This window comes from Mercenaria mercenaria, chromosome 7 (genome assembly GCF_021730395.1).
Source record: "Mercenaria mercenaria strain notata chromosome 7, MADL_Memer_1, whole genome shotgun sequence".
NCBI lineage: Eukaryota > Metazoa > Mollusca > Bivalvia > Venerida > Veneridae > Mercenaria > Mercenaria mercenaria.
This window is the reverse complement of record NC_069367.1, coordinates 41,536,475-41,608,563: the sequence shown is the minus strand read 5'-3', so window position 1 is coordinate 41,608,563 and position 72,089 is coordinate 41,536,475. Positions and strand designations below refer to the sequence as shown.

Genomic DNA, 72,089 nt, shown 5'->3' with positions numbered 1-72,089 from the left:
CCGTCATATGAAAAACGTGCATTTCTCCCTAAGCTATCCCTAACAGTTGCCATTCAGCTGTTTTGCCATGCGGCTGTTGGTTGCCAATGTTGGCCTTTTAGAGATTTATTTATATGAAAGTTGTAAAATAAAAAATCTCTGCAAATGTAAGTAGATTAAAGTACGCAAGGAGACTTTCTTTTTCATACATTGTAAACGGTTAAATTATCAGATAATCGATTGTCTCCATATTTTTGTTATTGTTAGCATATACTTAAAAAAACATATAATACTCGCTTAAGAAAATGTTTAACATTTTTATGTCGTGAGATAAAAGTGCATCTGGATTTTAAAATGATGTAACAAGTTTATAGAAAATTTCCCAAACATTTAAAGACTTTTTTTGCGATAAAATTAAAATAAAGTATACTCAGTTCCAAAAGAAAGTGTGCACTTTTAAGTTTAAATATTTCAAAAAATTCCCCGACGTTTTTGTTTCATTTTTTCATACACTTACTCTCAGGTATAACTCAAAATCTAAAATGCACACCAATTTGTTTACGAACTGATTGAAATTTTGGTACCAAAACATTATAAGTTTTCATGAAAATAACCGAGAAAAAATAACAGAAAACTAAATGTTAACTTTCTTTTGGAACTGAGTGTAGGTAGTTTAAGTTAAATAATACTTTATACCACAGTCACACATACGGCGCAAAAAGCTACGTCGAGCTACGGATAGAAACGTAGTAACCCGTATCGATCCGTACCTGAGCCGTACGAATTGGTACGAATTGATACGGCTTACTACATTAAGGTACGTCTCAGGTACGTTTCTGGGTCGATACGGATTACTACGTTTTTATCCGTGGCTAGACGTAGCTTTCGCGCCGTATGTGTGACTGGGGTATTATCGTATATGCGTACATGTTTAATCTATGTCACATTTATACAAGCATTCAAACAAACAAATACAAATTGGTCAGACCAAAGACTATTCCAGCATTACCTTATCCGGGGTGCTTCCAAGAACAGACATTTTATATGTGTAGCTCATAAGTAGTTGTGTTACGTTGTGTGGTTGACTGTACAATTTTAATACTTTTAACGATTAAAAGATGTTGAAGAGTCTAATAAGACGTTGAAAAGCAGTAAAAAACTGTTTGTCAAATAGCTTCAGTAGAAAATACGATGAAGTAGGAAAGGAAAACACTAAAAATTATAAAAAAATTCATGAAAAGAAAAAAAAAATACCATGTTCATCCGCCGCCCCAGGTTTTAGGTAAAAGAAACAAAAGCTTTAGTGAATTTCATAGATCTGTAGACTACTGTTCTCACTATTTCTAATACTTTATTTTCATATTTCAGACGGAAGTCCATTATGTGTATCTTTGTTGGTACCTTTTTGCTAGTAGGAATGGCTTTAGTTAGACCGGACAGTTACCACTTCCGTATTAGCGTCCAATTCTGTAATGCTGGAACAACAGTATGGTAGAGGGAAATATCTTCACTGTAAAACCTATTACGTACAACAGAGACATTGGTGGTCCTGTTATTTGCAATATAACACTTAATGATAAGACAGATATAATGAATATGATATGACGTCCTTATCTGTGTGCGTGTGTGTGCTTGTACGTCTGTGTAAGTTAGGTATGGGTGGGTGTGTGTTTGTCTTTTGTACGTGAGTGTCTGCGCTGCTGTGGTTTACGCTGAAGCGTATTTTTGATTAAGGAACGTAGCAATCCCTTTTGAATATTCATCCTTGTACCATTCTCCCCTCCCCCCCCCCCCCCCTTCCCCCCCCCCCTCCCCCCCCCCCTCTCTCTCTCTCTCTCTCTCTCTTCTACCCCAATATTCCTTCCTCCGCCATTTGTTCTATATTTTGCATAAATTCAAATGTACTTTTTGGATTTTTGAAGCAGTCCACCTTTAATATTTTTCCGTTACAGCTTCTTTCTGTTGTGTGCCTACTTTTCAAATGCGTGGCTCTGAGCTCTCAGGTTGTTTGTGATGCTCTGTCCTTTCGAGAAATCTACCCTTACCTATTATATTTCCACACGTTTGTTCTTTATAGAAAAATACAATAATTTGATATTACTATCTTTTTATGCAGTTACGTTATATTCCAGTAACTGTGGATGCACGCTTATAATAAAATCAGTATACCTTTTTGTAACTAATGTCTTACTAAAGATAAAACCACCCGCCCGCTTATCGCAATAAAGAGAGCGCATATATACGGAATACGAATTTGTGAGTTTCATCCCCGGGCGAGGCGTATGTTTCACGTGACAATATGATAAACGACTTTGCGTACGAAATCATTCGTCCTCCACCTCAGATTCATGTGGGGAAGGTAGCATATTTTTTATCAGACAACGCGATTTTTACACGTACTTCCCTGTCCTTTAGAGGATTTTCATCTGTCACTGTGCCACTAAATGTGAAGACAATTTGCAAGCTTGTTTGTTCATAATTATTTCAACGTGATTATATTATATATAACTTTTTACAATAACCAGGTAATGCTTCATCGGTCTGTCCTATTGGCCCGTGACCTACAGCTTCCAGTCAATTCTACAGACCTGGTATCTATTAAAAAGTCATAGTCATGATGGAAACCAATGTTCATCAGTATTTATAAATGACATTCTGCGTATGTAGGAATGGTGAAATCAATGTTCATAATTGATATTGAAAAGTTAAATGAACATGAAAATTGACATCACACTAAACAGAGCTACACGTTGCTTATACCTTAATAATGTTTTTTTTTTACTTCATTCACATGTATATACATTTACACATCATGTATAACCAACAGCATAAATTTTCGTTCAAAAATAGGAATCTTTCTTATCCGAAAACCCCTCTAATTCGAACATTGTTCGAGTCCGAGCATGTTCCGTTAAGAGAGGTTCCACCCCATCATAATCATGAGACGTTCGCACTGACACCGAAGATAGAAAATTAAAAATAAATTTCGAAGATTAAAATTCTATATCAAACATTTTGAATTTCGTGCACGCTTTGAACTTGAGACAGCCCGAAGATCGAAAATCAGAATGAAACATTTTGAATTTCTTGCTAGCTTTGACATTCGAGCCAGCTCCATGAAGTTTGAAGTTTGAAGATCGAAAATTCAAGTCGAATCCCGAGGAGAAGTCCGAAGATCAAATTTCAACATCAGTCATACTGAATTCGTGCTAGGTTTGAACATCGAGCAAGCTCGAAGATAGAATTTCAAATTATCAGAATGGCGAAATCAGAATGGCGAATTTACAAGATACAAATGAATTTCGAGCAAATTTGAAGATCGTAAAGGCCGAATTTCGAGTTGGGAAGCAAATTTAGAGGAAGCCAGTTCAATGGTCAAAATCTAAATTTTCAAAATGGTGAATTTCGAGCTACTTTTGAATTTAAAGCAGCTCTAAATTTTCTAAGCGTCCAATTTCAAAGTACGATTGTATTTTGTAAATTCACCACCAGCTTCAAATTCGACACTTTGAAAACTTCGAACTGGCTCGAATATCAAGGCTAGCTCAATATGTTAGATTTTCGATCTTCAAGTGTTTCTTGATGCTATATACATTATGCTTGTCATAAATTTATATGCATGGGACGTGAAAGTATACAAAATTTCTTGGAAACAAGTTATTCATTTTTATCTTATTTTTCAGAAGAAGCTAAATTTCACCAAAAAGTTCAAGAATCCATGCTGGTATGAGGGAAGAAAACTACAATGTTTACCGTATATGTATCTTGTGGGTGTGGCCAAGTGCGGCACGACTGATTTGTTCAAAAGTATCACCCTTCATCCAGATTTTGTGGCACCAACGCGGAAAGAACCAAACTGGTTGTCAGCGGACCGTTTTTGTGAGTACCCCTTTGATTACACTCCATTATGCCTAACTTAACAGAATTTGTATACTTACTCTACACGATTTATATATCAGCCAAAAGGGTACTTTAAAAACTGATGCCAACTTAACATGTCGGATACTTACGTTTTCAAGAAAAACTTTAATTACAAATATATCCGGTCTTCCATTGTCTTTTGTTTCTGTAAAAGTGGCATTTTGGTGTCTTGTGACATTTGATTTCTTGGACTGTTCATTGATAGAGAAAAATTAAAGCAAGTCCATTATCCGTCATCATCTTCTTATGTCTAAGTGTCAAATATACTTTAAATATCGAAATCTGTTAAATGAAGATATTTTATCATCCCGTTTATGAGCGAGTAGCTTTTAAACAGTGGCATGTATCTTCGTTCCTATGACTTTGCAACATTTTTGATATTTCAGGGAAGAAAATGCCCTTTTCTTATTACACTTCAACATTCTTCTATCCTGTTTCTAAATCGCTTTTGGACTCTGGCAGGTCAAGCTTAATTAATGGTGAGTACACTTCATTTATAGATCGTTGGTGACTTCAACTGGAAGAAAATGTGTCCAAGGAGGCTGTTAACTTACTTGCACCTGATCTACGTGTAAGGTGCGTAGTATATCAGATATGTTGGGCCACAATGAATATATGACATTATGAAGGCGTCGGGTTTTTTTTTTTTGCGTGAAATGTCTAGTCTCTGTCTGTCTGTCTGTCTCTCACACTCGAATTATGACTAACATGTTTGAAATGTTTTTGTCAAGTCAGTGCAATGTTTATGACAACACAAAATAATTGTTCATACATTATCACTAAAATTCTTCATAACCGCGTGAAGAAAACGGCAAGGCTGTTTTAACATTGAATAACTGGAGACAGAAGTAGGGTTCATGAACTAGCTTCTGTCCGTATTTAATTTAGATGTGTGAAGTTTACGACTGCGGTTTCATATGGAGCCTATGAAGGCTCACACTCAAAATGTTTCTGTTAAGTTTGATTTAAATCCCTTGAATTGTATAATTCAAAGGCTTTGGCTTGGAAGAATAAATGAACTAAATTATCGAGGGCTGTATGCAAAAAGAGGCCTAAGTGCATATAAAGAAAGAAGCTTCTTTCGCGTTCTCCCCTCGACATGTACATGAAGTACAATAACTATATGCGTACCTTAAAAGGATATTCAATATATAGGCCTAAGTGTCTCATGTCTAAGCCTTTCATGTAAGGTGCAGACCTTTTAAACTTTGATAATGTATCCCTATGTTAAAAACCGACATCTCTTAAGGTTCTGAAATTCTATGATTCCGTTTTATATTAATTTATAATGAACTAAGATTCGAAAAGTGGTTTCATAGGCAGCTGCCGGGTTCTTTATTTCATATATCTTTATTTTGACATCCAGCCTTATTTTCATAGCCTTATTGTAATACCGCCAAGGCTTCCTTCGAATATAGCTCTTCAGAGCGCTGTTTTTTGTGCACCCATTTATATATAGATCCTTTTCTGTTGGATTTAACGTTGCACCCAAACAGTCATAGGTGATATGGCGATTTTCCAGCTTTGTTGGTAGAGGAAGACTCCAGGTGCTCCAGTGCATTATTTCGTCACAAGCGGGCACTTTGGGTAGAACCACCGACCTTTCGTAAGCCAGCTGAACGCCTTCCTCATACAATGACTTTAACGCCCCGAGTGACGTTCGATATAGATAATGCAGAATTACATTCCTGTCGCAGACAGCTCGTCACCCTAGGACAACATCTCAACCACATAGAGCAAAACACTCTTATCCTGAGACAAGAGAGAAAGAGAGATGCACAACTTGTTACCTTGCACAAGTGCAATGAGATTTTCTTGTATTCTTATATTGTTGGAATTCAGTTACTTTAATGCAAAACGCGAATTATGATTAACATGTTTGAAATGTTTTTGTCGAGTCAGTGCAATGTGCATGACAACACAAAATAATTGTTCATACATTATTACTAAAATTCTTCATAACCGCATGAGGAAAACAGCAAGGCTGTTTTAATATTGAATAATTGGAGACAGAAGTAGGGTTCATGAACTAGCTTCTGTCCGTATTTAATTTAGATGTGTGAAGTTTACGACTGCGGTTTCATACTTGTACGTGTTTATATTGAGCCCATGAAGGCACAAACTCAAAAATGTTTCTGTAAAGTTTGATTTAAATCCCTTGAATTGTATAATTCAAAGGTATGGCTTAGGCTTAGTAGATTAAATGAGCTAAATTATAGGGGTGTATGCAAAAAGACGTTTAAGTGCATATAAAGAAAAAAGCTTCTCTCGCATTCTCCTCGACATGTACATGAAGTACAAAAACTATATGCGTACCTTAAAAGGATATTCAATATATAGGCCTAAGTTTGAATAAAACTTGGCAAAAGCATAGTATCTCATGTCTAAGCCTTTCATAGATAGCTTCTTTTCTGTTCTAAAATATCAAATATATATGATATAATTATGGCGTTTTGGTGCTTACGAAAACGAAGCCCACCTATTGTGTACGGTGCCCACTGACCCAACGCACATACGCCAAGGCCTTAGATTAAACCCTATGGGTTCAGTGTTTACCGCTAAAAAAAAGAAGAACAGCAAATAAAACATTTGAAAGGTACAAGATACTATTTCTCTGTAATTAGTGGCCTCTCGTGTGTGTGTCAAACTAGTTTTGTATGTGTTCTACCTGTCAGACATTAGATATCGCACTTACAGAGATAGAGAGACATATTATTTTTGTTTTCAGTGTTTAGCACATTACAACGTATTACTAAACCTACGGCCATTGAGAGCTCTGGAAGAATACTGTGTACAGAAGTAACTGATCAGGGGGCCTCCGTTGTCCTGTGGTTAAGGTCACTGATTTCAAATCACTTGTCTCCTACTGATGTGGAGTCAGGCTTATGGAAGGTCGGTGTGTATATGTACATTTAAATTTCACCGCTGTTTTTACTAGTAATAAAAATACCTGAGTTATGCATTTTCCTTATATATTCATACATTTATATGACATTTTCATTGTAGGTGAGGCAAGTGTCAATACTTTTGAGGGAGCACATTTCTGGCCCTAGCCTAGGGTCGAATGTTGGTCATGATGAACCAGTTGAAAACAACGCTGAGTACATCTATCATATGAACAGCCAAGCAAGGATACTCATCAACGTTAGAAATCCTGTTGATAGGTGAGTATAATGTACATTCATATAAAAATAAGAGATTTATGAAGTCAACAAATCATTTTTTTAATAGACTGTCTCACACATAAACAAAATTGGAGACTTGAGCCGACTTGGTGAAACGATGGATCCAAGTTATTGTATTACGATTATATTTTATATAATTACAAAAATCATTGATCAGATTAATTGCCGTTACTAACAAATGAATCTGGTACTGGTGTTTAAAAGCATAAAATCTTGAATGAAAATTGGCAATCGTAGAATTGATATCATTGCACCGGTTCAGTCAAACACGTGTACATTTTTTTGTATTTAAAATCGATTACCGTTGTTGAAGCATTCTGCAAAAATAAAATTAGCCCCTTTAAGAGGAAATTGGCTGGCGTTATGTAAGCATATGTTAGAAAATCAGCCGCCACTGGCATGAAAGATTAGCTGCTGTTTTCGGAAATAGGTAACCGTTGTGGAACTGGTCATATTGCTTTTATTTTGAGAAGATTACACTAGCAAGTGAAATTTGACAGTTTTGTACATTTCATTTAGGTTTTGGTCAGAGTATCTGGCGTTCTCAAGAAGTGCAAACAAGTCGGCAGAGATATTCCATCAAATTGTTGTAAGAGAACTGAGTATATATAACTGGTGTCTACATACCAGGACACTTAGAAGCTGTATGTATGATAGACCTATTGCACAGCTTTCAACGGTGAGTTTTATAGATTCTTTTATTATCTTTACAAGCAACTTTATCATCATCATCATCACCACAAATTACAAAGTTGTCTTCAACGTTATCATCATAACCATATTTAATTTCGTCGTCGTCATCATCAATTATACCATCATCATCACTGTTGTTGCAACAATATTCATCGATATCATCATCATCATCGTCATCATCTTTATCATCATTCATTGCTGTTGTCACCATCGTCGTTAAATATTGCCATCGGTATCGGTTTTATTGTTGTTTACATTATTATCGTAAAACACTACTCTTTATTTTCATCATCTATGTCACCACCGACATGGTCGTAGTCTTTATTTTAGACTTACTATCTGTCATTGTGGGTGCCAGATTGTATTCAAGGCTTTCTCGAGGTCTAGAGCTTTTGTGTTTGTTATTGTTTTTAGATGAAAGATGTCGAGAGACAGCTAAGAAAACAAAAATGCCAATTGATATAGTAAGTATCTTTTTAGGTATTTACATAATATCATATACATGAATTCCGTTCTTTATAGAAGGTTTATAATTACCCTGTATAAACTATAATCTATATAGAACTACTTTAATACCGACTTGTTATGGTCGTTTAAACAAAATCACATTAAGAATTGCATCTTGTCGATCTAAAATTATTAGCTTTTTCAAAAATCTAAACGTTTTCAGGTTATGTTACGTCGTGGAGTATACCATGTGTTTATTAAAGATTATCTCAAGGTGTTTCCACGTGACCATGTGCTTATTCGACGACTTGAAGATACTGCGGATGATCCAGAAGGGACACTTATTCGGACATTTAAGTTTTTAGGTTTAAGTATGTAAATATTAATGATAGTAAATTAACTAAGGTATTTAATTCGGTTGTTTCTAACCGAATTATGCCAGCAAATCTTGTTTTATTGGGCGTATTTCGTTTCAACACTTTACGCGTCTTTTAAAAGCTCTTCACAACTTAAATACGTTATTTGTAGAATGTCTTGCCGGCTCAAAATAAATTTCATCTTATTTTATGTAAACAGACAAACTTCGGTTTAAAGTGAAATCATACGATGTTTTCAAAATGTATACTGTGCATGGAACATCATAAACATAATATTTGTTTCAGATATACCATCGAAACGTAAACTTAGAAAAATAATGGATCTTGATATACGAAATACAAGAAAACCTACAGATATCAAACGAGGTAGTTTGTTGGCAGCCACAAGACAAATCCTGCATGAGTTTTATAGGCCACACAACGAACAGCTGTCAATCCTTCTAAATGATTTTAAATATAACTATGGGCCACGTGGATGATTTGACCTTACACATTAGTAGCGAGAGGTTTGCTACGGTCCCCTTGTTGAAGTTCGTCTCCGGACTATGACGAACCTCAGAGATGATAATAACAAGATAAGGCGCAAACTCTTAAATGTTTCTAAATGGAACTGTAGATCACGTGGACAACAATAGTTGAATGTGCCTTACAAAACATTGTGTAACAACAATTTGTCCTGTTCTACTGTGTTCAACATTTACTGTAAACCACATACTAGTCATTTAGGCTTTCGTGTCCGCTGAGAAAACCGATATAAGACACCTTATTCGAACCAGTTACTGATCAAGGAATATTTAAATCTTATTTATTGACCTATCGTCGATAGCCGCATCATCAAATGATATGAATATATGTACACAATTCATTATAAGTTTGAAAAATTATCATTACTTTCCTTTCCCAAAAAAATAAGTGAGTTCAGAAGTTACACACCCTATTGGTGCATCTGTCAAACAGAAATCGTATTGAAATCTAAAGTATTAAGTAAAGTACAAGATGACCGGTTAAGACAGGTTAGACGGTATAATTCTGTTTTTTTTACACCCTTTTCATATTCAAGGTAGGGTTGGGTATAACATAAGTCAATAAAACACATTTCTAACAGGGATCCAATTATCTGTGATTGACCATTTTGTTCCATATAAATATTTGTAACAGAATACAAAAATGCAAAATAGCATAAAGTGATGTTGAAATGAGAATGACCACATTTTAATATGCGCTCATTTCAATTATTGCTAGGCGAATGATTTTGTAGATATTGATTTTATAAGATTTTAAACCTATTATTTTATTTTTTCTGCTAATTCACTCTTTTACCTTGAAGACACGGAAAACTTGGATACATCTAACGTGAAAAACTAAATATTAAACGTGTATTTCTGCCTTTAAATGGTTCTAGAACAATTCTCATATTAACCGTTGTAATGCTTTAAATCCTGAAGAGAAAGCAATTTAACTGTAACTGATATTTTCAATATGGTATCTAGAACAAATCATTACGCGGTCAATCTCTTAATGTCATCAAAATTTGTGTTTCTATAGAGCAAATTCGTATGACTTTTGTAAAATAGAGATAAAGCACTTTAAGAATAACACGAAGATATATTTATAATTTAAATGTATACCATACATGTATTTTTGTATTGTTTTGTTTTGCAACACGGAGACTCAATAACTGTTACGTGACCCAGAAGACCAAAATACCCTTCTAGGCATTGTTTCATGTAAAGGTCGACATCCGGGTATATCCATTAACCTTCCGCAAACCACTGTCTTATGTGTCAGTTAAAATGTTAAAATATAGGTTAAGCCGCGCCATGAGAAAACCAACATAGTGGGTTTGCGACCAGCATGGATCCAGAGACCAGCCTGCGCATCAGCGCAGTCTGGTCAGAATCCATGTTGTTCGCTGTCAATGCCTATTGCAATTGAGAAATGTATCCTGACCAGACTGTGCGGATGCTGGTCTGGATCAATGCTGGTCGCAAACCCACTATGTTGGTTTTCTCATGGCGCGGCTCATTTATCCGTTATATTGATCACATATATCCTACTTCTTTAAATCGGTAGCACCAATATGTGTTCGTTGAGATGAATGTGAGCACCGATATACGGAACTTCCATTGTGATGTTTGACAAATTCTGTTAGCTGCGTTGGCAGCCTGATAAACAATCCAAAATGTCCATGATTGACTCGAACTGGTAGGTCTGAGACAAATGACTTGGAAAAGAGAACCACACGACTCTGAATATATATCTGATATCTAATTTAATCCTTAGAACGACGGGCACATTTGTACGTCTCGCCAGGCATACGTATGTTTTTGACAACACAAAAAGTGACATCAGACGACCTTGAGCTTTTTCCAGAAGTAAAGAAAATGAAAGTAAATAGCCTAAGGCTAAACTTGAAAATGAAAGTCGCATTTGTATTGGTCTATAGTCAGGGGGGTCACCGTCTAAATGAAAGCGCAAGGACTTTTTTTTTTTTTTTTTTTTTTTTTTTTTGCTAATGGGGAGTCAATTTTCGGCACTTCCTAACGATTTGAAAATACCTGGGCTTTAGCGAACGATATTTGAACTCGGAATAAACACAAATCCCACAGGTGTCCGTAACGGAGCAAGGGTATATGGAGATTTCTGGAACTTCGTCAAATCGTTCAAAACGTCCCTTTGGTTGTTGTCTAAAAGTGTCAGTATATGTCTCGGATATAAGATATTTCCCTACTTGAGAGCTGCAGACCTAGACATTTTAGAAATAGTTTAAAAATGATTTTCACGTAATAAATGATGATTCTACGGAAGCGTGAAAGGGCCGTCAGACTCTAATGCGTTTTATTAGTACGTTATAGGCGCGGAAAGGATAATTAAAGGTAATCATGCGCATTTGTTCATTTGACTAAGGCTATTGCACATACCGTAGGTTGTAGTCTTAGATAACCTCCCTACCAACTGCTAACAGCTTGATCACGATAAATGTAGTTAAATATCAATTAAATATCTTAATAAAAATGTGGAAAACCACAGGTTGCCCAACACGACATAGACGAAAATGCTGCAGCTGGGTTTACCTGAGCCTGTTCGTGGACGGTAGTGAAACTGCAATGTACCGTCTACGTCCTCTAGCCCTAGGTTGAGCAGAACTCAACATTAACACATGTTAATATGAGTACCAGAATGTAATTTAAAGACACCCTCAGATGCATTCACACGTCGGTGCACATGGAACCTTCGATGACGCACAGAGTGCAATTCCATGAAAAACGGCATTTGGTCCCCAGATGTAATAATGGATGTGCCCTAAGCGAGAAAACAATTGGCAGAACTATTTCATATTGCTTTAGTGAAGGACTATGAAATTTCAGAACATTTCAAAGACATTTGATTTTGTAAGCATATTTGAATGTACTCATTTTATGATAAAGGACATCTTTCTTGACATTTCGTTTCGAACTGAATGATAGCAGCTGGTTCTGTACAAGATGAAACACTGCGCTTTAATCTTACAAAGCAACCTTCGTCTTCGTATAATTGAAACAAGACTACATCTTCGACTACATATAATTTATGATACTTCTGCATCCGATCAAACATACTTAAACTTATTCCAGTATCAGATTCACTCTTGACTACATTTGCATACCGATGCAATTTGATTTTAATCTACATATTTTGCAGCGCCTATTCCAAAGAAATACGAGTCTCAGAAACATTCATTCAGAAATTTCCACAGTAACTCAGAGTGGAACAAAACTTAAATATTTATCAATTATCGAAGATATTGTTATTTTTCAACAATACAGTATTTCTAAGTGTTCTTGATAATCTGCATATTAAGTTGAACTTATTTTAGAATAGACCTGTGTATAACATGTTTTAAATCTTAAAATGTTATTCTGTATGTTTAAACTTACAAACAAATAGTAAGAAATGATATTGTTTAGTAAAATGAGTTTCTTGCTCAAAATTGATATTCAAAAAATATTGTTTTAAGATTTATTACCAAGTGATTTTCCTGTCTGATTTTTTTTTAAATAAGCTGTATCAAATTTAGACGTCCGTACTTACCTTAACAACAAAAACACAGATACCATACATAAATGAAAAAAGGGAAAAATAACAAGCACACAGTGGCATTTTCCCCAGTAATATCAACATGAAAGAAATGCAGAACAGAATGTTCATACAACAGAACATCGTGTCGCCTGAATTTTCAGCAAATTATTTTGTCTGGAGTTTCACTGAAAATATTCTCTTACATCAAATATGAATATTATCTTTAATATTCAGTATTGACAATATAGTTCAAAAACGTATGCAGTTTATGTTAGCAAATCAACTCAATATATCTAGTCGTATTAGCGATATTTCTCACACATCCGTACGAACGGAGGTGGTGAATTTTACTTTTATTACCTTTTATGGCAAATGATCTGAAAACCATACTAGCGGGTAATAAATGTAATAATAGGGGCTGATAACGGGTATTTGCACCTTTATGACACAGTACAAAATAAACATGTTTTGTTAAAAGAAAGGAGACATTTAATTGCAACAATAAAATAAAAATCCATAAAATGATAATAATAATGTTTTATTCTGTAATTAAACAAATTCTCCTTTTTGTCGACTACTTTAATTTTAGATTTATATCAGCAACAAATAAAAATTTTTAATTTTTTTAATAATTGTCCACGTTTAATTGTTTTATAAGAAGTAACGTAATCCTAGTGCGAAGGATTAAATGGCATATTCATTTCAAATTTAAAGGCACTGACCTCCAGATTTTAGCTAAAAAGTGAACATGAATCCAGAATAATTATCTGCAGACAAGGGCCTACAGTGCTTTTTAAAAGTTTTTTCACGCCAGTGACTCGGCCAGTCGTTTATGTCTGCATAAAAAGACTTAAAACGTATACCGTAACTGTTATCAACTCATCAAAATTGCTGGAGGGATAATTTTATTTAATTCAATGAAAAGAAAACCATGTATTGCAAAAATGTCAATAATAATAAAACCTGTTTATAAATTGTGAGGATATTAAAATACTGAAATTGGATTATGTTATAATGCATAGCTTTAAATGTTATAGAATGATGCAAAGGTATTATATACGATAGCTTTGTTCCACTTCTTTAAAAATATTTTCCAAATTTTAAGGTATATTACACTAGTTTTCCTCCACTGCTTTTTGTGCGTTTTTAATAACTTTAATATTAAAGTATATGATAGTTTTTCACCTTTATTAAAAATATTTTAAAGCGTACAGTACATGATAAATTTTTCCATTGTTTTTTATATTTATTTTATGCATACATTGCATTAGTAAGTACTTTTTTCTCGGATTATTTCGCTTTCAAACATGCATATCCATACCAGTTTTTGCATTTCAGATTAAAGCCGTATTTGCCGTACCTTATTGGTTTGACAACCGTTACCGGAATTATTTTAACAATTTTTGGAGACCAGTATGTGTTCGTTAACGTTAATGATCATAAAGCGAATGACAAAACACTTGATACAGCAAAGGCTTTGGTGAATGAAACAGGAAGAAATATCGTTAAAAGAACAGCAGTCAGTAACATTATGGTGGATAGAAATGTTACAGATAACATTAGTAAGACTGGGGACAAGGCTACAATTTCTGTTAACAAATCTAAGGACAGTACACTGCACAAGAATGAGGTAGTGGGAAATAGCCACAATTTTAAGGTTGGAAATGGCAACCTCAAGACGCCCCTGCAGACACTGCCACCGCCCGAGTATTTCAGCAAATACGTCTGTAATATAGAAATAACTGAAGAAATGGATTTAATGAAAATGGTAAGAAAATTTCATTTTTTTTTCATTATAGGGAACTACCTCCTGGTTTATGTCAATATTTCGAAATAGAGAAAATACGTTTTTAAAGTTTATAATTGTGAACAAATAGCAAATACCAACACGCAATTTTTGTGAGCTATCCCCACTGAGTCTGTTGAATTTAAAGAAACTACTTCAGATAATTTACGAACTACAAAATGTGTTTTCCCTTATGTTAATCGTTTTCGAAAATTCTTTTTGAAATAAATAATATTAATAACAGCTCGAATATACTTTAAGTCCAAAATGCCAGAGTGGATAATTATAATGTCGACCCATCATCCAAGACTTGAGTTCAATGAAACACTAGTGAAAGTTTTTTTCAGAATAATCAAGTCGAAGATATAATAAACCAAAATTAAACTCAAAAATCCATGCAAGACGAATTATTGAAACTTTCAATTACTTTAAAAGTTCTTTAAGTAGCTGATTTTATTTTTTTTTTCGGCGACGCCGTCTAAATTCGTTTTCGTTACCTATGCCACGTGACTTCAGTTTGCAAATCAAACTACTTGATATCGCATTAAAGGTAATTTATCAAAATGGAAGATTTATGCAACACTCTGCCTGATTGGACGAGAGTGTCAATTTCTTTCACTCTGTTGATTGTGCTACGCCGAGTGAAATGTAGACAAAGCGTTTATCCTAAACGACGCTGTTCACAGTTTTAAAGCTAACTATGGCTCAGTATATTTAGCAAGAATATTGATATATCTCAAAATGATAAGTAAGTTTAATAAATATGATAAAAACCTGTTCAAATACCAACATATATCAAATTAAAGAAAGAGATGAATACGGTCTGCGTATCACATGAATAAGGGTGTGATAAGAGTCTTTTATGTAGAGGTGCTTTTTAAAAGATTTTCCTTGTTACAATTGTCGTCTGTATATGAAAAGGTTTCTTGCATTTGTGACTTATTCAGATTGCATATTAAAATGAGTACTTGTTTGCTTTGATATATTTGTTATAAATTATTTAACTGATTTATTATATATGAATATTTTCCTTTAGTATGGTATGCAAATATTGAACTCAGTTGAAATCTATTTTATTATATATATGCTATATAATGACTGAATCTCATTACACTGAAATGAAGTTACGCTGCATACAGTTCATCTATGTGATACGACTACGGTCACACTTTGCTAATGAAACAGAAATATTGAAATAATTACCATTGTATGTTTTGCTTGACCTTCACTTTTTTATAGGTGTGACGTCATTGTCCAAAGATTCATGAATAGCGAATACCGGTATGCATTTGTTAAAGCGGGATCAGTTGGCCTATTTTAGAAATAAATAAAAATAATAAATAAAAAAATCCTTTAATTGATTTTTTCTCATGTATTCTAATCAAACTTGATTTTTAGCATCTTTATTAGGCCCGCACCCAACTTTGTTCAGCTGGGGCATTTGACCACTTTTAGGGGCTGCTAGAGCTAAAACTAGAAATGCAGCGTCTCATGAACAGCTTGGTGTATCTTTGTCATGCTTGGTCTGGAGCATCATTATAAGGTCCTCTTCCAAATTTATTTATATAGGAACTTGGACCCTATTAGGGACCACTAAAGCTAAAAGTAGATATGCCTTTCTTCGCATTAACCACTAAAATGTAATGAATTTTTATCAAACTCGATGTGTAACAATATCGTAAGGTCTCCTGCTATTTTGTTACAAATGGGGATAGGGACCAATTTAGCTAAAAATATAAACACGTTTAATGACCTCTTCTCATGAACCGCTTCATGAATCTTCATCAAACTACTGCTGTAATTATTCGTCTAAGGATAAATGAAACAAAATTGCAACCCTACGAAACCTTTACGAAACATTAAAAGAGAAACATGTAAATTGTTAAGGTGCGGTGTTTAGTTTTGCAATTTGAAAAATGTTAGATGAAAGATGACTTTAGATGAAAAATTCATAAACTTCTTTCCTTATTACAATTCGCCGACCATCATTTTTAAAGATATTTCTTGTTAAACATTATTTTATACATCGCTGAAAATGTCACACAGATACAAAACCTTGTGTTTCTTTGCTGGCAGCAATCAACAAATGGCAATTGCCTTTTCAATGCTATTGTAAACACATATGAGGCACAACAGTGATAGGAATAAAAACCCAAACCGCAGTTACGAAATGATTCATGAAGTCGCAGTTTGTTTGTTTGTTTTGGGTTTAACTCCGTTTTTCAACAGTATTTCAGTTATGTAACGGCGGGTAGTTAACCTAACCAGTATTCCTGGATTCTGTACAAGTACAAACCTGTTCTCCGCAAGTAACTGCTATGATACAACTTCCCCACATGGTTTAGAGGTGAAGTACGAATGATTTCAGAGACAATGTTTTAATGATATCGTCACGGAGAATATGATCGGCGATCGAACATTCTCGAACTAACGACCCCGCGATCTCTCCCTACTGAGCTAAGCGGGTGGGTTCGTTAAGTCACAGAGTGGCAGTGTCGGCTGTGGCACAACTGGATGGGGTTTTGCACTGAAGTGCTGTTTGTAGACTATTACCAACTTTGTAAGTGCTCTAAAACATCTTACATAAATAATTACAGAAGAAGCTACCTTTCATTCAACGATTTAAGAACCCGTGTTGGCATGATCAAGGAAGCAAACTGAAATGTTTGCCGTATTTTTACATCGTGGGCGTGGCCAAGAGTGGTACAACTGATTTATTTCATAGGATTTCGTATCATCCCGATGTGATCTCCCCAACAAGGAAAGAACCAAACTGGCTAACAGATGGGCGTTTTTGTAAGAAACTATATCGTATTTATGAATAGCATGTTGACAAAATTATCATAATATAGAACCTGCATTATATTTGTAAGATAAATATTTTCAAATTTAGTTCAATTCAACTTCACAGGCATTACCTGAATCCCTTATTCTGCATTATCTGAAATTCTGGATGTAATTCTTAGACATTTCTCAACGTTGTTATTGCTTTTGTGTATGTGGCAAGTAATATGTACTATTCTAATGAAGTAACAGACTAATATAATTAAAAAATATCTAAAGCCTCTCCTTTACTATACATATTTACTTTAAGTGTAGAAAATTATCATCAAATGTATGTGCGTGTAATGCTACAGTCGCAATTAAATGTCATTCTGTAACACTCGATATTAAAAAAAAAAAAGCTTCCAATTTCTTTTTTATTTGCTAATATGTTAATGTCTGGTATACATTTAAGTCAACGAGAAAAAGTAATGTGCAGACCAACAGGGATAAGTTGTAACTTTACTGATGAATAATGCCGCTAATGGGCCGCAGCATGAGAAAACCAACATAATACATTTGCGACCAGCATGGGTCCAGACCAGCCTGCACATCCGCACAGTCTGTACAGGACCCATACTGTTCGCTAACGGTTTCTCTAATTGCAATAGGCATTGAAAGCGAACAGCATGTGGATGCTCAGGCTGGTCTGTATCCATGCTGGTCGCAAATGCACTATGTTGGTTTTCTCATGGTGCGGCTCATTTAATATTTTTTGTGTTTTCAGATCGGCAGGAATCATTCAACTTCTATGTTTATAAATATTTCTCACCTATATCTGAAGCTTTATCACGAATTAATGGCACTTCAAACTTAATAACAGGTACGTTGTACGAGGGATATGCACTAAGGGGAATATTACATTTATAAATCTGAGGCCAAGCTGCTCACTTGATAGAACAACAGAATGTTTGTTTGTTTGTTTTGTTGGATTTAACGTCGCACCGACACAGGCGGCTTTCCAGCTTTGATGGTTGAGGAAGACCCCAGGTGCCCCTCCGTGAGTTATTTCATCGCGGGCAAGTAATTTGAAGTCAGTTGCCTTAACCAGTCGGCCACGGAGGCCCCCGAACAACAGAATGAAATGAAACAAATTTGTAACAAAATGTACTGCAACTTAAAGGGGAATATTCACGATTTGAAAATGTATACATTTAGAAAGAATTTAATGAAAACATATACTGGCAAAAATATGAATATCCGAATACGAACAAAAAGGATATGGCAATTTTTATATTGTCAATTTAATGAAACGGCAGCCATTTTGGGCACAGTGACATCATCGTTCTTTTGTTACATATGTATTACCAAATATGGTATTCATGGCAAAATTATGAAAAAAACAATTAAACATGGAGCTTGTATTTTAAGTATACATTTTACACACACACTTCGGTTCACATTATATCTTGGCCTACAAATACTATTCTCTTAGTTATTCTTCACTGATTTTCCATATAAGGAAAGAAGCTGATGTCACTGTGCTCAAACCTTTTTGTTTGTTGTCCAATTTTGATACTTTTTTCGGCAGTGTATATGTTTTACCTAGTTCTTTGTAAAATGAAATGTTGCCATATTCTCCTTTAATTGTTAACTACACGTTTTCAGTTAGTTCCAATCCATGACTCTAATTACCTTCCCTGACAGTCCGCCCTAATTAGACTGAAACGAAAGTGAACGCAACGAGTTGGACTAGTATTCAATTCGCAATAATTGGAAAAATACTTAACTTCTTTCAACTATATATGCATGGAAAGCATACCTTATTGTGGGTTTCGTCCTAGAACGTTAAATGTCGCCGTTAAATTTTTCTACCTTCAAGACTGACGTGATTTGATGTATCAAGTATTTATTTTTTAGGAGATGCAAGCGTGTTTGATTTGCACGGCGGCTACTACTGGCCTTCGCTCGGAAAGAATATAGGTCATGACGAGCCAGTTGAGAACAATGCCGAGTATATCTATCACATGAACAGTCAAGCACGCATCCTTGTCAACCTGAGAAATCCAATTGACAGGTATAACTGTATCAAAATAATGTGCTAATTTTGACGAACTTGTCCCAAGCATATTTTGTATAATGAAGTCTTCCCACATTTTGGGAAGGCATATTATTTTTCTCCGATCTTCAAAACTGTCCGTTTATCTGCCTGTTCGTCTGTCCGTCAGTCTGTCCTGTCCAGTATTTACGTTGGGAACCAATGTAAGATATCTAAACAATTTGATACAATTTAATGAGTAATCGATCAAAATACAACTGCCGGTTATCTTGTTTCAGCGTACGGTCATGAAGATCAAAGGTCTAATAGGGAGTAGTCCACGAGTAGCTTTAAAGGCAGGAAAGAAACTGTGTAATTATATACATTGGTATAGGGTTTATTATTCTTTAAATTACACATCTTTATATAAGTGTCTTGTAAATTCACAGACAGATATCCGTTCTAAATTCTTATACGCTCTATGATCCGGAATAAACTTGCTATTTCCTCATCTTCTCGGAATTCGGATATGAACGGAGCATCTTCAAGCTACAGGAGTTATTTTGGCTTCCAGATGCATGAGAATAGTTTACAGTAACTATTAAAGAGAATTAGTAAAAAGAATGTACGGCGAATAAAAACAAGTTAAAGCATAGCAAAAGTTCCTTCTAGGGCACATCTATATAAGTATATAATGATCATCTTGGTTGCAATGTCTGTTTTGAAATTTGGTCATCAGTGTGTGAAACCCTAGGTTCGGACACAAGGAAAATACCTTATTGACAATCCGTATCTCCCGTTTAAGCGCCCCCGGGGGCGTTACATTTTGCACAAATGGAGCGTTTACTTCTGTACCAAAATTTAAAAAAAAAAACTAAAATTTTGAAAAAGAACTATACTGTTTTCTTCTGTCTAAAATGTCAAGTCCGCTATTTCAAAAGTATTTCCACTGACATAAGTCGTAAAATCCAACAACAAAGTAAATCCGTTACCACTTTCAGTTGAGTAAATACGGCAATTAAGAAACACTGGCTATGCACATTGACCCAGTGAAACCATGTCCACATGTAGTGTACCATTGGATGCGTGAATTTGTTGCGCATAATTAGAGGGTCGCAATGGGTTTTGTTTTCATATATTAACCATGCATTCGAGGTAAGGACGTATGTTAACCTTTGTGACAAATAAGATGTTTGGTATGTTTCAACAAAGCCGCTTTTCCATCCTCGGGTTTAATAATATGTAATCCGCGAAACGCGTTCAGCCAGAGAAAGAATAATTTTAAAGTCAGAGGTTATTTCTAAGGTCACGGAGTTTGATTGGCCAGCTTGTAATGACAACAGCTTTCGAGGTCAGTTGCTCAGTCAAATGCGACTTACCAGTTCTAAGTCAAGAGAAGGAACAATAATGTGAAAATCTTCAGCAACGTTTGTAAATGAAACACAACAATGGCAGCTGGTAATACCTTATATATTGCATAGTAGTAACCCGTTTCAATACTTGCGTAGTTTTTAACATGTTTATAGAAATATAAATCAATATTCTTATCAACTGAAACAGTAAAAGAGAAAATGACGATTTTCAGGTTAATTTATAGAATTACACTGACAAGGGTCTCATAAAACAAAAAGCCTATATTTCAAGGATGAATCAAAATAAGATATTTCCATTTTTCTGTCAACGTTAACGTACCATTAGCATAACACGTATTTAAGTTGTTTTATAATAAAAAAAACTACATGCATTATGATTAATCATGCATAAGGTAGGACGCGGTTAGATGACGTTTCTTCGGTTGTTCTATAGCCCCTGTTTCCAAAACAAACAAAATATAATACCTCTAACCAGGAGATGTTAATGCCTTAATAAAACCGAAACAAAATCAATGTGTTTCAATTGCAATTAAAGGTGTTTTGCAGCATTTTTATATATTTATTATTAAGTGTTTTCAAATTCAAAATCAAAAGAATACCAAACTACCAGTGAACATTAAGATTATGTGAACAACAATAAAAATAGCAAACTTGCAACCTGTATGCAAGGTAGTACGAAACAAATAACACTAATTTTGTTAAGATTGGATACAAGATTTAGATAAAGACACTTTCTGATACATTTTAATATCTTCAAGCATTTAAGCTATAAAATCAAGATAAAATTAAGTCACAACACGACCGACTAGCCTTTTTGATCCCACACATATACTTGTAGTGAAACTTAGGTTTGACCATAGGCCGGTTTTGATGTTAATTTATAAATACCTTATTTAGTCTAGGGAAACAGTTATCTTTTTAAATCACATTTATTTGCAGGTTATGGTCGGAGTATCTTGCATTGTCCCAAAGCAAGAACCTGTCAGCTGAAAGTTTTCACGAGGTTGTGAAGACAGCAATCCGTGTGTATCAAGTCTGCCAGCAGACTCGAACTTTGCGCAGTTGTATGTACGACACACCTTTGTCATTATATGCATCGGTGAGTATTACGACTACATCATAGTGACGTCATTTATTACCTCATAACTTATGTTTAGTATTAAATGTTACTGATCCTGATGAACTATTTTATGCACAGCAGAGATCCACACAAAAAAACTCTCTCCTATTAGATGTTTTTATCAAGCATTTAGTGGATCGACATCGCTCATATTTTGATAATTATTTGGAGAAATATATCGGTAGTTATTTCAAACTTAATATCCCGCGGTATCGGGATGACTTCACGGCCTATTCATGTTTGAAAATAGGAGAGGGCCGCCGCTAATGTTGTAAGAACTTGGGCCTAACCCTTTTACTTTTCAATGTATCGTAAAGGTTTTGTTTGTGTATATACATTTAAGCAATAAAATATTATTAAACTAACGTTTGAAAGCCGATTTTAAGTCATTAATACCTGTGCGTTAGTAAGTTTATTGTTAATAACATAACTCGTAATGATCTTGTTATATGATAAATCGATTATTAGACTCGCAAAATGATTTACCAAATGTTAACAAACTCCTAGATTATTCCGTAGGATCGGTGAATTTCATTGCCGTGTTTACTATTATAAGAGCATGGTCACGTTAACGTTACATACTATATGGCGTTAATATGAGCCAAGAAATTTGGCTTCCCTATTTCATCCATGTCTTTTACGTAAACTGTGTATTCTTTTCTAAATTCAACAGAGATTTAGCGTCTGTTTGATGTGTACTTTAAATCAGTTGGGCGCAGTATTCACGTCTCAGTTTTCACTTGAAAGTAGTTCTGACTATATGTGTACTTCTCAACCTAAGGGAAGAAAAATATTAGTGAACAACATGTTGGCGGTTACGTTTCAGCTCTCTGAAGAAGAACGGCATACTCCAATACGGAATTGCAGATATCATGGAGCAGAATCAGTAAGTTGCGGGTTTTGTTTTTATTACAACGTAATTACATCACAGCAAAAGTATTTTTGATTTTCAAATTAGTTCATATTAAATGTTTACAACAATATTCTATACGTACATCTTCTTTTATTATCCATTTTGACCATTTACATTGATTATTTGTTCATTAAAAACTCACACTTAAATGAAGCGCCAGGCAGTTACGTCTGTAAACAGAAATGACGTAATGACAATTTAGATACTTGATATGAAATGTTTCTATACATTAGTATTATTTGAATGTCAGATTATTAGATTTTTATCAGTCAGTGAATTGAGATTTACCAACCAAATGTACTCATAGGACACCACTTCAATTTCTATTAATAATTTCTGGATAATTACAGGAAATAACCTTTTCTATTTCATTTCTATATACTGTACAGTTTAGAATATTTGACACTGCTGTATAAATCTGATATAACAGATAAGTAAGATTCATTGAATCAAAAAATGAAAAAGCAAGTGGACCATGATGGTTCAATATCACCCGCTCAAACGTCTTGGTAGATGATCACAACAGTTACCTTATGTTCTGAAAATATTTTCTATCTTTAGCTCTGGCGACCAAATAATGTGAATATACCGAAAATCGTTTTGTATCAAGTGTCTATTTAACATCAATGAAACCATAGAACTTAAGAGTTCTTAATATAAAAGTCTAGACTTCCACTTAATACGAGAAATGAAATAAATACCTACATCAATATCGACTGGAACTTTCCCCAGCGTAAATGCAAAATACTGTCCGCCATTAGCTCTCTAATAATTTTCCAGTCTTTTTTCTAACCCATTACATAAAACGTCTTAAACTGCATATGGGAATATCCGGCTCTATGTTTATGGTTTTGGCGGTAACTCGCCAAAGCCTCGTCACAGCCAAAAACAGTTACCCTCGAGCTTGATATTCCCATCTGCATCTACAGCCAGAGACGGATTGCTATAATAAACGGAAATGAAATAATGTGAACGCGCATAAAAGCGTAGCAGCGCTAAACAACGCAATAATTTCTTCCAGTGTAACTTTCCTACAGTTTTCCATTACGAGAAAACAACTGGCCCTCATCTGTAAAGTATTTACTCGACTTATTCTTGGTCAATTGTTTCCCGAAGAGAGCCCCTGGCTTAGTAATTTTAACATTTGACCACTTAAAAGATATATATTTATACGCTAATGACCAGCCAGTTATTTAATTGGTAAACATTTCTCCGGACCTGGGGCAAATGGTTTTGACTATTGACTAGCAAGCTAATATGTGTTTTATACTTATGGTCGTGTATCACAAGCTATAGTTTAACGATGTATATAAGGAGCCATGCTACACAATCATTTTAATAGTATATTTTATATATTCAATTCTCTTTTATTTAAAGGTGATGTTATTGCGAGGAGTTTATCACGTGTTTATTAAAGACTACCTGAAAGTGTTTCCACGTGAGCACGTGCTTATTCAAAGACTTGAAGATATTTCGAATGACACTGAATCTGCTCTCGTGCGCACGTATAATTTTTTAGATTTAGGTACGTATGTGTTAAAATGGTTTTATCTAATGTATACTTTTCTCTAGTTGGCATTTACAAATCACTGATTAAGGCCCTGACATTACATGTTTGCATATGTAAAAGTTAGGGGGAGACATGCCAAGCTAGACAGTTTTGTTTAGTTTATAACATTTAAAGAGACTGATCATATATTGACATGAAAAACAGTAACAGTGTTGGACTTTAAGATATACCAGCTTCGTAAACTTGTTGGACTAATGGTTAAACATTCTCCTCACCCAAGAGGAAGCACGGAACCCTGCATAATGTTTAAAAGTTGCTCTTTACTCGTGATAGAACCAGTTTACTGTCTTAGTTTCGTTTCGTGTCTACCAAATCGATCATCCGTGATGAATTTTTGAACTACATCAGTATTATTTTTTCGTTCATAAAATGTAGTTTGTACATGTTTTAATACTTCAGTCTGCAGTTAGAGAGGTTTGACGTAGGCAACAGGCAACAGTCCATCGCAGTAATTGTTGGCATGAAAAATTTAATGTTTGTGCATTTAATAAATGTCGTATTACATGCTGCATGATTGATATTCCTACAATATGTTTCAGACATCCCTTCAGAAAAAAGTATGAAGATAATACTATCCCTCGCAAAACAAAATCCTCGACGAGCTTCAAATTTGGGCCGAGGTGACATGTTAGAGACCACGAGGCGGTTGCTGTACGAGTTTTATAGGCCACACAATGAGCAATTATCTGTTCTTCTAGGTGATCCCAAATTTAACTATGGACCACGTAGTTGATATGAAACCTGGAAGGAATAGTTAAACAATAATAAACTCTGTTTGCTTAACAATTCGAGAGGAATAGAAACTTGAAACTCACGTGCTGGTATTGTCGTCAGACTTCGAAATATTGATGGAAAATGTGTTAAATCCAGATTGAACAAATCAATCCAGTTTAAACGAAAACTACACTCATCATTGAATCTACAGCACCATTAATTTGTATGTAGCAAAACTTTTTTTTTTGTTTCGTTTTTTGTCCGAGGCCCCGTTGGTGACCCCATTTTATATCCTTGTAACTGGTATTATAGAGGTTGGAGAGCCATCAGTTCAATGACCTTACAATATCGTTATATTATATAGTTTACAGCAATAACTACATGCATACGCAATTGCATACATCATGTTATGTTAACATACATACTACATAGTGTATTATTTGTTAGATATTATTTAAAATATTTCTTAGAGTCAAAGATCTTTTTAATGGACCTCGAACTTTCAGTATTAAGGAAAAGACAACAAACAGCTGGCGAAAAATACAGAAAAATTTCATACAGAAAAAAATAGTAAAATGGTCTTTACCTAATGAAACTGAAGAATTTCTAAATGAACCTATCCAGTAGGTTCCAGATTGTTTATATCTATTTCTAAACCTGAAATTTTATAGAAGTTTCTAAGTGTATTTCGTCAATTTCAAAGAGATTCCTCACATATGGGTGTCATACGCGTATTGATTAATTGTATATTGCTGACTATGCAGACTGATACCAACAATGCTATTGTTATGTCTGATCATTAATACCAGTACTTCAGAAAATTGAATAGATAAATGGGGGATAATTGGATCACCTTGTCTACAGCCTCTTTCAAAAATGAAAAAAAGTAATAACCATTTTGTAGAATACATATTAAATAAATATATCCAGTTTTTAAAAGAATTCCAAAAAATAAAGCAGTCTAAGGTTTTGTGTATAAATGTCCAGGAGATCCAGTATGTTTAAAATGAATGGAAAGCAGTATACCAGGCATATTTTGTGAATTCGTTTAAACATAATATCGCAATCACGTCTAATGTTTTCTCTGATTAATATACTAGTTATAAAACCTTTTTAACTTGATATATTAATTTCTCCGAGGCCCGTTTTAAAGGATTTGGTATCACTGTTGAAACTAACAAAGTATTCGACAGCTCTGAAATCTCTACAGTATTATATATCCAATCTGGGGCTTTTGTCATTTTTGATGTTTTCCAATTAACGGAATCTAGAAATCCTAGTTGTCTTGGATTAAATACAGCAGTATTCATTGTAGGAGTTTCGTCTACATGTAAACAGCTTCGCGGTAACCTTTTTGATAGTTTCAAATGTCATTATTTGGAGGGTGCACATAGAGTTACATTTGTCTGTCCGTCTGACTGTCCCTCCGCCCATCAGAATTTGTGTCGCGCATATCTTAGAAAATATTTTACCCAGAGTCAGCAAACCTCCGGATTTTCATTCAGCATGTCAAGTTAGCACATAGTGATTTAACTGGAATTTCACACAGCCAGACTAGAGTTATGGCCCTTTATTTGGTCAAAACTACGCATAAAAAGAGCTTAATAGTTTTTGTCGCATGTGTCTCAGAAAGTTTTATTTTTCAAGGATTATGAAACACTATAGGAATATTAGGCAGTGTGTGAAGTTGTACACATGCATTATGTCGGTGAGGCCAGAATTATAATCCTTGATGCATAAAGGTCACACAAGTATGTATCTCTAGTATCTATGGTGCTCTGTTTGCGATTTAATTCAGTAAAATCAGAGTGATGGCCCTTGACTTAGTAAAAAATACATATAAAGTGCTTAAATGTTTTGTTTCATAGATTCTGAAAAATATTTTACCTAGAGTCACGAACCCATGTAGAATGACAGGCAATGGAGGCACATCTAGTTTTCTAGTAGTTCACTAATCATTGAAATTATCATAAATGTTATAGCTAAACTTTGAATGTCTTTTTCTAGATGATCGTCTGAGCAGTATTCTTACTATAACAAAAACGATTTCTAGAACGAGATCATCATTAATGAATAATTGAACATGTTTGTTTTGAAAATAATTACTATTTACATTTTCTTTGTTATTTTTATTTGATGCAGTCATATGCTGCACGATACGACTTTTTAATGTAGTTTATAAGGCAACTGATAAATCAGTTTATCCGATACACTCTTGCATGAAGTGAAACAGGATGAGGTAATGAAAAGTAAAAAGCAAGTACAATGAAAAAAAAATGTTAAAACTGTGAATCGTTACAAAAGATGTGAGCCAAAAAGTATATCTAAACATAGATAACAACAACAACAACATTTATTTAGCAAACTCGATATTACATATGTTTTTGGTTAAAGAACAAAATACATACACATATAATGGCAAAATCCTTAAATACAACATACACTAAATGCATTTATGTTCTTTAATCGTTTGCTTCCTTTATAAATCTACAAATATCAATTAATATTTTCCTAATAGAGTGGCTTTATTAAAGGCTCCTAATGCCTTCATTCTTAATGTGACTGCCACAATTTTGTTTATAACATAAAATATGTCTATTCCTTTTTAAATCTTAGTGGCGATGATTGCTTTCTAAAGTACATGTAGTTTTCAAACAATTGAATATCTATAAAAATAGTGAAAATATTAATGAATCCATTGTTCATGATTACCTCCCTTTATTGCTTTAACTGAATAAGTTCGTGTGAAATATAGAAAGTAGTGATTTTCTATTCAGGTAAATATTCATTTCTGCTAAAACGACAATTGCTTTATCAGTTTATAAAATAAAATGAAAAGTCTTATTGAACTTAAAAGGAAACAGGACAGTTGAGAAAATACCTGTCAAAATAATAACCAATAGATTAAGATATGGCCTGATAAACATTTTAACAAAATACATATACAGGCTTTGCAAAATTCAGAAATGTCTAAAATAAAGTATTTTATTATACAACAGCCTTTTATGTAAATTTTCAAACTACCCAAGGGCAAAATTCGTATCCTACATACAAAAATGCTTATAGCACATTACTCAATACCAAGAACTGTATACAGTTCCTAAAAAAGAGATTATAAGCCATGTAAATTATTTTTCTTACTCATAATTAGTCAATGTCATAATCGGCCGGATTATCGTCACTAGAACATGCACTATACAAACACTATTTATTAGTTCACACTGTTTCTGACCTTGATTCACATACATGTAAACATGATAAATATCAAGCCAATGGGTCATAGATTCTAATCAAGGTCAGAACAATGACTGTTAAAATCGTTATGGAATACCTGTTAAATTACTCAACAGAATAATATCAGTCAAACTCACATTTTATATATGGAAGGTGGTATCCGCCACTTCACATATTAAAGTGATTGATATTTCAATATGCCAATTCATTTCCCATGATGCTTTTTAGAAGTGCATTATTTCTATTTGTATGTAAATTGTGATACTTAAATTATAACACTACGTTTGATATTGTAATCAATGAAAATTAAATTGATTTTTAATAATTCAGTCATAAGAATATATATACTGTGTTGGTGCGCCGTAAAACCCAAATAAATAAATAAATAAATTATATGCATATATTTCAATAATGATTAAGTATTTAATTTGCAAACTATGCCAATAGTATGAAAACCGTTGAGTTATAATCAATATAATGGACTTTAATTGCAAACTTTTAATTATTATAAAGAATTTATTTTGCTAATTTTCTAATTCTAGATATGCTTAAAATGGCATTGCTATACGTCTTATTCCCGTTTTCAATTTATTTTGATTCGAACTTATGACTGACACTTTAGTCAATGCAGTTGTTGAAAAGCTAAATTCGTTTCTTTGATTTTAGTAAAGTAAAGGGAATTAACTGGTAAAAGCTCTACGAAATTTTACAGCTGTTCAAAATTACAGTCCCGATTATTTCAAATTTACACCTGAAGATTTTATATAACAACATAGATTTTACAGCTGTAGATTTCAATTTACAGCTTAGAAACGACTGTAAATCAGGTCGAAATATGCAAATGAGATACAGTGTAAAATTGAAAAGGTTACAGATGTACATATGCCTAAATGTTACAGCTGTAGAAATATTAAAGGAGGGCCTTAATTTAAGGGACGAAAACAGAGGTATAAAAAGTTTTGGGATGAATTGTAATTCTCTAGAAAGAGTAACAATTACTACAAAAATGGCAAAATAAATAACACAGTAATTAAAGAACAAAATGTTTTCTGTTTACAGTATATTTTTTTGTTGGATTTAACGTCACACCGACACATGATAGGTCATTTGTATCATAGCTCGGTGTTTTTTCTTAACAAATTTGGTGCAGGTAATTCGTATACTCTGAGTACAGAGTGCGGTAACTAAAAGTGTGCAGGTATTTAATACCCGCACGCTAGTTACCGCACTGTTGGAAAGAAAAGTATGCCTGCGTGTCTGAAACAGTAGACTGCGAAGTGTATTTTATTGATTTTCTGCTCTAGCATTGGTTTATTTTACCTGGGCTTTACACATTTGTAAAGCAAGGATTTTAGTACACACTGAACTACTGTATATGGCAATGTGGAACGCCTACAACTACCATATATGGCAGGCTATGATACAAAACAGAAAGAACATTAAAACTCTCGGCTAAACAATTTATACTCGGGGGCTACGCCCCCTCGTACAAATCGTTTACCCTCGAGTTTCAATGCTCTTTCTGTTACATGGCGACTTTCCAGCTTTTTAATGGTGGAGGAAGACCCCAGGTGCCCCTCCATGCATTATTTCATCACGAGCGGGCACCTGGGTAGAATCACCGACCTTCCGTAAGCCAGCTTGATGGCTTCATCACATGAAGAATTCAACGCCCCGAGTGAGGCCCGAACCCACATCGATGAGGAGCAAGTGATTTGAAGTCAGCGACCTTAATCATTCGGCCACGGAGGCCCGCTGTTTACAGTATAGCAATTTCAAAATCCAAGAGTATGAAACAAAGTAAAAATTATGCATCAGATTTGTTTATAAAACTATTTTTGTTATGAAAACATATGACAATCTTGTCATTATGACTTTTAAACTTATCAGCTACAAATATAGTGTAAATAGTTGATATATGTACTTAAACATGTCCTTTCACAGCTATATTAGATAATTAAACATTTGCACTTACTCTACAACAGTTAAAATTCCTATAATTTAGGTAATGTGGTGTCTCTGTGAATTTCATTTATATCTAGCCAAAATGCATTAAAGATGGCTGACAATACTCATGTTTCCCTCCAAAAAGTTACAGCTGTAATTTTGAGACATGCCCATTTTGCAGCTGTAACTTTCAAATAATTTTTACAGCTGTATTTTTTGAGACCTGCATGTTTTACACCTGTAAATTTCAACTTTCTGTCTGGTAAGTTTTCACTTACAGGTCTTCTACAGACGTTTTACAGCTGTAAGACAGGTCTTATTTTTGTACAGGAACTGTAAAAAGTAATAAATGCTCCCCGTACTGGTGTTGACAATATTTTATACTAAGAAAGTAAGTCCGCCTGTAGCCATAGTGAAGAGTAATCCTACTTATAGATGTTCCATTCAAAATCAAAGGTAATTCTAAACATTTAAATGATGACCAATGGTATCGAAATACATAGTAGCAATAACCAAAGAAACAGTCAAAGCTCTAATGTATATATGTTCCTTACAGACCTCCCATTTGGCTTACAGAAGGTGGAGGGGTTAGACTTGAAACTTAGACGGGCTTTCTGGCCTTCATGACCTTTACTAAAAAAAATGCTACACTTTCGCGGGAGGATCAGTTTGGCGAATCGCCCTGAGGGGTCAAAGTTGAGGTATATTTTTGACGCAGAAACTGAACCCGGTCGGGATTTTCCAACGGACTTTGGTTGGTCACCAAATGACAAATGTTTGGCATTGACCCGACCTCTAACCCTGACCTACAAACAAAATCCACCAACAAAAAAATGAGGAAGTCGGAAATTCTAAATTCCCAGAATAATGCACTTTTTTTATCAGTAGGACATGAATATAAGAAGCGACAGACTCGCCCACACTCTGAGAGACATGTTGTTTTAACCATTACGAGAACTGACCTAGATTTAAACGATATATTAGTAAGAGCGGCCTGTCGCTTCGATTGACAATAAATAACAAATACTGATTGAATGGGATAAGGCCGTGACTTTTATTTTTATAATGAATATCATTACAGAAATTAATGAAATATCATGGCATATTGTATGAGATGGAAGTATCATAACAAATGAAAAAGCATGAAATGATAATTTCTAGCCAAAATGCACAGAAACAAAATAGGCAACGCTATGATGCTGAAGCTCTATTTATAAGCACACATATACTAGACAATGGAGGGGAAAGAATGCGAATTGTGCTAGCAAATGCAGCTACCGAAAATCCGAGGCCAAGATGTTCAACGAATTCTCAACATCATGATAATGTATTAAAAACAACAAAAATATGAATCCCTCGCAAGTGGAAGCGAATATATTATTATATCACTATTATACATTGTACGCAACAGGCACGGATGCAAAGGTGAGGGCAACTTGTGCCGCGCAATAGTTAACCCTCCAAGCAATCAACTGCACTAAGCGGCACACAAGAACATAAACACGGGGGGGGGGGGGGGGGGGGTGATGTCTGTTTCAACATACCCAAGCGTTCGAGGTTTGTAGCAAAGTGATCCACAAATATATAAATAAACAATATGTACTGACTTACAAGTACACATTTATAAACAACTTTCGACGGATCTAAGATCAACTGGCCGAAGAGTTGTAATCCCTGTTTAAAATAAGATACAGTCAATTCGAGGAATTTGGTTGAACGACCGACCATGTAGGTCAAGGCCCCCTCTAACGGTTAAGAAGCGCACGCCCTTAACACCAATGATAAGTGAAGGCCAGTCGAACGCCAAACTGCTGGACTAGTGGCCAACCTAGAAAGTGAGCTTGTACTTTTGCGATAAAGCCGTTGTATCAAAAGCCATTCAAAGGCAAGCCAATTTTGTGGATCATAATTTTTATTTATAAGCTCACATGTAACGGGCGGACATCAGTTACTGCAAAATTTGAATAAAACTGCCAAAAAGATGTTACTACTCCTGCACCTGTTTGTCGGGCCATATTTTTGCTATGTTTATGCAGCAATGTTTCGGCCATGATAAGAACAAAAGTCACGACTAACAATTAAAACTTAAGTCTTTAAAATGATATTTTATGGCCCTTAAAATGATACTTTGCAGCAAAATAAACAAGACCACTGCTGTCCGCGTGTTTACTTGATACCACAAAATTATCATACAAAATATAATATTTTCTTAACTGAATAAAATTGAACAGTTTCTTTTGTTACACAACCTTTAAATTTTCACACAGTCTATTTCATTTAAATGACAGGGCTTTTTAAACGGAATAGCCGCCGGTTTCTTTTTGCCACGCCGGTATTTGGCAAATTCAGCCCATATTTATACGCGCTTTACAAAAATGAAAATTGCCTTAAATTGTTACATTAACCCACCTATTTTAAAGTTAGTATGTTCTGATATGATATCATAACTAGTTTTTTGTTAATCAGTACGAGAAAGTTACATTTGCCATGGCAAAATCGGTTTTGCCATGGCAAATCGGTCTTTTGCCATGGCAAGAAAATTCATGATTTTGCCATGGCAAAATTGCCATGGCAACTTTTTTTTCATTTTTAATAAAAAGTGATTTTAACTATTTCCAAACGAATGTATTGATAGAAATATGTTGTTTCATATCGATAACTCAGTTTTTTTTATTTTGCCATGGCCAGTTTTTGCCATGGCAATTTTGCCATGGCAAGTTTCTGTCATAGCAAGATTCTGCCATGGCAAAATTTTACCATGGTAAGTTTGCCATGGCAAGATTTTGCCATGGCAATTAATGTTTTTTCAAATATTTTAAAGGAAGTTTGATAAATTTAGTGATTATGAAATACAATACTGGCAGAAACAGAGAAGATTTTAGATTTCTTGGCACATTTAAATCAGGAAGAACAGAATCTTGCTACATATATTGTTTCACCATTACTGAGATAAATGCTGATTGATTTTCAGCGGCAAGAAGTAGTTTTTTACTTCCTTGTTTTAATGAATGAGAATGTATGAAATGTATTTGTAATATTACATAACAGTGACCGTGTGCCATATGTTTTTCTATTTAGAACAGTACAAATATTACTTAAATTACAGAACATATCTATTCATCAAATAAGTAAGTTTCTTTCGTTTATGAAATACGGTATTAGTTATTATCATAGTATCTTGGTATTTGATGTTATATATGACTCGGAAATTTTAGCAGGCTTGGATAATCTAAGCGCCGCGCCAAAATAGAAAAAAAAATATCCCAACAAAAGTGTTTAGCGCTTTAAAGTTTGTTTTTTATATTCTTCATCTGCAATCAGGTACTTAAGCATTCAAGACATAATTGTGAATACAGCGATTTTTATTGACGAATAGGAAAAATATGTATCAGATTTTCCCTTGCACATATATATATATATATAATTGTGTGAGTCTTCAAAATACGAGACAGTGGTTATATCGTATTTTTATTTAAGAAGAAACAGATATAATCTATAATGGATATAACAGACTAGTTTGGCTATATGGAAAGAAACAGATATTATAATTCACAATGTGTAGCAAAGCTGATTGTCAAGTAACTATCTACTTGCAAGGTACACTATATGTTATGAAATATAGCCATTTTTATTTATTAACATAATACGTCAGCAGTGTAATTTTCAAATAGAAAAGACCGATAAAACGTTTTCCGTATACAGTAGACACGTATTTTTAATATCTTAGTAATGCTAACTTAAAGTATATAGCTTGTATTGCGTATATGATTTTTTGAAAAGTAGTACTACAAATATTTTACAACGGAAAATATTTTGTCCAAACGATTCTCAGGCGAAAATAGTAGACTACTAAATAGGCATTTATAGCCAAGTGTTATCTATGACGAATTTAAAATATCTTTACAAATCCTCGCGCGATATAGTGTAAACTTAATGAATCGGCGAGTCGAATGTTAAAATATAATCCAGAGGTACCTACATTCAATCAAACAAGAAGCTGCGTTTAAGTGGCAGGGGACAGTTTCGCATTTGGCACGTGTACGTCTTTTAAATAAAAGATCCAAGCCTATTACATAATTGATTATAAATACATGTCTTAGTTTTCAGTAGGCATTGTCGACATTAAAAGTTCATATTACGATATATATCTGTGTACAAATTCTTGCAACATTTAATGTCAAAAGTGCAACTTCTAGTGGCAGATGATTTTGCTGAAAAACGTTTGCTAACGGTGGATGTGACATTTAATTTCATTCTTGCGACGTTTAACTGTACTTGCGACACTTAACGCTAGTGCGAAAGTAAATAGTGCTAAAGTAAGTTAGCGTATGTTTTGGGCCGTATGTTAAATGCAGGATACGTCAGTTCCTCAGTGAAAAATCATATAGATGTGGGACCGCTGCTTTGTGGAAAATACATATTTCTATTCTATAAATTGACGTAAATACACACGTTCTGATACTTGTAAAAATAAATATGGTCATTATATGACCTTCACATTCGTTATATAGCACATTCTAACACGCCCGATTTATTTCCATACTAAACAAAGAAGACTGAAACTGTTTATTATTATTCAAAAACACATACAGATCGTACGTCAGAATCATTACGCCAAGCGTAACGTCATAACGGTGCACTGTTAAAGAAAATCACATGGAGCATGCAAATATTTAGAGAATATCTTGAAAAATGTAGACAGAAATCTTTAATAACTTGCTAAACTCAAAAGTATAATATCTCAAATTTCTCGCCATGTGTGGCTGCGTTTCTTTAGTGAAGCGCCGTTGAACGTGTTTATTATGATGATGATGATAATAATAATAATGATGATAATAATAATAATAACTTGGTCATGCCTAAAAACCAACTTAAATACTAATGATTCCCAGCAGAACGTGTAGGACATAGCTTGATTTGTAAACTAGAGGTTTCCCTTGCCATTCATAAACAACAATTTAAGAGCTCTATCTCTCCGCAAAGAATAGTCTCTGTGTTTAAGTACTGTCATTTAATAATAGTTTCATATAAATACAACTAAAATTGCACCGATGCACGTAAAATTCGCTTGCCTGACACGTTAAACTTCCGAACAAATGCTAGCTATCTGCCATCGATAGGTATCCCTGAATTAAATGTACGACAGTGACGTAATAATAATGCGGGGTCACTGACGGCGACAAGAACGACATTATAAGCCGATGGGTGACTTTCTACGGGTATTGCAAAATGCTCATTTAGTAACATAGCGTATGTTGCACAAAACTATCTGATACAATTTTTTTCTTTTCGTTATTATAAATTGATGTATTCATAATCATTTCAAGAAAGCTTAAGTACCTCAATGTTCGCAATTAAATTTAGATAAAGATTGACAGAAAACTTTACAGCGCTAAACCTTTCTATTCGGATTTCTTTTCTTTTCTTGCGCGGCTTAGATTATCCAAGCCTAAAAAAATCCTCGAGACACATATAACATCAAAGATTAAGATACTGTGATAATAATTAATATCGTATTTCATATTAAACGAAAGAAACTTACTTTTTATATATGTAATTCGAGAAATATATGTATTGTTCTAAACAGAAAAAATATATGTCATATGATTACCGTTATATGATATTACAATTACATTTCATCAATTTTCATTCATTAAAACAAGGAAGTAAAAAACTACGTCTTGCCACAGAAAATCAATCAGCTTTTATCCCAGTAATGGTGAAACAACCTATGTAGCAAGATTCTGTGCTTGCTGATTTAAATGTGCCAACACAAGAAATCTAAAATCTTCTCTGTTCCTGTCAGTATTGTATTTCATAATCACTAAAATTATCAAACTTCCTTTAAAATATTTGAGAAAATAAATTAATTGCCATGGCAAAATCTTGCCATGGCAAACTTACCATGGTAAAATTTTGCCATGGCAGAATCTTGCCATGGCAAAGTTGCCATGGCAGAAACCTGCCATGGCAAAATTGCCATTGCAGAATCTTGCCATGGCAAAATTGCCATGGCCAGTTTTTGCCATGGCAAAATAAAAAAAAACTGAGTTATCGATATGAAACAACATATTTCTACCAATACATTCGTTTGGAAATAGTTAAAATCACTTTTTATGAAAAATGAAAAAAAAATTGCCATAGCAATTTTGCCATGGCAAAATAATGAATTTTCTTGCCATGGCAAAAGACCGATTTGCCATGGCAAAACCGCTTTTGCCATGGCAAACGTAATTTTCTCGTACTGATTAACAAAAAACTAGTAATGATATCATATCAAAACATACTAACTTTAAAATAGGTGGGTTAGTGTAACAATTTAAGGCAATTTTCATTTTTGTAAAGCGCGTATAAATATGGGCTGAATTTGCCAAATACCGGCGTGGCAAAAAGAAACCGGCGGCTATTACGGGAAGTCGGGAAACTGCGAGCCGGCTGCCTAACCCTAACTCCTATTTATATCTTTTTTTTTTTACCCTCATCTTTTAGTTTCTTTTTTTTTTTTTTGAGGGGGAGGGGGGAGGTAGTGATATCCAATGCTGCAAACAGGAAGGTGTCTCCACCCCCCGACTTCCTTGACCAGTTACATCCGTTTTTCTGGTATTAAATGAAAAAATTGAACATTATACAGGTCGTAACATTTAGACAAATCAAATATTTACATAAATACTAAAATAAAATTAAAAAAAAATACACAATGAGCTGCGTTCAATAAACGCTTGGTGCCCCCGGTGGCATCCCTACCGATACAAAGCAACCCAGGCCCAAAACGAGGTCACGCTCAAGGTCAAGGTCAAACCGAGGTCAGGCGACGTCTGAAGACGAGGAACGGCCACAGGCCACATGTGCATTAGTATCAAGTCATTCTAGTTAGAGGTATTGATGCTAGACAAAACCGTCCCACCTGGTTAACCTCTTACGGACGGACGAACGGATGAATGAACGGACGGACGGACAGGACAATCACTATATACCTCCCGCATCAGTAGATGCCAGGGGCATAAAAACCGATGAATTACGTAAATGAAACACTTTCATATCCATAAGCAAATTCTAAACAAATCCGTAATGAAGCATTCATATACTTGGTGGTGAACTATTTACTTCTTGGAAGAATGATTGTCTCTATCCATAAAAGGCAGTATACACTGGCGTGGCAGTATGTGGCATGACCTGGTGTACTGGCGCTGAAAATACATAAAACAGCAACTTAATTTTTCTTCAAAATTATTAGGGTGAGGAGGGTGAGTATTTTTGTACACGAACTATCGACTTGTCTGCTTAGTTATTTGTGAAGGAATAAACCGGTTTGAAATATAAAATGATCAAATTGACCACACCCGTGACCTGCTCGTGCGTGAAATTGATTAATCGAGGCATGTTATATTGTATGGACTGGATTAGAGTAATAGAAGCAGAAATTATAGCTCTTTTGTACCTACTGAAAAATAACATAGATTTATTTCTCAAGAGAACATAAATTCCTATATTAGATTTTCACTTTTCACCATCTCATTTCTTAAGCTCTACTAAATAAGGTCATTGATTTTTTGTAAAAGGCTTAAAATGTTGGGCAGCACCCGGGCAATATCCCGCATGGGTTACGCCGTCGTTATGCAAAAGATTAAGGTAAGATTCGAACATTTTTCTTCCCATCCCCAGGGTCCGGGGGTCGAATATGTCCCTGACATCGAATTTTCGAAATTAAAATGTCAAAACCTGTATTTTTCTCGTAGTGTTCGACGTTTTTAGTAGATATTGTTAAATACTACACAATAAAAGCTTCCCTGTACAACACCGTACCTCCATGTATTACCTCCCATGAAACCTTTCCGACATGGCCAAAATAGACAGATTTTCTAAGTTCGAACACTACCTGGTGTCTATGTCCCTGTACTTTTTAAATACTGTTGATGCATCTTAATATAAACAATGTCTTAAAAAGAACAAAAATGTAACATAACGTGAAATTGAATTTTGCAAATGTAAAACATTCAACTCAATTTTAATTAAAATATTTGCATTTGAAGTGTATTAATTAATTTATAACTGAAACATTTCGATATTTTTAAAAAAAATCAACAGACTGTGAGTGTTATTATTAAAATGAAATAATGTTAATGTACATACAAATATGGATAATGCACTTCTAAAACGCAACATGGGAAATGAATTGGCATATTGAAATATCAACTATTAAAATGTGTGAAGTGGCGGATATCCCCTTCCATATCTATGTACAGTATAACGACTTATTCACAAATTACTACGTCAGTTATGGGAATGCAATTTTGTGCTGACATGAACAATCGGTAAGTTTTCGTTAATTTCGTACTGTTTTATTGCATGATTTTACATAACTCGCCGGTCCATAGTTTGTGCAATATGTCTGTTCTCTATTTAAAGCAATATTTTTGCTGGACTAATGTCAAATTGTTAAAGAAACACTGTATGAATGTCATGTAATAAACACTTATTCGATGGTTTATTGGTCAACAGTCAAAACCCATCTGCCCTCGCCCTTCGACCGCGGGATATAGCAGCCATCCAACTATATATGTATAATGTATGATATATATGTATATAATGTACAATATAGGAACCATCCCGCGGGATGTTGGACAGTTGCAGGACGCAGTGCATCAGGGTTTGTTAGATACCGCTAATATCTACAAGATGATTATATTAGTTAAGTGTTCTACCTCTATAAGACAAGAACCACAGCCATTGCGTATACTACGCACAGACTTCCCTGTATAAGTTTTAAATCCGGTACAACACAAAACGTACATATGCATAGCAAGAAATAGTCTTTATAAATGTTTCTCAAACCAAGAAACAAGTGGTACAGATCGGTTAAGGTCAGTTATTTACGATATGTTTCTACAATAATCCACACGCATATTTCTGTTTTTCCGTTTTGATCTGCTATATTCTGTGCGGTAAACTTAGTATGTTTTGATTAAATTACCCCTTAACTGATGGATACATTAGTGGTGAACAATTTTCAGTATCTGTTTATTTAACTTTATTGTTATCTATTGTTCTTCAAAAGTTATTTATTTTTCAAATAGAAAGATACTTACATAAAGATATTTTAAGCATCAATAAGTCGACACATGTTTTTTCATAAAGCCGACCCAAAAATACAGATGCCTCATGCAGGTGGATTAGACCCCACTTAGAGGCTATCCATGTCGCATCGAACCTTTATGCTACAATCCTATACTAAGACAAACGACCAAAAACGTCTCACGGGCAAAGATCAGTTTTAATAAATAAATATAAAAATTATGATATAACGGATACACTGTAACAGAAATTCAAAGAAGTAGATTATTATTACTTATCATTTGTCGTTGAAGAGTTTCAAGGTTGTTGCTAGAGGGCCGAGGAGTAACATGGGTAGCTCCATACATCAAATATCCTCATTTTCCACACTAACGCTCAGAGCTCATAAAAACTTCTTTCATTCACAATTCACACAGGTATGACACTTTTATTTGATGTTATATTAGACGTGGTGTATGCTATGAAATTTAAAAACAACAGCAAAAAAAAAAAAAAAAAAGAAAGAAACTTATAAAACATACGTGCTTTACAACAATATAAAATAATCTCACTATTTGTTTCAAAATTGACTTGTTCAAACGGAGATCCTCGCTTAATAAAATCGTTTTATTCTATTATCTTTTTTATTTATCCAGTCTTGAACGTTTATTTGCAACACATGACCGTACAATATATTACCGTATTGGACGCACGTGCGTATCAAAAAAAAAAAACCTGTATTTTTTTCGTATTTGGACGGCTCAACAAACCCATGTTAAAATACGATAAAGTCCGAAACGTGCGAAAATATCCCGAATATTATATAAATCGAGTGAAGTAGGCACTTTAATAGGTCAGTGGGCTAACAGCCAAAGAGCCATTTTTAAGGGGCCAACAATGACCCAATCACCTGCTGGTCAACCAAAATGGCTCTGTGAGCCCCCCCCCCCCCCCCCCCCCGCAGGTTTCGGATACATTGTGTAATGGGTCATTTTTTGAATACACAATTTTTACCTCCCCTGAGGCCCTGTGAGTCATTTACAACAATTAACAAAGGAACATGGCCCCCGAGTCAAAAACGGCCCCCTATTCACCTCTAGGCTACTAAAATGGCCCGTAAATCCAGGTTAGCCACACGGCTCTATGTACAGCGTTTGATTATGCGTCTTGAAATCAGGAAACTACAGAAAAGGCAGAAATATCATTTTTAATTTAAAATAATTTAAATGAAATAAATACAGAATAAAAAGGTTATTTAACTTTGTACTGGACAATACGAGATATATTTGGACTCGTACCCAGATGGAAAAGCCATATTGGACTCTCCGGTACTCTTCCAAATATATCTCGGTATTGTACAGAACAATGTTAAATAACCTAATAATCATGAATAATAAATATAATAACCATTGACTTGTAGATTTAAGTATTTAAACAGCCTGAGGATATTGTCAAAAGCTGTCCGCATAAAAAAATGATGATTTGCATTTTTGACCAAAAAAATTGCATTGTAAACACTGCTAAAATAGCAAAAACCTTATTATCTATTTGGCATTAAATACATAATTATACATTTATAGCGAAAATATTTTAACAATGCAATGAGTAGAGCATGTGAAATTTTCAGAGACAGTCTTAACATAAAGTATATTTACAAAGTAAAACACAATATATTGATAATACTTGTAGCTGAAAAAAAGTATTACAATAACAATACGAAATATTTAAAGTAAAACACAAGAGATTAGACATTTTTTTGTTCAGAAGCAAAATAAAGGTACTTAGATACATTATTAAGTGTCAGAGAATTTGTTGAAGATATAAATTTTTCAAACTTATGAACAGTTGGCCAGTGACAAAAATATGGTTTCAAAAATTTCTTACGTAAAAGGTAATATTTTGGGCAAACTAATAGAAAATGAAATTCGTTTTCTACTACATTCATGTTACAATTTAAACAGAGTCTGTCTTCTCGTCTGACATGTTCATATCTCCCCGATTCTATTGCTAAATTATGAGAAGATAAACTAAATTTTGACAGTGATATTCTATATTTGCTGTATTTACAAGATTAATGTATTCTTCAAGTTGGAATGAGTGTTTGTAAAGGCTATACGATGCCAATATGCTCGAATTTTTAAGTACCACCCGTTTTAAATATCAATTATTCTGTTTTTAATATTTTGAAAATTGATCTGGATATTTTCTTGGTTAATCCATAAGTATGTCATTCCGATTTCATTTAAAATGGATTTGATTTGATAGGCCAATCAAATGTATGGTTCAAAGCTTTTGACACTATCAAAAATGTACATATCCACTAACACAAAGTACAAATGGAGAAATCAGTAGAAACCTCCCAGAAAGATTACGAATTAACCATAAATTGCATACATAGTGGATTTAATATTCACTTTTTTCTCACACAGTTCCTTTCTAGTGCACTGACACTTAAAGACACTGATTCTGGTATGCCTGGTATGTGGCCTATGGAGATGATAAGGTCTGCGTATTGGCGATAAGGGCCAATACACAAGTCGGGACCATTTGTAGACTTGCTTCTGTTTATCATAATAAGCTACTGTATAGCTACTGTGCAGTAAATAAATTTCAGGTGATATTTCTCACCTTTATAGCAAATCAGTTCTCACCTTTATAACGAGTTTAGAAAGCTTGACTGAATTGGGGCTAAATAAAAAAAGTGATAAGATACAACAGTGTTTTTATCATATTTTAATAAAGTAAGTTTTTTAACAATTATATCTCATTATTGCTTTTTTTTTATTATCAAAAATATAAAAAATGCATTCAGGCACATAGCTTTCAGAAGAAATAAATTATTGTGTATTTTTAACAATGATATATCTTTATTGCTGGATTTTATTATACATAAAAGAAAGTTAACACTATTTAGACAACACAAGAGGAATTAAGCATTTTAATATATAACATCCTTCTGTCTATATACCTTCTTTATCTATTAAAAATGCATCTGAACGCTTCTTTAATTTCTGATAAAATCCAGCAATTATCTTTTTTTTTTTTTCGTTCTTTTTTTATTTTGTTACTTTTGCTAAAAAGATCATAATCATTGAATAAACAAACTTGTAATTTCTCTTATTAAGTTTTGAATAATTATTTTATAGTGAGAACTGCTTTGCTATAATAATTTAATTGGCCAGGACATTACTCAATATGACTGAGCAATCAAAATTAGTATCTTATCAATTAAAATAATTTTGTGTACATTCTGAAAAAAGACTTAAAAAAACAGCATTTCAATTAATAAAATGCAAAACACAGGAAATAACCAATTTACCTGTAGGCAATAAAATTTATGATTCTCTGACAATGATTAGGCTACATGTCAAGTCTACAGGGGTTTTATGGACCCTTATCAGACTGGACCAGACAGGATCTTGCATATTGGGGATTAAAAAGTCTGGTATTTGGGGGGGGGGGGGGGTCACTTATATAGGAGATTTTCTTTGCCTTTAATCTTGTTAATAATGATAAAAAATAGAAATAGCAATAGTAAAATGACTTTAGTCAACAATCATCATCATCATGTTAAGTGACTGCCTCCCTCCACATGAAGTATATTCGCAATTTGGGAAAACCATTTTACACATGCGAAGCAGTAAGGACTGACTTAGTTCCTCTATATACAATAACTAAGCAGCTGATAAAACCTCTCAGAGTCTTGTAGGTGTGTGGGCTGGCCAGGACAACTTTGAAACCTTCCACGGTTGTTTGGACAACAGCAGCTTGAGGCAGCTTGTTCAACAATTGAAAAAGTCTTCCATAAAATATGAGCTGCTGAAATGATACTGCATGTATTTTAACCACACTGGTATGCGTTTTTATTAATGTATTCTTCAACAAATTATAATATAAAAAGTTTCACGGACCAGAACACACCTGTAATTACTTATAACTGCACCCAATTTTCCCAATAAATCTTATGAGTAATTATTCTTTAAAGATCAGATAAATAATATGAATCTAGCTGCGAGTAGCTTCAGGCACACTTCTTGTTTGGACTGAAAAATAGCCAATATAAGGGCAAATTCATACATCATTTAAAGTTTAATGAAGTTCATATGAAATAGTAATCGGATACACACTGGAAAAATAAAACCAAGCAGTGTTAGGAGTATATATGGAAATTGTAATAATATGTTGGCGATGTTTCAAATGTATTCAAATTTTTGGACGCCGTATACGTTATTGGCGTGCATTGAACACCCCGACATTTTTAATGTTGTTACTGTCGTATGTATCACATTTTATATAGATTTTAAAGTTGACATATAATTATCTTTCAGTAAAATATTTTATCATTTGTATTTTAGCTGTAAATCTAAAAAAAAAACTCACGAAATATATTTATTTTGGCAAACTTTGTTTGTATAGAACTGTTATCAAAACTAAATGACATTGTGCTATCTACCGGTAAACACTATAAGAATCTTCCACTGGTTGAAGGTACGGATAGAAATATCTGGCGCAAGGGTAACTATGGTAATTATGCAGGCGGTAACGAAGCTCTGCAGAGTTAGTGTAAACCTGTTACCCGAGAGCCAGATATTTCCATCCGCACCTTCAACTAGTGATATATTAATTTTTTTGCGTGCTGAATTCTTTTATAGGCCGGTCATTTTAACTTTTGGTGTTGAACTAATTCCAACATAAACTTTTGGTGTGGAATAAATAGAATTCAAGGAAATGACACATAGAAAACAGTCCTCAAAATATCAAAGCATATGTTTGAAATAATTCATCTGGAATTCCATCAAATACTTATTGCGGCCGTTACAGTGGACCATACGCTGTATTGTTCTTCTGTTGGTAAACTGCAATATAAATATGTTGTTTGAATATTAAGTAAAAAAGATGACACTTGCAGGTAGCCTACCTTTAGTATTTTACCATCTTTGTTATAAGTCGTTGAGGTGTCAAAAACTCAGAACATATGTGTCAAAATTCAGAAATGATTTTCTAACCAAATTTATACATACATATTTCTAAAAGACTTGTCGGCTATGGAGTTAAAAGGTATAAGCACGAAACGTCTGTATCTCAAAGTCAGAAAGAAGAAAAAAAAAACGTTCAAAATAATGTATTAACAGTGTTACTGCAGATGGGTGGGGTACTTGATAATATCAATATTTGCTCAGTCTAAGTACATAAACAGTTACGACAATTATTAATACTTCTTGAACTGCTTCATCATGCAATGCATACTTGTGAATAAAGAAATGATACTAATAGTTTGTTTAATTAATTTTATTTTAGATAAATTTGCAATACTTTGCGAAATTTACATCTAAAGACAACTGCTTTTAATTTTCACCAATTTTTCAGAGTTTGGCATGGGATTTGGGATTTGAGGACTTTTTTCCTGTATTGTACTAAAGAGTATTGATCAGCAATAAACTTTCATGTTGTAATTAGTCTGAAGTTCGGACATTTTTACCTTTATCACATACAGTATAAAGTACAATTTTGTGAGGACTATCGAAAGACAGTGTATAGGCAATAATGAATACCGTATTATAAAAGGTAGATAAAAAGATAAACTTTATGGAGCTTAAAATATCTGAGGACAATAAAAATGGTACACAAACGCAAAGGTATTCTTGGTAGTTATGACCAGAAAGTATAGAATGTACGTATCAGAACAAGATGGGCAGCACATAAAGGTCAGTTTTCGCAGCTTCATGTGAGTTGCCGGAGGATGAAGATGGCTGAGTTCGAATCCAATGTACTTCACCGCTTTGGGACTTAAACCCCGCAAAGAGGACCTCTGCGACACAGTGGTTAAAGTCGCTGACTTAGAATCACTTGCCCCTCACTGATATTGATTCCAATTATTGTTTGGGACGAAAAATTCCTTATGTTGGGAAGCCTTTTCTTAAGGATGATTGGTGATTCTACCAACGTACCCGTGTGTGCCTGAAATGATTAATGAAGATTGGCCTAGTTGTCTGTCTGACTATTACAAATCTGCAACATTTCCGCATGTGACCTTACATATAATTATTTGTATTGACGTGACATAAAGCTCTATTACAAATTAACAAATTTAATGAAGTACTTTTTTTTACATACACGCATTTGTACCTATAAAATTTCTTCCAGATTAATTGGGTTTGTGTCTGTCCTTGTTGTTATATCTATTGTGACTGCCATGGTTTACTTAAGTTTTGATGATCGACATGTCTACCTAACTGTACGATTTAACGACGATGAACGGAACTATGCTGCAGCAATTGAATACAACAGGAAGTTACTTGACGAATATAATATGAAAATAGACGGAAAGAGATACCAGAATGCGTCCTTGGAAATAAGACGAACAGTTACAGAAAACACTAAACTTAATACGTGCAATTTTACGACAACTGAAGATATGGACTTGATGAAAAAGGTATATTTGTCTGAAATTTTGGTGATACATAAAGATACTGGAGCTGGCAAACGTATTTCGTTTCAACATCCTAGTGCTTAACAATTGACCATGTTTAATCTTCGGATATAGTCTCATTTGTTACGTTTAATGTTGTTACCACATTCATCACATTTTATTTCGTTTACCTTTATTAATACCTAAGTAACTTCTTTCGAATTTGACTTTACTTAAAACGTTTCCATCTGTAGTATTAACATTGTTTTAACATAAGTTATTATGGCCGCTGTATATTAAACTTTCCCGGGTCATATTTCACACTGTATAGTGGAAATATTTTCACTAAAACCTTATTCTGAAGTATATTATATCATTTATGAATGCGTTTACTCTAATATATATTTTCATATTGTGAATACATTGTAAGTGTATAAGAACTTCTTTTCCAATTTTTAGCTGAATACATGTATAACAGTTTGGAGGTAATACAATGTATTTGAAATTTTTTTTTAAAAAAATGCATTTTATTTCAGAAAAGACTTCCTTTTATTGAAAGATTTAAGAACCCATGTTGGTATGAAGGCAAAACACTCCTGTGTTTACCATATATGTACCTTGTCGGGGCTGCTAAGTGTGGTACAACTGACTTGTACAAAAAGATATCAAAACATCCACATTTTGTGAAGCCAAGGACGAAAGAAAATAACTGGTTGTGTGATAGACGTTTTTGTAAGTACCAGACACAGCAATGTAAGCGCATCATTTACTGTTCAGTATTTACTGTGTAGGTATTATAATAGTGAGTCGCAGCATAATATGCTCTCAACGGTCCAATCGAATGTAGTCCATATTAATATGTAATGCCATTGAACTGCCAAGTAGTAAATGCCATTTTCAAGTCATATATTAGCTTTATTGACGCTTAACTGTACAGAAGAATGTCTATGGATGAGTTTAGGGATCGTATGCTTCAAGTCTTTGTCTGAACTTTCCTGGTAATATGAAAATAAAACAAGATACTTTCGGAAGTGTACCTTCATCATATTAGTGTTTTATTACGTATCTCGGTGAGATCAGAATGAGTTTCTTGCATTATTGTTAACCAATTTTTTTATTTATTCTTTGGGGGGTGGGGGGGGGGGGTAGTTACTTTCTACTGCAAACAGGCCTTCGAGTCAAGGGTAGTCTAATAGGAAATGCTGACAAAAAGATGCTATGCATTGTAATTTTGATCTCAATATAACTGCAAAAAAACATAAAGTACCGTCTAACAGATCACCGTTTAGATTCGCTGTCCAAACCTTGTGAGTTAATTTTTGGATGCGAACTATGGTTTGGGTGGTCGTACACTTAAGAAATGTATATAATTGCTAGTGACTTACAATTTTTAAACACGTGTTGTATATCGATTAACGATCCCGTGTTTATTGGATTTTTCTCAAACAAAAATAATGCTATTGGCAAATAATACATTTATTTTTGGAGAACATAGTAACATAATAGTTTTACTTCGGTATTGTATATTAAATGTAGATATATATATAATCATCTTAGACTCGTATTTGGTTTGGCCTTGACTCACTGTTAATTGAAATGTAATGAAGATCTACACATATGCTTACAATGAAAGTTGATGACAAAATTATACATAAATATTTCACTGTAAACATTCGAGATGTTTTACTATTTTTGATAAAATAAGCGCTAGGATGCTAATAAACAATAAAGTTACCAGTGTCTATACACTTTAGAGAACAACTGATCCAACAAATATCCATGAATGTGTTCTTACCCACTCGACATGTTATAATTCAACGATACACACAGTAAACAATATCAGGCTAGTTATTTCACCCCATTTCAGTTATATTCTCGACAACAACAGTGTCCCAATGTGACATGTCATCAGTGTCAAATTTGAAATCAGTCAGAAAAGTTGTCGGTGGGTCTGTGCAGTCAGCCTTGACGGGATGGAAACGTGTTCAACAGTCTGGCATCGATTTTGAAAATAGAATAAAACGCAAAAAGCACAGTAATTGTGTCGATATTTACATGAATTTGTGCTAAAATGTAATACTACATGGAAGTGGATGGTGGTAAAAATCAAATAATTTGCTAGAAGACAGTGACAGTGGCTGCCGCCATGTTGCCATAAACTCTGTCTTGTACGATAGAAGTAATATGAAAGACATCGTTGACATACGAGTTAATTTAATTTTCACAATAAAAACAATTTCTTTATTTGTGATTGATAGCGAATAGAGTAACCTGAGTATACATTCACGCATAGCGATGAATTTTAAGTTTATCTGAGTGTTTTCTCCGCAATGAGCAGGGGACGTCATTCGATCGCTCGAACTTGTTAATCGCTCAAAAATCCTACAAGGGAGTTTGCAGTTAGTTTCAAAATATAATTACATTCGTTTTAAGAGTAAATTTTGGATGAAAGGGGAAACCTGTGTCGTAAACGTGGCGAATAGCAAATAACGTCAACGTGACATCGGCGCCCTGATATATTTGCAAAGTATGATATTTGCCAGAACAGTAATGATCACAATAATTTTTGTGAATAGTTTGTGTTTCATTGTAACAAAATTCGAAACAACATTTAAAGTCTGATTTCCTCGAGCTCGCTTTGAGGCTTTGCTTTGATTCATTATATGGATAAATACATCTTCCGTTTTGACCAATCAATAAATAAAATGTTAACATTTTCTTGATTAGTATTGGTTCACCCATATTAAATGATACACTGGTAAAATGGTAAATACTATCGAACTGCTCTTAATGATTAGACATGGATAAAACACACAAATGTATCTTTAGGTGCATGTGATTTCTTTATAATGTATCATGCCATTTTACTTACAGTTGGAAATAGTTCCTTGTCGTTCTACGCTTCATACTTTTTCCGTATGATTCGTGAGAGGTTAGACAGGGAATCTGGACCTTCCAACCTTATCACAGGTGCGTACATATAAAAATCCTAATCCGAAACCACCGATTTTAATATATCCATGTATTCATTTAACATTGGCAACTAAATGCAGTTAGCAGATATCGAAGTTAAATTTAAGGCAGATAATAATTGCCACTTTGGACACTATCGTCCCTTTTTACTAGGTTTTGCAAATAAAAAAATGACACCAGTGATCGTTTTGCTATTTAATCAGTTTTATGTTTAAATAAGCTATTTTCAATAGGCATAATGAAAAGTATTGAATATTCCTCTCATATGTAATAACATTTTAAGAATGGATTTTTATGTTCCGATTTGTAGTTTTGCTCGTGTTCGTGCCCCCGTCTGTTCACGCATGTGTATATGTATGTGTGTACACAAATAGGTGCGCTGCAGATAATTTTCTTGCGCAGTTTTTGATTTTGGAATAACTTTGCACAAGTAACTAGCCACCAATACTGAGACAATATGACGCGTGCAATAAACAGAGACCTCAGTAAAAGATGATGGCCATATTCGGAAGTCGATTTTTTCTTATCTGCTATATGTATGTTCAAATAACTGGGACACTTACATCATAACAGGAAAAGAATCACGTTGCGTTTATGACTATACGACATTTACAACTCTTATATTACAGGTCAATGTCACACTTAAAGATAAACCATTTTACATCATTTTTGTGTCCGTGCTATAAGTTTTGTGTGGAATATTCAAATGACTTGGCACATACATTCATTACTGTCAATAACTAGATAATGTTTTACATGCAAAAGCTAGACCCTTCGCTTAAAGGTCAAGGTCACTCTGGGAGGTGAAAGATTATAACTTTATAATTTTTGTATGAATCATACAAACTGACAAAAAAGTTCCATTACCAGAAGATGTGTCGCGTGTAAGACCTATAGCTTAAAGAGAATTCCTATAGTTTTTTTTCTTTCATAGAATTTTTTTAAATTCACATATATGATAGGAAAATTTGTGCTGAAAACAATGAACAAATAAAAACAATAGGTCACCAGGCTTGTTTTTGTGAAAAATTGTTTTGAACACACCCACTGTTGCTGAAACTGCGAGCGATTTTTCAACATTTTCATAATTTTCTGCTTTTTTATAAATATCAACCAAAATATACATCTTGGCAGCACAATACGGTTTTTTCTTTTTACAGATTTTATTATATACTTATTTGATATCATAGTCATATTTATAATACTCTATCCTTACAATAATGGGTACAAATGAAAAAAAATATTGTTTCATATTTACTTTTGTGAACTTTTTTCAATGAAAAATACCCATAGTGAAGAATATTTCTTTTAAATTTTGAAAAAACTCTTTCATAGAATTTTTTCTTTTTCTTCTTGTGTATAGATAATTGTATTGTGAGCATAAAAATGGCTAAAAATGTATGGGTCACCAGGCTAAATTTTATGTTAAGACCGCTAGAATACAACACCTGCTCGGACGGAAATGGCGCGAACCTGGCCAAATTGATTACATGTATGTCTGCTAAAAGTTTAAAAAAAAGTTTTAAAAAATCTTAATTCTTTCTATAATTGAATACTAAATAATCTGAAAGGTGATATTGTCTTATCAGTACTAAGTCAATTACCTTATATTATATGAACAACACTGTCCTTGTACTAAAATGCGATGTGAAAACACAACCACAAAAATAGCAAGATACCTGTCAGGCATGATACTTGTCAATACAACATAAACCAGTATCAACATTTGATTACTGATATAACTTATCAAAAATGTTATTTCATTCAAAATTCCTCATATTTAAGATTGTCTGTAACATGTTTCAACAAATGTTGACTTCAGTTGAGTTTTCCATAGAAAGTGTCGGCTGCGCAGAAAGATGCGCATAAAAAACTATAGGACTTCCCTTTAAAGGTCAATATCATAATTAGATGCCCATGATTTTTCTTCATTGTTTTGTCAGGTCTATAACTCGTAACTTGTATGTATATATAGATTGATATTGGACATAAAACAAACATTTACCATATTATGGTGATCTGTCAAGTGCAAGGTCCCTAGCTGAAGATCAAGACCACGAATAGTGGTCACTTTTCTTGTCTGGTCTATAACTTTTATACGGATGCATTTAGACGGATATTCTAATAACTTGGCATGAAGTTTTCCTGTAACAAAACATTATAAAATTTAATCAGTTATAAAGTGAAATAATACTTTACAGTCTTTTCTCTCTTCTGGTCAATAACTTCACTAAAAATATTCCCATGATTCTATTGTCAACGTGGCATTACTAACAGGACGAACACTTTTGAGTCCTAACATTATGTAGAGGGTGAGGAGTCTATATCTAATCAACCCGTTTCTGTTTTTTATATATGACGGATCCTCTTGTAAACAAACGTTGTAACATTACTTTAAGTGACATTTTGGGGGGCTTTTACAGTGTTATGCCATTGGCTTTAGTTATTCTCTACAAAGCAACCGGTGAAATGGCGCATACAGCTTACATGTAAAAATTATTTTCAATGTGTTTTATATCAAAGCTGTTACTTGCTGCAGAGCATTAATATCTCTGTTCTATGGAATCCGTACAAATTAGATATATTCGAGTAACGATTGTTAAAAGTCTTTTTTCACAATTAGGTGACGCGACGGTTTTTAATTTACAAGGTGCGAGAAGATGGAAGTACCTGGGACAAAATATTGGCAAAGACGAACCGGTGGAAAACACTGCAGACTATCTGTATCATCTTAACAGCAACACCAGAATCCTTATCAACGTGAGAAACCCAGTTGACAGGTGGGTTTAGACTATAAACATACTAGTACTGAGTTCGGTCTTTAAACTTTGATAGGCTTGGGGATAAATGTTCTTGACTGGCAGAGGTTGTGACAGACGGCGTGACCTGCGCAAGTCACATGCCTTGTCTTAAAGGTCAATTTGTAGACCTTAAAGATAACTATTTGACAATAGAAAATAATAATTATTATGCAGTACAAAATAACGATCTTTTTAAAGACAAAAATATACGGCATAATAACAATAACAATAGCGTCAATAATCGTTTTCAAAGGCAGTACAGAAGACATACGCCTGGATGTGTTGTACCTTGCTAATCATGTTGAAACACCTCAAATTTCTTTTTAATTTCAACTGTGTGATAAACAGGTTATGGTCGGAGTACCTTGATCTCACCAGAACTCGAGAAAAATCAGCACAACGTTTTCACGAGATAGTTGTGAGGCAGGTACGGTTGTATAACAACTGTCTGAAGAAACGGACACTTAGAAGCTGCATGTACGATAATGACCTTAGCCAGCTTGCAATGGTAACTATTTTATCGTCAACATATCATCATTATCATTTACAAACACAACATTGTCAATAATTCAGTCATCATTATAATAATCATAAGCGCCATGGCCGCCAATACCACGACGAACACCATAATCATTATTGTTATCATCACCATCAGCTTCATGACAAACAAAAATTAACACTTTATCGTTTTTTTTTTTTGTGACCGGCATTATCATTATTATTATCATCATCATCATCATCATAACCACCATCATTGTTTTGTGAATGAAACTTACCTTTCATATTGTTACCTAAGTCTGTTAAAGTAAGAACAGCATGGAGAAAAGCTTAGAAATTCATTTCTAAGTACTTTAGATATTTAAAATGTTATCAAACAATTCTCTAACAGTATTGCTTTTATTTACTTTTAGATTTTACATATCCACGTTGGTTCATTTTACCGCGGTTGATCAATATAATTTCTATTGCGACTGTTACGCATGCATGATGATCTATTCCTAAAAGCATCGACATGAATGTAATTGTTGTTTTTGTTGTTGACTACACGATGATTTAATTTTCAGTTGTCTTACGAAGAAGTTGCCTTGAAACAAGAACGATGTACTGTTATGCCTACCGAAATAGTTAGTACAGATTTTCTAAATAAAACTCTGTTTTTAATTTATGGTTTGTAATTTTCACAAAGCTCGTTTTTAATAGCACTAACAAAGAGATAATACGTTCGACATAAAGAAAAATTCATTTCCCAAACATTTTGCGTTAAATTATTGTTGTTGTTTCTGCTGCTTAGAAAAAGTTAAAAATATAAATAAGCAGCAGTCTGTTTGGAATTGGAGCATATATCTTACTTAAATCAGTAATATTTTTAGTATACTCAAGCAGTTGTTATCCATCGGAACGATTACTTGAAAAGATATCCTAATACATTCTAATAAAAACTGCACTAAGATAATCATTATTATGTGGCAACTAACTGATATTAGCCGAGCGGTTAAGGTTGATGACTTCGGATCACTAACTCCGCTGTTGTGGGTACGAAATCCTTCTTGAATGTGAAGAACCTATCCATCAAGGATGCTGAAGGTCAGTGGTTCTACCCAGGTATACTTTGAATTGAAATTTGGCGCAGAAATAATAAAAACCTTCTTTTAGTCTTTTCAAAAACGGTCTGTCTGTGGAAGAGCACACGCAGTTTAGAACTTGTATAGTTACTAGGGCAGTCTGATCATGGTCTGCACTGTTCGCTATTCAGTCAGTAAATTTTCAGTGAACACCCCTTCGAATAATAAATGGTATTGCCCAAATTGAAAGATGGACCAGTCCATTATAGAAATTTAGCAGGGTAAGAGTTAATAAAAGGGAAAGAGATAAAAGAGCATGCATACCTTAAACATTACAATAGGCTTTTCATTACAAGCATCTTAATCCTCTGCATTTATATATGTCCAGATAGCTTTTGATATATCTGAAATATAAACATATTTTAGTGGGTTTGGTCAGTGCTCGGAGAGTGACAGGGAATTGCCATTGCGTGGTTACACGGAGCTACTTCAGTGCTAGCTGACATATATCAATAATATCCTTACTGAACTCTTTCTAACACACCTAGAGGCTAGTTCCATAAAAATTGTACTTTGCACATTATCACAGGAACCGTATTTTTATTGCATTTTTGTTTCCTATTTTGCCTTTATGTATCATCAAATTAGTTTTTGACCGTCTTGAAACTGCACATAAAGTTTTGTGAATATGTCTCGAGTGCATTTGTTGTTGTCGAAATAGTCATATTTTCCGGACGAACGGGCTGATTGGATGCAAACCTATTATTCCAATTCACCGCTAAATTAGAATTAGAATTTTAAAGAAAATGAACTCTTTTGTAACTACTATTCAATAACCATTGCTACACTTCATAATATTTAATCCCCATATAATTATTTTGTTATATATTTCAATTAATTACTCATTGATATTTAGTCACAGTAAAAAAAAATGGGATGGAGCCCTAATAACAGCACTAGATGTTATAATGCTTCTACCCTTAAACATTGCTTTCCCACTTTCCGTGTGGAAAACATGCGTAATTTCTGGGGTGGATTTGGGTTTTCGTATTTTGTAAGATGGCTGATCTTTAATCTACAAGCTTTGTCAACAGCTCCGTAAGTACATGTATTGTAGGTCGTTGATCGACGAGAACCAATACCCAGTGTATTTTAGATGGATAATTTACAATCTTCAAGCTATGTCAAAAATTCAGATCGTTGATCTACGGTTTACAAATTATGTCAACAGTGCCTGGATGTATTTTAGGCCCTACGATCTATAACCTAGGTCAACCAGTTCTCAATGTGTTCCCAATGGTTGATATGTTTTCAAAATGGATGGCTGAGCTACAATCTAAGAGTCAAGCCAACCATTCTGAATACATTGTATAGAGTTGATCTACGATCTACGAACTAGATCTACCAATTTTGAATGTATTTTGAATGGTTGAGCTGCGAACCACTTTCTCAAACGTAACACACTGATTATATTCAGCAAACTGTGGCTTTTAATCTTGTTTACAAAGCTACATGTCGAAGTCAGCTATGGTAAAAGGTTACAGATAGACTTTCAACTTTGATCGAAATACAACACTATCACATCAGTTTCAAGGTTAAACTTAGAATGTACCAGTCAGAAGTCAGGGTATTTCCGCATGTTCAAACTCTGCATTTGCAAATTCTATTCCCTAAAATTTTCTAACATAACAGTTTTTTAAATAATTTTCGTGTCATTTACAGGTGATGTTACGTGCTGGGGTATACCATGTATTTATAAAAGATTACCTCAAGACATTTCCACGTGATCAAGTGCTTATACAAAGGCTTGAAGACATAGCAGCCGATACTGAGGGCTCCACACGACGGACATATAAATTTTTAGGTTTCGGTATGTCTTTTTCAAGCACGCGTTAGCAAATGACTGTCTTAAAGCTACAGTCACACATACGGATATGTCCGTGCGTTGAGGCACGGTGCGGATGGGAATGATCTGTAGGGGATTGGACACGGATAAGTACGGAGCAGTAAGTCTTAGTACGAGAAAATTGGTGAGAAACGGGGAACAAAAAGACACAGGACGCGAATAAGTACGGAAAGGTACGGCGTACTACGTTGAACTACGTTTTACTGCGCCTGACAACTTGCCCAGCGCGCGGACGGATCTGCGGTGAACTACGTTGAACTACGCTTTAGTACGGACTGCCTCGGATAAATACGTTAAGCTACGGATCAATAAGCATTACTACGTTCGCATTAAGGTTTAGTAGCGGGTCGGTAAGTTTCATATAAATTGCGCCACGTTTAGCCAGCGTTTTCATTACGATTATCTTTGACATCAAGTCAAGCTACGGCAAGGTACGTTTGAGTACGGATAACTACGTTTAGTACGTTTAACTACGGATGAATAAGTTTCGGCCAAGTTGGACTAAGTCACGCTCAAATAGCTACGGATCGCTCAAACTTTTGTGCATGTTCAAAAGTTGGAGAAACTTGCAAGTTGGGAGTACGTCTTGAATACGTTTTGACCAAGTGTCAATACGGATTGATACGGATTACTACTTTGAGGTACGGCACAGGTACGGATCGATACGGATAACTACGTTTCTATCCGTGGCTAAACGTAGCTATCCGCGCCGTATGTGTGACTGGGGTATTACATGTTATTCAGTAGAATATATCATTACAACAGCTGTTTTATCATTCCGACATTGGTTTTCTAGTCTCATCGTGGTCAGTTTAGCCCACTGGCGCCAGATCAGAAAGAAAATGCCTCTGTACATGTTATACCCTACCCCTAGGTATTCTAAGAAGCATGGTTCTTATGGATATCAAACAAGTTGTAATTTATCTTCCATTGTGTACCGGTCTCATTTCTTCAACACATTTTATCTTAAAAAACAACGCGTAGTTTATAGTTTTTTCAACGTTACACAAAAAACTTGCTTGACCTTCCCTGGTGAAGTTCCTTTCTAGATTACAAAACCATTCTGATTGGCTGTTGTGAAAATGTATGTCAATCGTCATTTTACTACACGTGTTCGCTAAAATGTGAAAATGCAGCATAAATGTGCAAAATGAATAAAATAAACAAAACAGATGCAGATCAATGTACGATTTCAAATTAAAGATCATATAAAAGGTGAATTTCATTCATCATTTCCAGTTTTAGTGTAAAATTGTAATTTTTTTTTAAATTCTGTTTTTGTTTGTTTATATTTCGCCAAACATGTGCACAATGCCGTGACCTCTAGACCGGATGTTCATTAGGGAAGGTCAAGCAAGTTTTTTCTGTAACGTTGACGAAAGCATAAAAAATGTTGATAATCTCCGCAAGATGGAATATTGAGATAAGGTGACTGGTTCACGGTGGAAGATAAATCATCGCTTGTTCAATATACTAGGTACCCATTCACCAAACTGCGCGTTTAAGTTGAGAAATTTACGATTGAAACGGGTTAGTATATTTTCCCGATCATGACCATGGTTCTTATAGAATACCTAGGGGTAGGGTATAACATGTACAGAGGCATTTTCTTTCTGATCTGGAGCCAGTGGTTTAGCCTAAGTTATAACAACCCAGCTAATGAGAAATCAATTTCATATCTTTCGAAACTTTGGGAATAACTATATCTGTTTAAGGGCAGCCTTTTATCTTCCCAGTTCCTCTTTAGAAAAGGTAGTTGCTTTAATACCTTATTGGTGACAACAAGAATTGCTAAAACATGAATAAGTATAACCGAGTAGCCATAATCAATTTCAGATAATTGATGATCCAAATTAAAATAACAGCACGCCGCACCGATACGCCACACTAACATGACAACACGCTATATATTACAAGAAATAAACATACACAAAAAAAAAATATCTCGACATTTTCCTTTGTAGAAATGCTGTCGGACGATCGAATGAAGCAGATTGTTACTATGCATATAATAAATGGAAGAAAACCTGGTAACTTAGATAAAGGACAGATGTTTGAATCCACAAGGCGTTTATTGTATGAGTTTTACAAGCCACACAACGAACAGCTGTCAGTTCTCCTAAATGATGCTAAATACAACTACGGACCACGTGATTAACATCAAACAACACACTTTTCCGTTTATAAAATATGAGAGCTAAAGATCTATCTAATGACTTTTAAAACGTGACCTACTAAACAATTCTTAATTTGTCAATGGAAATCTTTATCCATATTCTCTCTGTTAGTCGAACATTCATGTTGCATTGCAAATGACAAATTAAAATTATATTATATTGAAATAGGTGAAATAATATTTCTTTCTTTGTATTTCTATGTAGTATGTTCAAATAAGATTTGGGGATCTTTCGAAGCAAACAAAACCAGGTTTACTGTTTGAAATACACTAGCGAAACATTTTTTCACTTATGCGTTCATGTCACATAGGATGTCACACAGGATCTTTAAGATGAAGTGTTCTATGTATTATTTATAAGGTTTTGCAAACTATACAAAAGGTATCATTGAAAGGACATTGTTACATTAGGGATGGTGAAAGACAATTTTAAGTCCTTGGCATAAAGACTTTATTGTATTTAGACCACATAATCGTAGATCAGTTTCAGTTTATAGTGTTATAATGTGTGTTTGTTCGGGTGTAATGTTTTTCTCAATATTTTTTTCATTCATATAAACCCTGATGTCTACTTGTAGCAGTGACCACAATGTCAAACTTTAAAGTGCCGCTTCACTTAAATATCACGCCGTAGACACTTGACATGATACCCCACCCTGCCACATTATACTGTCACTAGTTTGATCAGTCCTATTACTATTTTCTTAAAGCTAAGCATCAAGCCATGCAAGCGAGGAAGCTACTAGTACCATTTTTCACTTCTTTGGTATTAAACGGCCAGGGATCGAACCCACGTTCTGCCACTAGGCTAACGAGGCGGTCGTGTGCGGTTATCGCTTGCAATTATATTGAGGACAGCAGAATGGTCAAATGAGTTCATTTTCATTTGCTGAAGGCTTTTCATCTTACTATCTACAGGATATACAGTAGTAAATTAATTTGCTATATGTTCTATATGAACTTAACAATCATCTGAGAGCTTTAAGACATAGCCATACAGGCCCATTTTAAGACAGAATTACTAGCCTTATACTCTTAAATGACCTATAAACTACAAACAAACACCAAGAAATGTAGGGGCTATGTATCTTCTATGAGAGATATTTTGTCTGACAGGTCAATACTATGGAATATCTTCAAAACTGACAGCTAAAATGTGGGTATGAACACATGTGTAATAAGATTTGTTTACTTTTCTATAAAAGAACAAAATATATCCTTGAAAATGCTACCAGATGTCAAGTATAGGTCCACAATGAAATAAAACAGGAACTGGCTTACATAAAAAAAGACAATAGGTAAGGGTAGATCTCTCGAAAGCACAGAGCGCTACAAACACAGCCAGAGAACCACGCATTTGCAAAGTAGGCCCACAACAAAAAAGAAGCTGTAACGGAAAAATATTACAGACTGGTTGCTTCAAAAATACAACAAGTACATTTTGATTTTATGCAAAATATAAATGAAACATGAAAATTCAACTTTAACTCGGAAAACAGTTGAGGTTTTTTCTATTCGCCATTACATTCGAATGTGATTATCTATTTAGTATTATCATTCGTTGCAGAATATGATAGATAAATGCATATACTTGCAATTTTTGTATGAAATGTAAATAAAAACTGTAGGTTATATCTAAGCATTATTATTATTATTGTAATTATTATTATTGACACTGAAGGAATAAATAACATTAATGTTATTTTAAGTATGATTCTGATTCCCTAAAATAGAAAATATGGAAACTCCAAACGTCGCCCAACACGACAAAATGAATTTTGTTCTGTTGGGTGTAACGTTGCACCGAATCAGTTTTAGATCATATGATGACTTTCCAGCTGTGATGATGGAGGAAGACCCCAGGTGCACTCCGTGCATTATTTCATCACAAGCGGGCACCTGGGTAGAACCGCCGACATTCCGTAAACAAGCGGGATGGCTTCCTCGAATGAAGAATTCAACGCCCCGAGTGAGGCTCGAACCCATATCGGACAAGGGCAAATAGTTCAAAGTCAGCGACCTTAACCATTTGGCCACGAAATGAAAATGTTGCATGCCTATTCATGGATGGAAGTGAAAATGCATTCTACCGTCTTGATACTGAGACAGTTATGTGCACAGACCTTCCCAACCCGTCAAAAGATACTACGGAATTTAAGGAAAGTTCATTCCAGTCAGCATAGCAAGAAGATGGGAAGTAAGACATGTTTATTTTATCAGTAGACCGTATATAATGGGGCATGGCAGCAGCCATTAGCGAGACGCAGAATCATCAGCCTTCGTTTAGAGGAGCCAATAGTGAAGTTGTAAATTACTTATTATATGAGCCGTGCCATGAGAAAACCAACATAGTGGGTTTGCGACCAGCATGGATCCAGACCAGCCTGCGCATCCGCGCAGTCTGGTCAGGATCCATGCTGTTCGCTAACGGTTTCTCTAATTGCAGTAGGCTTTAAAAGCGAACAGCATGGATCCTGACCAGACTGCGCGGATGCGCAGGCTGGTCTGGATCCATGCTGGTCGCAAACCCACTATGTTGATTTTCTCATGGCACGGCTCATATCATTATTTCGTTTGCACACAGTGAGTTAGTCCGATCTAATATGCCTGTCATACCCAGTACAACTAATTCATTGGAAAATAATGAAACTTTGACTAAAACACAGTTCCGTGGGAAAAGGTCACGACTTTGTTTATAGGTTTCTCGTGGCAATTTGCAAGGTGAGCTGATGTTAAAAAAGCATGCACAAACTATAAAACAGCTAAACATGTATATTGAAAATAACATAATTTCATTCGCCACAGCGAAAGCTGCAAAGGAACAAATAAAATACATTAAACAACTTGAAAATAAAGATTGAAGCCAGTGAAAGACAAAGTTACCCCCCAGCGATGGCTGCAAAGGGAAAAAATGCTAACGATACACAGTATAAATGTACCTTACTGATAACGTAATATGTTAATAGAAAAACAAACATACGTTTTGTTGAAGAACACATTCGATTGTATATTTCTCAAACGGAATACGGACCGCCCTTGAAAAAAAAAATACCTCCCCAATTTTACCTCGAACAGAAGGAATCTTGTTTCCGTAGCCAGTATCTAACTCATTGAAATGTTCGGACTATTCCTTTAAAATACCGAAGAAAGGAAAAAAATTCAAGCATGCTAAAATATATAACACTGTTCTATAACATTTTTGTAACCATTTCATATGATTGCCATGCCTACCTTCGCAATATGTGCGAGCAGAAAAACACCAAAATACATGCATTTTATATACATTTCACCCACTGTTAACACTCAATTCTCGACCGAACTGTTTATTGGTTTCTAGCTAACTCCAGCCGAGGGATAAACATGTAAGTGCAAACCAATATTTGAGACTCCTACGCCGACATACTATGCCAAGGCTTCTAGTAACACTGTTAAAGGCTCATGACATCCCTTTAAAAACCAATATAAACCATGGTCGGTGGTTGACAGCTGAAAAGAACTACCAGCTACGGCTAGAATACTATTTATTTTACTACACGGAGCATTTACGCAAATTTGACCATTCAAATCACCTGATATTATTCTGAATTGAAATTATACTTCCATGTAATACTATTACTTTAATACATATGGTTTTGGTACTCTTATACTCCAGCACTGCAATTTGAAATTAAAATCATTATTCTATAAAAACGTTATAAAGCCGCATTAACATGTATCTATCAGTTTGAGTTTCTTGCATTCAACAGAACATTTACTAACAGCGCTAACACTATAGCCTTGTGTATTGATTGTAGGAATGCAACATTCTGCTATTGACCTGTTCTATTTTGGTTATGATGGGGTCTGAAAAAGATGGGTAGAAACAGCAAACATTTCGTATTCACGATAACGTTTATACAATATCAGCAAATATGAGGGTGGGTGGCTGGGATAAAATCAGTGAAAGTATATGTTGTTGATTGAAATGGCAAAGGAAACTTGTCAGTTCTAAAAAAGGAAATTCACGTTTTTTTACATTACAAAGACCGCAGAAATGCAAAGGGGATCAACTAGTGCGCAACTAAATACTAAAATACTGTTCTTGCCGCGACCCCTAACTGGAACAGGCCCAGGAAAAATAAACAGGTTTATAATGCACAAAAACAACAAAAAACTAAATAGTTTTCTTTCATCTTATATGATGATATGTTAACTAACGCTGCTTCAGAAAGATGTTTAATTTCAGATTTTGTTACTGGAGAAAATACAAATCAATCTATATACTTTCAGACAATTTTCACTGGAAAAAATGTATATAAGGTCGCTTCACACGAAAAAGTGCAAAGTACAATTTATTAACGTACTAGGAAGGGTGTTTCCTGATATAATCATATAAACAATGCGATATTGAAATTATACAGGCGGTTAACACTCTGATCAAAGGAAATCGTCAAAAGATAAGATCTCTTCTCAGCACAGATATTTTCCAGCAAGTAAAGGAATATACGGACATTTTTCAGACGGTCTGTCATTTTATAAAATCTAAATCCTTTTTAAAACACAACCTTTCGAAAATACCCGTGCTCAGAAAAATATCCGGAAACCCTTTATCTAAAATACAAACCTAAAAACAAATATCAGAGTTTCGGAAAAAAGTATCCCAGAATAAACATAAAATCTTATAATTTCTTATTGAACTTTATTGAAATTTAATGCACATGCATGCACGGACACATATACATACGCATGCAAGCACGTACGCCCGCACGTCCGCATGCACTCTCTCTTTCACTCTCTCTCGCACGCACGCACGCACGCACGCACTCACACATTTGTAGAACACAGTGGCTGTGGCAAAACACTTATGGTACGCACAAAAAACTGCACCCTTTTTGCAAAAAAGTTGAAAATCTTAAAGGTAATTATTTTATATTAGATACATATTTTGAAAATGAATATAAGTAGCTGCAGGCATTTTTTTTCTAATTGAAAAATATCCAGTCCAAAAATACAATTCATAAATCATTTGAGTTTTTACAAATGTTATATCAAGTAATGATCTGATAAACACTAGTACAATAGAAGAAAAGAAGCTGTGTTAGGAATATATGTGGGAAATTAAAATGATATGTTGGCGATGTTTCAGATATGTTCAAAGGTATGGACTATATATAAGTATATATAACATAGTAAGTTCAATATATATAACATAGTAAGTCCAATAGGAGTAGGTAATCCAATCAGTGAGTTTTAGCTTTATTCTCAAAATCTTCAACACGACTAAACCATTGGTCTTGGTATCACCTGAAATGTATATAATTCGAGTGTTTCATAATTATTATTTATCATTTTCCCATAAATTAAATACAAATGCAAAATAACTTTTAATATATAACTGATAAAACAATTATGGAAGCATATAAAATATTATAAACATTTTCTTGATTAAAACATCACCTCCGACTTTGTAAATATGAAATATTTCCAAGAAAAATGCAGATTAGAAAATTTAATGTAACAGTTGCTAAATTAGATATTTTATAAATACATCATTCTTACAATATAATCTTATTGATGAATATAATCATTAAGTTATAATAATATTTGAAGTAATGTACCCAACTCTTTCAAATCACTCTTCTGTATATCAGAATACATGATGTTCATACAGCTTAACTCTATCAAACTACATGAATATTCCGAGAACCGATTCCATGATACAGGGGTGACTAATTTGTTACCATGGTTATATAAACGGTATTATAAATGTTCTCTATGAAAGCCATTTTAATAATAATGATATTGCATTCCTGAACATTTTAACATGTATGAATATTACTATAATTAAAAGTAATTACACTATTTCTGAAAATATACATACAACAGGCCAATTTTAATAACAAGTTCTGACATTTTCTGACGTGGTAACAAAATATTGTTTGATGTTTTAGTTCATTTTTATAACTTTTAGAACGCTAGCAAATACATTGAATATTGAAAATACAATAAAAGTGTTATACCCGCCAGTTCTACATGAAGTAATGGAACTATCAAACTTTTTATCCAACATATATCTAATATTACTTTTTCTAACTGTTTATTGAATTTTCTCATAGAAAAAGACGTCATTATGACATCTTTAAAACGTCTTTTAAAACGTCTTTATATAGTAGGTAAAACGACATAAAAACACCTTTTTTCTGGTCACAGACGTCGCGATCATAAAACAACCAAATAAAGACGTCTTCAAGACGTCTTTTGTTTGCTCATTGCTGGGAAGGAGACTAATTTGCAGCATTTAGATCATGAGTAGCAAGACCTCAGAAGTATGTTTTCGTGGAGGCAGATTACTTTGAAGAAAGGACGCGAGACTAGGTCTGATAACTTAGACATACGAAGACCATTGACAAAATGTATTGAATCACCCTCGCTAATCCACATAAAAGTCAATAAACGCTATGCCTAACATTAAGTACCAAACACGATATTGCATCACTTCTGTATTGTCACCATCTTCTATTTCTCCTTGTCGTGCGGATATAATTATGCATGTTATCTCAACAGTCATAAAAATAAGGTTTGAAGATTAATGAAAATAAGAATAAACAAAAACAAACAAGAGCTGTCTCCATAGGATGACACATGCCCCCGATGGCACTTTAAATGAATAGTTATGGCCGATGTTAAGAGTTTAGGACCCTTGACCTACGGAGCTGGGTCTTGCGCGCGACACGTCGTCTTACTGTGTCACACATTCATGCGTAGTTATTTTAAAATCCATGCATGAATGACAAAGATATGGACCGGACACGCCCATCAATGCACTATCATGAAAAATGACCTTTAACGTTTAAGTGTGACCTTGACATTTGAGCTACGGAACTGGGTCTTGCGCGCGTCACGTCGTCTTACTGTGGTACACATTCATGCCAAGTTATTTGAAAATCCATCCATCGATGACAAAGATATGGACCGGACACGCCCATCAATGCACTATCCTTTAATGTCTAAGTGTGACCTTGACCTTTGAGGTACGGACCTGGGTCTTGCGCGCGACACGTCGTCTTACTGTGGTACACATTCATGCCAAGTTATTTGAAAATCCATCCATCGATGACAAAGATATGGACCGGACACGCCCATCAATGCACTATCCCTTAATGTCTAAGTGTGACCTTGACCTTTGAGGTACGGACCTGGGTCTTGCGCGCGACACGTCGTCTTACTGTGGTACGCATTCATGCCAAGTTATTTGAATATCAATCTATCGATGACAAAGATATGGACCGGACACGACTATCAATGCACTATCCTTTAATGTCCAAGTGTGACCTTGACCTTTGAGGTACGGACCTGAGTCTTGCGCGCGACACGTCGTCTTACTGTGGTACACATTCATGCCAAGTTATTTGAAAATCCATCCATCGATGACAAAGATATGGACCGGACACGCCCATCAATGCACTATCCTTTAATGTCTAAGTGTGACCTTGACCTTTGAGCTACAGATCTGGGTCTTGCGCGCGACACGTCGTCTTACTGTGGTACACATTCATGCCAAGTTATTTGAAAATCCATCCATCGATGAAAAAGATATGGACCGGACACGAAAAATGCGGACAGACCGACAGACCGACAGACAGACGGTTCAAAAACTATATGCCTCCCTTCGGGGGCATAAAAACAATCCTGTTGTTGAATGAAATGTAAGATCAGCAAGATGCCTATCCATACCTGAAACAATGCTTTGAGGGACACCTGGGGTCTTCCAAGCTGGAAATGTTGCCATAAGGCCTAAACTATGTCGGTCGGTGTGAAGTTAAGGAGGTAGGTTACCTTAATATTTGTACATGTTGTATGTGCGCATGACCAACCGGAAGCTAACGTGACGATTTACGACCACGTTTACGACAAACTAAATGTGTTTGTATATCCCTTCTTCTGAAAATGAATCATAAACCTGTCTCCGATTTGATGCTTTATGGTTTAATAATGCAGAAATAATGAATAAATTGCCGCAGAAACGCTTCAAAACAATGTTGCCTTAAAATGACGTCATTGACGTCATGGCGTTACGTGTCAGTTACCATGCAATATTAATAGCTTTTATTTTGAAAGTACGTAGTTCTGTGCATTTTCTTTACTTGAACTATTTTCAAACAGCCATTATTTGCTGAAATATTTTTTATGAGTCTTTTGCTCTGAATAATAATAAATATTTTGCTTCTTTTATGATTTTAGTTAAGTTGGTCTGCAGTTCGCAGTTCGCAGTTCGCGTTTCGAATTGCGAACTGCAAACTGGTCTGCAGTTCGCAGTTCGCAGTTCGCGATTCGAATTGCAAACTGCAAACTGGTCTGCAGTTCGCGATTCGAATTGCGAACTGTAAACTGGTCTGCACTTTACGATTCAAATGTCAACGTGCAGTCTGATCAACAATGTTCTGCACATTGCAGACAAGAATGCATTTCATAGTTGGTCTGCAGTTCTCGTTTCAAATTGCGAACTGCAAACTGGTCTGCAGTTTGCGATTCGTGTTGCGAACTGCAAACTAGTCTGGAGTTTACGATTCAAATTTCAAAGTGTGCAGTCTGATCAGCACTGCCCGGCAAATTGTAGACAAGAATGCATTTCACATTTGGTCTGAAGTTAGCAGTTCGCGTTTCGAATTGCGAACTGCAAACTGGTCTGCAGTTCGCGATTCGCATTGCAAACTGTAAACTGGTCTGCGTTTTACGATTCAAATGTCAACGTGCAGTCTGATCAACACTGTCCTGCGCATTGCAGACAAGAATGCATTTCACAGTTGGTCTGCAGTTCGCGTTTCGAATTGCGAACTGCAAACTGGTCTGCAGTTCGCGATTCGAATTCGAACTGCAAACTGGTCTGCAGTTTGAGATTCATATTGCGAACTGTAAACTGGGCTGCAGTTTACAATTCAAATTTCAAAGTGCAGTCTGATCAGCACTGTCCAGCGCATTGCGGACAAGAATGCATTTCATAATTAGTCTGCAGTTTGCATTTCGCGTTTCCAACTGCGAACTGCAAACTGGTCCGCAGTTCGCGTTCCGAATTGCAAACTGCAATCTTGTCTGCTGATTACAATAAAAATTTCAAAATGCAGTCTGATCAGCACTTTCTTGCGCATTGCAGACAAGAATGCATTTCACAGTTGGTCTATAGTTCGCAGGTTGTGTTTCCAATTGCGAACTGCAAACTGGTCTGCAGTTCGCGTTTCGAATTGCGAACTGCAAACTGGTTCGCAGTTCGCAGTTCGCGATTCGAATTGCGAACTGCAAACTGGTCTGCAGTTCGCGATTCGAATTCGAACTGCAAACTGGTCCGCAGTTCGGGATTCGTATTACAAACTGTAAACTGGGCTACAATTTACGATTCAAATTTCAAAGTGCAGTCTGATCAGATAACTAATACAGATGGATAACTCTAGTTACCCTAAACAGTGTTATTTTATGCTAAAATCTTTAGATAACGTAGGTAGAATCACCTGGGCTACTCAGGTCAAACACTTATTATTTATTGTTATTTTTGTATGGTTTGGGTTATGTTTGGGTTTCACATGATGTTGGAAATATTGACTACTTCGTTAGTATTTTTCGTCAAAGACTCATAGATTGTCATAAACAAAACTGGAAAGAGTCTATTGAAGAATCAAGTAGATGTCACCATTATAAACATTTTAAAACTTTATTAAATACAGAACGTTACCTTACAATAAATTTGCCATTTAAATACAGACTAGCAATGTCAAAATTTCGTTGTTCAAGCCATAAGCTGCATGTTGAAACTGGTAGGCACAACAATACACCTTTTGAATCTCGTATCTTCGTATCTGCCAATTTTGTTATAATAGAAGTAACACTAGTATTGTTGAATGTGAATATCATGCTTTTTTCAATGTGAGAAATTTAGTGAGATCCGTAATCAGTATCTTCTTAATTGGTATTCATCTGACAGAAGTATACAAAGTTTTTATAACATACTTAGCTCTGATAATGAAAAGGTGTTATATCTAACAGCATTGTATCTTGAGAAACTCTTAAATAATGTTTGACCTGTTCAATATGATATTCAGCAGCCCATGTTTACTAGTCGACTGTGTGCTGAACCTTTGAATATTATTTTAACTTATCCGATTGTATATGTATACATTTTGTGGGATAACAACTGTTTATATATTTACTTACTATATATTATGTAGTGTATTTTGGGTCGGAGGCCTTTGTTACATTTCATAAACTTTTGACTTGACTTGACTTGACTGTCCAGCGCATTGCGGACAAGAATGCATTTCATAATTAGTCTGCAGTTCGCATTTCGCGTTTCCAACTGCGAATTGCAAACTGGTCCGCAGTTCGCGTTCCGAATTGCAAACTGCAATCTTGTCGGCTGATTACAATAAAAATTTTAAAGTGCAGTCTGATCAGCACTTTCTTGCGCATTTCACAGTTGGTCTATAGTTCGCAGTTTGTGTTTCGAATTGCGAACTGCAAACTGGTCTGCAGTTCGCAGTTCGCGATTCGAATTGCGAACTGCAAACTGGTCTGCAGTTCGCGATTCGAATTCGAACTGCAAACTGGTCTGCAGTTCGCGATTCGTATTTCAAACTGTAAACTGGGCTACAATTTACGATTCAAATTTCAAAGTGCAGTCTGATCAGAACTGTCCAGCGCATTGCGGACAAGAATGCTTTTCATAATTAGTCTGCAGTTCGAATTTCGCGTTTCCAACTGCGAACTGCAAACTGGTCCGCAGTTCGCGTTCCAAATTGCAAACTGCAATCTTGTCTGCTGATTACAATAAAAATTTCAAAGTGCAGTCTGATCAGCACTTTCTTGCGCATTGCAGACAAGAATGCATTTCACAGTTGGTCTATAGTTCTCAGTTTGTGTTTCAAATTGCGAACTGCAAACTGGTCTGCAGTTCGCGTTTTGAATTGCGAACTGCAAACTGGTATGCAGTTCGCAGTTCGCGATTCGAATTGCGAACTGCAAAATGGTCTGCAGTTCGCGATTCAAATTCGAACTGAAAACTGGTCTGCAGTTCGAGATTCGTATTGAGAACTGTACACTGTGCTGCAGTTTACGATTCAAATTTCAAAGTGCAGTCTGATCAGCACTGTCCAGCAAAATGTAGACAAGAATGCATTTCACAGTTGGTCTGCAGTTCTCAGTTCACGTTTTCAAATGCGATCTGCAAACTGGAAAAGTAAAGAAGAAATGAAAAATCTTGAAATGGAGCTTCTCTATCTTGCAGGATTTTTTCCAATGAATTTAGTAACATTTTTATGGAGGAGCCGCCCATATCAATTACCGGTGACGAATATAGATAAGCTTAAATATAAACAATGGAAACATGTAGAAGTTATAGCATGTTTGTCACGGGGTGTAACATTTCATGCTCTTTAAACTTAATAGTGACGTGCGCCGCGCATAGCGGGGAAACTAATGCTTTTCCCTGGCGGTATCGTCTGCTGTTTAATTGAATTGGATATCCTCGGCAATGAACGTGTTATTACGAATATTAACGGAGATGTCCGAGGCACTTCATCCTTGCCCGTACAGTCTTTGTGAATTCTTGTCATGTAGGTTACATTCTACCAATTCAATTCCTTATTTATTTCATATTAATAATAAAACATTCAGACCTCATTTTCAGCACTTTAGAGCATTTCAATGATATGAAAACCATATATGGTCATTTAGTATAACATGTCTTCTTATCAAAAATAGAAAAATATTGACATGTTTTATGTTGTATATAAGAAAAATAATCTGTTCTGAGAAACATCACCCTCTAAAAATGCCCCCATGAAAACAGCCGTTTAGCAATTACGCGTAGGTGAATTTTTTATATTTTTTTGTGAAAACTTTGTATTATTTTATCTTTATTTTATCAGTTGATATATATTGTGACATGTTTCAATGAAAAGACATTTACACACATTATAAGGATCGTCTACAGCCAAGTATGGCCTAATGTAACTCTTGAATGGCTTAAAGCCCAACTCGTTTACTGTCATGATGTTATAACATTTTTTCTTATGGAATGTTTTTAACTCAAAATACATTTGTATTGTATTTAGGACATATTAAAATGTCATAAAACACATGAACTGACATATAAAAAATAAAATAAAAAAAATTTGTGCAGCTTTTGCAGTAGTGCGTTGTTCCTGTAAAATAATTCAGCTTCACGTTGTGTGATTTCTATTACAGTACATGTGTGTATATCATTTCAATTTTAAACAAAAATTATATTGCCCTTTGAAAATAAAATTAACGAAAGATTAATTGTAAGATTAATCAAAGAACTGTTTCATTTGACGGAATTTGCCCGGATATTGAAGTAACTAGCCGGAATGTTCAAGTCACTGTCAGCCCACTCAAGAATGCTCATCTCACGTCTGACTATAGCTCACCTGACTTTGGATTATTTATGACATATAAAATATTCAGATTGTAACCTACAGGTCAATGCAAGCTTGACATATCTGCGTCGAAGCCTGTATTGATTGTCCAGTCAGAGAGAGAGGCTAATTTTGCGATGAACTGCACCTGAGACGGGCTAATTTTGCCATGAACTTTACCTATTTCTAACTTTCTGAAACTTTCTGAAACAGAACAATTTGATATATAGTAACGAATATTAACGAAAGTAGCCCACACACAAGCAAAGTACGCAGTCGTATTTTGACAGTGTTTAACAAAATATTCATAGATTGTGTCATATAAAGAAGAAAGTCCGTATAATATCGTCCCTGGCAAAATCAGCATATTACATACATTTGCTAATAAAATACCAACATTTAACACCATTCTTGCCGCCGCCTTTGGATATGTCCAAAGGTAGCACTGGAATGGCTCATCGGCAGACCCGTTTTATTGTCTTGGTATTATAATGAAATATGACACAAGAAATCTGCAAACGGTCAGTACTAGAGCCTGGGCTTTGATCTTGGCTTAGAAACATTACTTTATAAATCTTGTTTGGTTTAATGTAAGTGGGGCTTTGATATGTGCAGGTGTCTAATACTTTTAGAGATTTTATCTATTTGTGCCATTGATAAGTAATTTGAATTAAATTGTCCATAACTAATTGGAACGACGACATTTTTGTCGCAGTCGCAATTATGCACTCGGCACTAAGACCTGCATGATTGGTCAACATACCTTAAATGGGCGTAAGAAGAGAGTTGTGTTGTTTGTCTGTACAAAATGTAACCAATCAAAGTGTTTAAATGATCCAAATGGAGCTAAAGAGATTGAATATATGTCTCGCAATTTTCTTAAAAAATATATGGACATTCAGAAACAATAAATGTCAAATAATTTAGTTGTCTCCTTTATTTGTTTTAATGTCATTTTTTACCAGTTCCAAATGATCGCTAATCATAATTCAATGCATTATTCACAATTTTAATTGTAAACTGCATATACATTATGACAGAGAGAATGTTTAATGTCCATTGATTAATCCTTTTTTGTATTGTATTAAAAACCGCTAACTTCAGGCCGTCTTTACGTATCTTTAGAGAACATCAATTTTTCCTACAACTACTTTTCAGAAAAGCTCTGTTACAAATGATAATAACAAGAAAATGGGGGTTGGATATTCCTATCAAAATGCCTGCCAGTTGTGGTCTGCTACCCTTAAAATAGCGCATATTTACTCTAGTCCGCACAATAAACATTTACTTCCAGTTTCGATCTGCAAAACTTGCCATGTGGGGTGTATGAAAATGTAAACTGTCTCATTCCATGTAGAATGTATTCCAGTAGTGCAAAAGTGTGATTTATTAAAGCACTCGTTCTACACGAACGTGCCCAAATAAAATGGTTCAATTAGGTACCATTTATTATGGACTGATTTCGAATATACCACGAACATTTTTTTTACCAATTTACTGACCCTATTCCGAAAGGACAAAACATATAATGTATATGACTCAGATTAGAGTAATTTGAAATTATTATTATTATACAATGTTTATATATAGTCCTTTTTATAATAAGCCCGTTTAAAGGCGTTTTACATAGCACAAACGCAGTCACTCTGGTTGCGAAAGTAATCTGACACCGAACGATCTCACCAGATGAAGAGCGAGATCCTTCAGAGCAGATGGAGAGAAATCGTGTATTTAGATACAGACTCTTTGTGGAAAGACAGACTGGTGCTTTGATATACCTTGTGCATGACACTTTAGAAGCCTTATTTTAGGAGAAGAACAGGTCGCTTAGTCAGACCAGCTTACAGTTTACAATTTCGATTCGGATAAAGTGACTGCAGCTGAGGGACCATAACCTCTTTTAAGCAAAAACTTACTCAGTACGAAATTCTAGGCCTAAGAGTAATGTTCCAATATACTTTCATTTTAAATATTGAACTGCAGACCAGTTTGCAGTTCGCAATTCGAATCGTGAACTGCGAACTGCAGACCAAATTGCAGTTCGCAATTCGAATTATGAACTACGAATTGCGAACTGCGAACTGAGAACTGCAGACCAGTTTGCAGTTCGCAATTCGAATTATGAACTACGAATTGCGAACTGAGAACTGCAGACCAGTTTGCAGTTCGTAGTTTGAATCGAAAACTAGGAGCCGCAGTCTTGCCGGCACTCTGCAGTTCTAATGAAGAGGGAGGAAGTGCAGACCATAAACATTAATGAGCCGTGCCATGAGAAAACCAACATAGTGGGTGTGCGACCAGCATGGATCCAGACCAGCCTGCGCATCCGCGCAGTCTGGTCAGGATCCATGCTGTTCGCTTTTAAAGCCTACTGCAATTAGAGAAACCATTAGCGAACAGCATGGATCCTGACCTGATTGCGCGAATGCGCAAGCTGGTCTGGATCCATGCTGGTCGCAAACCCACTATGTTGATTTTTTCATGGCACGGCTCAACGTTTTATATTTAGCAAACACTGACCTATTACTTTAAAATATAAGAGAAACCTTCAAATTCACTTTCATTTTGAATCTTGAACTGCAGACCAGTTTCAGTTCGAATTCGAATCGCGAAGTGCAGACCAGTTTGCAGTTCGCAATTCCAAACACAAACTGCGAACTAAAGACCAACTGTGAAATGCGCAAGAAA

The 72,089-nt window shown here is 34.8% G+C and overlaps 1 protein-coding gene across 1 annotated transcript; it reads left to right on the top strand.

The window, feature by feature from the left end:
- The first annotated feature begins 38,297 nt into the window (after positions 1–38,297).
- LOC128558805 (carbohydrate sulfotransferase 15-like) lies at positions 38,298–57,441 on the top strand. The gene is made up of 9 exons (XM_053549020.1): positions 38,298–38,431; positions 45,315–45,603; positions 46,116–46,311; positions 48,454–48,549; positions 51,176–51,332; positions 51,702–51,861; positions 52,418–52,477; positions 54,638–54,785; positions 56,786–57,441. The coding sequence occupies exons 1-9, from the start codon at positions 38,355–38,357 to the stop codon at positions 56,977–56,979; spliced, it is 1,377 nt and encodes a 458-aa protein (XP_053404995.1). The 5' UTR covers positions 38,298–38,354; the 3' UTR covers positions 56,980–57,441.
- Positions 57,442–72,089: the final 14,648 nt, after the last annotated feature.

Excerpts from the sequence above, each read along its gene's own strand:
- LOC128558805 (XM_053549020.1), top strand. The coding sequence starts at position 38,355 with ATGTACAGTATAACGACTTATTCACAAATTACTACGTCAGTTATGGGA. Across the intron at positions 38,432-45,314 it reads TGTGCTGACATGAACAATCG|ATTAATTGGGTTTGTGTCTG; the intron begins GTAAGTTTTCGT and ends AATTTCTTCCAG. Across the intron at positions 54,786-56,785 it reads ATATAAATTTTTAGGTTTCG|AAATGCTGTCGGACGATCGA; the intron begins GTATGTCTTTTT and ends TTTCCTTTGTAG.